A 68,318-nucleotide genomic window follows, 5' to 3' on the forward strand; every position below is an offset into this window, starting at 1 on the left:
GGATCAGTTGTTCAGTAGCTAGTGGAGCCACACCAGCACTGAAGCTGGCGGTTGCAGTGGTTCTCAATTTACCTTTAAAAAAAACCCCACGGACCACACAGTGCTTGATGGACCACCTGCTGTGCAGGCAAAATAAAGATTTTGTGTTGCGCTAGACAAAAGTTTAAGAAAGTAGAACAAGATTTGAGCTCTGAACAGTTGGGCCATCAGGAACACTGTCCAATTTTCTGACTGTTCTTATACAATAACAGAATAAGACCTTGGAGGTCTTCTAGTCCAACTCCTGCTCAAGCAGGAAACCCTATATCATTTCAGACAAATGGTTGTCCATTCTCTTCTTAAAAACCTCCAGTGTTGGAGCACCCACAACTTCTGGAGGCAAGTAGGAGAGGCTGAGCTCCATCCAAGTCCTCAGTTTCAGTTTTATGAATTTGGGGACTGTGTGATTGTTTCACAATCCATAATTTTGACGATCCGGTACAAAGATTTTTTTAAAAAAAAATGCTGAATATTATCTTATATAATGATAAAGCACAACCTCTTCCTTTTCAATTTCAGCACATTGCTATTTGTTTTAAAAAGTTTTAATTATATATTACACCAGTACAAATACAAACAAGAAACAGCTCAGTAAAAACAAAATATCTAGCAGCATTAAATAAAAATTAACTGGCTGTATAATTAGAGACACCTATAATTATGCAGGGGGGGGAAATCCAAAGCCATAAGCAGTTTTTTAAAGAAGAAATAACTAGAACAGTTTTGATATGAATAGCCAGATAAAGCCACTGAAGTCTGATCTAATCATCGCTATAGACTCTGCCCCTGCCTTTGCAAACTCTATAGATTTACAATCAAGAGAGGCTGAAGGGAAATGATTCACATTTTGAAATCAATATATTAAGCAAGGGTGCGTAAGAATCTGAATTGCAGTTTCATATACATCGTTTAAAGTTGCACCAACGTTGGCAAATACATGAAGAACTGAAAAAAGGTGCATCAGATGGAAATCAGAAATAAAACCACCAAGACAAGGTGCCAGAATCTTGCTTGAATTTGGAATCTTCAATAGAACAGCAGTAAACTTCACTTTGTATATACTGCTTGCATGTTCAAAAATTTGTTAAAGTAGCAAGCTAAGCAAAAAGAATATTAATGTACAATATTTAGAGAGATGGCCTTACCAGAAAGCTCATTTGTAAGTAGAAATCATATACTGTTCTCTATGGTTGATTTAAAACAGCGTTTCTCAGCCTTGAAAATTTTTAAGATATGTGGATCTCAACTCCCAGAATTCTCTAGCAAGCATGCCTGGATACAAATCCTTTCATCAGAACAGCTTTTTAATATATTCCAGCATTCAACTTATGAATCTTTTCCTTAATTTTAACTCTTATTATAAAAATAATATTGGAAACATGCCAAGAAGAGCGTATTGAATTGAAGGAATAGCCTCCATTAAAGACCCTCATTTATATACTTCCAGTAGTATATTATTTACAGAAGTCCTGTTCTCCGTAGTAGTTTGCTCTCCATAATATCAGATCGAGAGGCTGCCTGACTCCAAAACAAGTCTGGCATTTATACTGGTCTACGACTCTTAATACAAATTTGATTTGAAATTTGGGCAGCTTAAATCAACAGTAAACAAAACATTAAAAAATAGCAAATAAATCCTGTGTGTCCCATTTGATACATTCATCACCTATATAGCTCCTTGGACCACCCTACCCAAAGCCTGGGCAGCAGACAGGATGTTCTGTACCAGCCTGCTACCGGCCCTGCAGAAAAGGCAACCCCTTTATAAACGGCAAGAGGCTGGAATGACGTCTGCCAAATTTATTACTACAAAAAACAAACAAGACACGAACCAAGATACAGGAGCTTTGAAACACTATCTGAGCGGTTGCTTTCAGCAAACCAGCCCTCCCCAAACATTCCCTTTATAAAGAGTTCAGGGCGTGGCCTCTCTCTGCCTCCTTCCGAGAAGCCCCACAGCCTTCCTCTGCTTGCTCCTACTTGACTGCCTCCTGCGTCGGGCGTCCTTGAACAGGGCCAGCTGTGGGTCATCTTCATCCACACTGTCAGGCTCACACAGCTGGGTCTCCATGGTGACCAAGTGGGAGGGGTCTGCCTGAGGGCTATCATCAGCAAGATCTTCAACCCCCTCAGCAAGGTCTTCCAACACCCCCCTCCTCCTCTGATTCGTCCGACCCAACTGCCGAACCCACAGGCTGACCCTGAATCACAACACAGGATTTTAAAGACTTGTGGAATACCATCTGTCCTTACTTGCAGCTGATTGTTATAATCTTGGTGATTGGGCTCAAAATGTGCAATTTGCTATTTAGATTACTGTAATAGTATGTAAAAGATGTCCAGATATCAATGATTCCCAGCCTGTGAACTTATACTAAAGGTAAAGATAAAAGGTTTCCTCTTTCTAGTCATGTCTGACTGGAAACTTAACTGGATCTTATTATAAACCAAACCAAACTTAACTGAAAAACTAGATCTTATTATATAGGCAGGTCAATAATAGTCTACGAGTACATTACCCTTCCTGTGCAGGTGGATATATTATCATAGTTAGTTCACTTTAGATACAGCAAGTAGTATCTTGGAGTTGGGTGAATGTATGCCAGTGACTTATGTGTGAGTCCTCGTAAGCTTTTGCTGATAATGTAGAGGTCTTCATAAAAGAACAGACTGGGATGATGGTATATTTCTGTTATTTGATTGCTGAGTTGGGCTGTTGATAGGACCCATTAAGATTAAATTTAATCATATCTTACTGCTGCAGTTCCCAAACTGCTTTGCAGCACCGCAGGGTTTATGTTACTACTTAATAAACGCTATTGTCCTAACTGTCCCACAAAAAAATTACTAAGATTCTAAGGATGCCCAAGAAAGTCCAAGGAAGTCTGCCTCATTAAATCAATTTACTTGTTCAGCTTTGTCTAGGAGCCATTAAGGTAAAATATGTCTGGCTAATTTATGATTCAGTATCTTGTGTACAATTACAAAGTATACAATTACACTTACAGTGTATTTGAACTTTTAGTAGTATTTTGCATTAGTGTCCAACAATTATTCTTTGATTTTTATGCTCCAAAGCCTAAATGTATTATTTAGATAGGTTCTAACTTGAAATCAGAATATTATATTAGTCTTTCACAACATGAGTATTATGGGAGTTAAGGTCCAACACACATGAAGATAACAAAGTTAAGAAAACTGAAGCACATGGCATCCATGGCTGTGGGGCGATTTTACGATGCTCCAGCGGCCCGATCCGCTTCAAAAACGCTTCTGCTGCCCAGATTGGCCGTGGGAGGAGGGGAGCAAAATCGCTCTACAGCCGTAGAACGTGCAAGTCTGGAGTTTGGGAAAGTGAGCAGGGACTTAACATAAAAGGCTGGTTCTGCTTTCAAAAATAGAGAAAGGAGGGAAGATTATTGGGCTCCTTGCATCATTCCTGCTTGAAGCCATCCTTTGCAACAAGGAAAAATCCAATCTATCCAACACTACCCAACATTTCAAATATGTGTGTACTGAAAGGATAACTATTTTTAAGACGCCAGTCCTGCACATCTATATCTAGGAATAAATCTCATTAAACTCATGAGGCTGTGAAACAGAAAGGAAACACACACACACACACACACACACACACACACAGAGCTTCCAATCTTGTGAGCAATTCCAACTAGCCTGAGAGAAATTCCAAATCTCCTCACCTTCCCAAACTCCAAACTTGTGCATCCTACTTCCCTCGCTTGCCTTCTCCAACTCCAAACTTGCGCGTCCTATGCTCGTCTTCCCAGTTTGGAGTTCGGAGAAGGCAAGCAAGGGAAGTAAGCTGTGAAACACAGCGAGACTGTGAAATACAGAATGCACACACACACACACACACACACACACACACACCAGCTGCCGAATGAACCTTGGTCTTCCTCTGCAGAGACATCTTCAGTGCCTTGTTGAGGCCATGGGGGGTTTGTCATGCTGCAAGTTTCCTCTGCTCAGCGCCTGCTAAGGGCTGGCCAATGGCAGAGGGAGCGATAGCCTTGCCATGTGCTCCTCGCTGGCCCGCTTCTGTGCACTCTCTCGCTGACAGTGCCGAAGCGGCAGGCGCCATCGGATGCCCACCTTCCCAAACTCCAAATTCACGTGTCCTACTTTCCTCACTCGCCTTCTCCAACTCCAAACTCACGCATTCTAGTTTAGAGTTTTGGGAAGGCGAGCGAGGAAAGTAGGACACACGAGTTTGGAGGGAGTAGCACAGCTTGTGCAAAAGCTTTTTTTTTTTTGTGCAAAAAAAGGGTGCCAGAACGCCGTTCTGAGCATTCTATGAGAAAAAAAGCCATGGGATTAAATTTTCTTAGAAAATTTTAAGCATGGTTTGTGAAAAACATAGAGCCTGGTTCATATACTTTGTTAAAACAAGAATTATAAAATTAAATATTTTATAACTTAAATTCTATTCAAGGAATACATTCATATATTGTATAAATCTGAAGCTGGGTTGTGCAGCCTGAATAAAAAAATACACATTCAAGACAAAACAAAACAAAATTTTAATATCAGGAGTACCAAGAACTTGAATAGCTGGAGAAGTCTGATCTATAAATAACATTTTTGGATAGACTATGCTTACAGAGTTTGTAAGAACTATACTAACATACCTGTTGTTTAATATTTAAGAATATATATGCATATAACTGGAATGAATAAACAACTGGAATGAATTAGCTTGGAATGCTGCAAGACCCTACAGTTAAAATGTTATTTTTCCAAGGGGGGATTCTGTCATCTGTTTTTTAGAATACTAAGGTGACATATTTGCAATTTACTGTGAATCTTAAGAGTTGTAATCAATGTTAATGTAAATGTTATTATTGCACTTAAAGTGGTTAAATTGAGAGTTTCGTCTCAACATTCTTGAAAAACTGTAAAAAACAAAAAATCATTTTTTTACATAATATATAGATATTACACAATATACATAATGGACATGTGTATTCTATATACACATTACATAATATACACAATATACATTGCAATTGAAATATTATTTTCTGTGTTCTCTTTAAAGGTTTGGCACAACCATTCAAAACTACACTTTAAGAAAAAGTCTCTGTCCTTTATGACTATGCAGATATACTAGGCTGTTTCTGTTAGGATAACTGACTTCCTAAGCGTTCAGCTCTTGGCAGTTACTACACTTTCTATAGTCTTCAATGCAATTTAAGATGCTGCAGCCTAGAGAATGCAGAGGAAGTGTGCAACATCTCATGAAAGTAGAAATTATTTCTAATTGCACATAGGAATTATTTGTACACTAGGCACAGAATGCAGGAAGAATCAATAAAATCTAATATATAATAATAATATATATCCTTACTTATTCCTTCTAAAGTAACATTTTCTATTAAAACTTTATACTGGAATTAATGAAACACTCAACAGCATTAAAAGTCAGAACCAGATTTACACTTCTGAGGTATAAACTACCATCCATTGAATAAAAGTAAAATTCCTGAATGATTTACTGGTGCTTATTGCACACTTAGATAATAGCAACTTATACCATTTAATTTGCCATTTCTTTATTTGAGATGACTATTTTGATTCAAATGTAAATATAAAAGTCAACTATTTTATATATACTATTTCTAAAGCATTTAATTTGTATGGCTTCTAAAATTTTGTTTATTTACAGATATGGCAGTGCAAGTTTTCAGATTAAAACTGCACACAAACTGTATTTAGACGCACATACATACGTTTATATTAAGACTGAAACTTATGGACTCTATAATTTATGTTCATGTTATAGAATAACACATAGTCCAGTGTGATATAAACCAGGGGTTCCCAATTGTTTGAAACTGGGTTGTGGGATAAATGGGCAAGTGCGTGCATGAGTGCAAGTGCTGCCCACTTGTGTGAGTGGAGCTTCGTGCGTGAGCGCCCTCTACTCACATGTGGAGCTTCACGTGCAAGTGCAAACATCCTCTACTCATGTGCAAAACTCCATTCTTGCGAGTTGAATGCATGTACACCACTTGCATAAATGGAGCTGTGCACGCACGCATGCACCAGCCACTCACCTGCCCCTCTGCACCGGGCTGCCAAGGTGGAAAGGTTGGGAACCACTGATATAAACAGAGGAATATGAATTTTGATATAAAATATTGACCAAATTATTGCATCAATTTATTAGCATATGATATCTATGAATACCTGAATGTATAGCCAACCAGCAATCTTAAACATTTGAACAATACGGACTTGCTAGGTCTGATTTCTTAACCCCTTTATTATAAATATAAAGCTACAGACTACTATACTACTGTACTATAAGTAAGTTACAGAATAAATTCCAACTTACTTTCCAATTTTTATAGGTCTGTAGTTTTTGTGTCATCCATTACATTACTGTTTCTTTCCATTTCAAAAGCTAACATTCAATAGGTTAATAATACAAGTTAAAAGCCATATCTGTACAACTGATACTATTGTAAAGTTACCAGAGAAGCATCTTCAAAACTGAAAACAAATACCAATGATGGTTTTTAAATGCTGCTTCACAGTAGGAATGTAAGAACCATATTTGTTGTAAAAAGGACAAAATATTGCTTGATTTTTTTTTAAAAAAAATGTATTCATCCAATTTAGATTGACTTAAGAAAAACAAGATATTGTTATCGTGTAGAAAGAAGCAACTTTCTCAATGTCAAAAGGATCTTTTAAAAAATACAGTTTACTAAAGTTGCTCAATTAAGTAATTGGGGAAGTTAAGTGCACTTTACAAGAATGCCTCTTCTTAGACAATAGTGTAGTCTTCCCACTCATTTTCTTGGTCATTTGATCATCCAGTCTCTATTTTTTAAGTATCTGGGACCCAAAAGTCATGGATCTGACCCTATAATAAAAGATTGTCAAAGGAATTAGATGCAAAGTTATACACATTTAAAACAGATTTGAAATACTAAATTAATTAGTGGAAAAGCACTGACATATCAACACAGCTTTAAAATCAACTCAATTGGTCTAAATCCAACACTGCGTATCCCTTTACTCCTTTCCCCAGTTGTTATACTGTTTCTATTTCTTGTAAGAGGCAAAAAACATTATTTCCAGAAATTTTTATTTCTATGCCACTATTATTAACTGATATGTAATATTTTCTATGAAAATATATTTTAACTGTACCATACCTGAGTAAGATGAGAACTGTGTATCATTTGCTGCCATTTGCTGTATGTTCTAGCAACTAAGTCTTTTACCTAGAGACAGAAAGTTAAAAACTGTTGGAAGCTGAAGTGATGATTATTGCTGCTGGCCTACATTACTTTGAAATGTACTTTAGGAAGGTAACAGGACTTACTTTGGAAGAAATAACGACAGAATTTTATTGCAATTTTAAAGACAGACCATTCGATATAAGTAGGACACAAGGCAAGTCTCGTGCCTAGGACTCTAAGCAAAGTAGCACTTGCAAGTTAACAGAATGTGGCTAGCATTATGAACTACAGACAGACCTTGACCTGCAAACATTCATCCAGTAGCCGTTCAAAATTACAGATGATGCTGAATGAATGGCGGCTACAGTTGCAAGAAAAAGTATGTGAACCTTTTGGGATCACGTGGAGTTTTGCATGAATTGGCCATAAAATGCGCTCTAAATGTCATGTAAGTAACAACAATAGAAAAACACAGTCTGCTTAAAATAATACTACACAAACATTAGCTGTTGTCATGTTTTAATTGAACATAAGATGGAAACATTTACAGTGCAGGGTGGAAAAAGTATGTGAACCTTTGGACTTAATAACTGGTTGACCCTCCTTTGGCAGCAATAACCTCAACCAAACGTTTCCTGTAGTTGCAGATCAGACCTGCACAACGATCTGGAGTAATTTTGGACCACTCCTCTGCACAAAACTGTTTCAGTGTAGCAATATGCTTGGGATGTCTGGTGTGAATCGCTCTCTTAAGGTCATGCCACAGCATTTCAATCGGGTTGAGGTCAGGACTCTGACTGGGCCAATCCAGAAGGCGTATTCTGTTCTGTTGAAGCCATTGTTTTGTTGAATTACTTGTATGCTTTGGGTCATTGTCCCATCACCCATCCTCTGCGGAGCTTCAGTTGGCGGACAGATGGTCGTACGTTTTCCTGCAAAATGTCCTGATAAACTCTGGAACTCATTTTCCCATCAATGACAACAATCCGTCCAGGCCCTGAGGCAGCAAAGCAGCCCCAAACCATGATGCTCCCTCTGCCGTGTTTTACAGTGGGGATGAGGTTTTGATGTTGGTGTGCTGTGCCTTTTTTTCTCTACACATAGTGTTGTGTGTTTTTCCCAAACAACTCAATTTTGGTTTCATCTGTCCACAGTATATTTTGCCAGTAGTGCTGTGGAACATCCAGGTGCTCTTTTGCAAACTTCAAACGTGCTGCAGTATTTTTTTTGGACAGCAATGGCTTCCTCCGTGGTGTCCTCCCATGTACTCCATTCTCTTTTAATGTTTTCCTTATTGTAGATGTGTCAACAAAAATGTTAGCATGTGCCAGAGATTTCTGTAGGTCTTTAGCTGACACTCTAGGATTCTTTTTTACCTCATTAAGCATTATGCGCTTTGCTCTTGCAGTCATTTTTACAAGACGACCACACCTAGGGAGAGTAGCAACAGTGCTAAACTTTCTCCATTTGTAGACAGTTTGTCTTACCGTGGACACATGAACATCAAGGCTTTTGGAGATACTTTTGTAACCCTTTCCAGCTTCATGCAAGTCAACAATTCTTGATCGTAGGTCTTCTCAGAGCTCTTTTCTGCAAGGCATGGTTCACATCAGACAGTGCTTCTTGAGACCAGTAAACCCAAAACAGGTGTGTGTTTTTAAAGGGCAGGACAGCTGTCAGCAACACATCCAATACCATCACACTGGTTGGAGTCAAAGTTGGCTCACTCCTAGCTCCAATTAGCTCTTGGAGAAGTCATTAGGCTAGGGGTTCACATACTTTTTCCACCCTGCACTGTGAATGTTTCCATCTTATGTTTAATTAAAACATGACAACAGCTAATGTTTGTGTAGTATTATTTTAAGCAGACTGTGTTTTTCTATTGTTGTGACTTACATGACGTTTAGAGTGCATTTTATGGCCAATTCATGCAAAACTCCACGTAATCCCAAAGGGTTCACATACTTTTTCTTGCAACTGTATGACCAGTCCTCGGTGTTCTGGCCATCTCAGCACCCCTGCAATCACATGATTGTGATCCAGGTGCTTGGCAACAAATCAGACTTATGACCTATTACAGCGCATCATGATCACATGGTTGCCATTTGCATCCTTCCCTGCCGACTTCCCTAGAAAGTCAATAAGAAAGTTGACAGGGAATGCCATAAATCGCTGGGGTAAGTCTTCTCCCCACCATGTATTTTCCTCCAGCCCCTCTGTGCTCATGCTGATCTAGCCATTCGTGCTCCCTCCCTGATCATCTCTTTTTCACCATCCCTGACTTGTGCTCTCATGCATCAACTCACACACACATTCTTGCAGCCCCTTCCCACAGCCCTGTGTTGTGCTTCTCATGCATTCCCCAAACCCTTATGTACCTCCCCTGCATCCTGGCACTCTTCCACCCAGTAGCAGCAACTTATCTGCCTGCTGGCTTGGGACTTGCAACTTCCTGCTGGCTCCCCCATTGACTTTGATTGTAGCAAGCCAGCAGAAAATTGCCTAGCCCAGGGGTCAGCAACCTGAAACAGTGAAAGAGCCACTCGGAACCGGTTCCCTCACAAAAGGAAAAACTGGGAGCCACAAAAAATGTGTGCGCATGTGCGTACATGCACTCATACGCAGAACAGAGTTTGACTGAAGAGTGGAGCCAAGGCGAGATATGCACCTACCCTACATATTTGAATTGATTGGTTGAACTTTTTTAGTCTCACTTTTTTTTTTTTGGAGTACACCTAGCAGAGGACTGGGAGCCGCAGGAGATGGCTGAAAGAGCCGCATGCGGCTCCGGAGCCGCGGGTTGCAGACCTGTGGCCTAGCCTAATAACAATGGGATTTGGTTTACAATGTTCTGGTTGCCATTGTAAACCAAATCCCATTGTTATTAGGCAAGGCAATTTTCTGCTGGCTTGCTACAATCAAAGTCAATGGGGGAGCCAGCAGGAAGTTGCAAGTCCCAAGCCAGCAGGCAGGAGTTGCCCTCATTAAGCAATGCAGTCGCACTTTATTACACAGTCAGTGATGAAAACTCTGGTCCCAATATCTGTCATTAGTCAAGGACTTCCTGTACCTTGTCAAATTGCTTCTAATTTTCTGGATACACTTCGGTTAAATACCCTTTCCATCAATATTATAGATCATAAATGGAACATATAACACAATGTTCTAATACAGAAGTTGTTTTTTTCTCATTTGGGTGAGACAGAAGTAAGAATGAAAACTATTTGGAAAACTGTCTTCTCAGATTTTTTATATATTTATTTAAAAGATTTATATAATCCTGGGAATCTTGCAAGCAATAATAAAAGAGTAAAACCAGTAAAAAAAAACAAAATAAAACCAACCTAAAAAACTTCCTTGCACCCCCAAATATAACACACACCTCACTAAATATATCTTATATACTGTTTATTTTCTGCATATTGACTGAAGCCAGACTTGATACCTGAGAAAAAAACAAAATTTTCTACTTGTTGATACCCAGACTTTCCATCGTAAACCTCCAATTGGCCTCAATGACTCTCTAAAGTCTAAAACAAGGGTGTCAAACTGGCGGCCCACAGGCCGGATGCATCACACACAGCCATGTCCATCCCAGCTCCGCAAAGGCAAAAAAATGTCGCCATGCATCACAATATGTCTCATGACGCAATTGAGTTTGACACCCATGCTCTAAAAGAATGCAAATGCCCACTTGTCTGCAATGAATATAAATCCTTCCATTCCCCAACCATCCAGTCAAAGCTGAAGAAGCTTCCTGGATGAGAAGCGAAATGTCTTCGAAGAAAAACAAGAAAGTCCAGTTGTCTCCTGAAAAACCACCTTTGACACATGACCTGGATGACTGTGAACCTCCACAGATATTTAGCTACGCACTTTGGGATGAACACCCTTTGAACAGTGTGGGAGTATGAACAGATTTTCAGAAAACATTGCAGACTACAGGAACCACTTGAGCTTCAGTTTGAGATGCAGACAACACAGACTCATCCCCAACAGCCTACGCCTGTCTTCAACAGTGAAGGCACACAGGGCAGAAAACATCCTGCAACCCAGAAATCTCCACACATCTGCACTACTCAGGTGACCCTGAGGACATAGTGTTCTGATCCAGCCTACGACCGGCCCCGTTTATGTGTCAGGGACAACCCCTTTTTTCCAAAAGAATGCATTTGCTTTGTTATAAAGAGAAATTTTAAAAGACAAAAGAGGATATAATGCCTATCTTCCGGGATGAGAAAAGAAAAGGCAAACTTACCATAGTTCTGTAAAACAGTCTGACATCTTCCCTAATATCACACTTTACATGTTTTTCAAGGATGCTACAGAGTCTCAACAGCCATTTCTGAAAGAACATTAAACATTTAGTTATGTTATTTCAACCAATTGTGGCTATAGTTTGTAAATATAAATAATATTAATATTTGGTCCAAAATTTGTAAAGCTGCAGCATATTTTACATTTTTAGTGCTTTGCAATATAATCATGTCACAGATGATTACAAATTACTTAGGAATTTCTATTCTGTCTTTCCACTTCTAAAAATTCCCAACCCTAAATGGCTTAGAAATTGGTTGTGTAGACAACTGTCTACCTCAATACAGGTAACCCTCAACTTATAGCCATAATGAGCTCAAACTTTCTGTTGCTAAGAAATTTTGACCTTCCTTGCCAGTTGTTAAGTGAATTACACTTCAGATATGAAGTTAGTAACATGGTTGTTAGGTGAACCTGGCTTCTCCATTGGCTTTGCTTGTCAGAAGGTGGCAAAAGGGGATCAAATGGCTCCAGGACACTGCAACCATCATAAAGACATGCCAGTTACCAGGCAGCTGAGTTTTGATAATGTGCTGCAATGGTTGTGTGAAAAATGTTCATAAATACTTTTTTCAGTGCTGTTGTAACTTTGAAAGGTCACTAAATGAATGGTTGTTAAGTTGAGGACTACTTTTAAGTATCAGATTGGATATTGTAGTTGAGTTCTCCTATTTTACTCATAAAAGTATAGGATGTACTGCTTTTGGAACTGTGTTCCTATCTAGCCACTTAAGGAAAGAATTTCTGCAGGCCTCTTCTGTCTGAGCTACTATATTGTGGTGTTAACCATTTATGATATCTAACTTTTCTGTCATGGAGGAAGAAAAAATAAATCAAAATAATATTGTAATAGTAATAGTAGTAGTAAATACTTTTCTGTCAAATTATTTAAATTTTTCAAGCCACAGGAAATATTTCTCCCAAAGCTTCTACCTAAAACCTGAAATCAGACAGACTTGGAGAAGGGCCAGTAATAGACCTCCAAAAGACATCTGAAACGGACACAACCCAATATATGGGAGCATCTAAGAGGCACTTCTTTTTGAATTATTAAAGCAGCCATATCATTTGCAAGGCTACCATAGCTGCATTAGAAATTGTGGAGTCCTTTGGTGCTCTCTGAACATGGTTGTTTGTTTGTAGACGTTTCATTAGCCAACTAGGTAACATCATCAGTGCAAATGAGTATGGAGTACAGAATAGAAGATCAGTAACTGTAGCCTGTTACTTTACTACTATATTTTAATGAAAGCATGAAGAAGACCCAACAAGCAATTTAATTCAAGTCCTAAAATGGGGTGCAATTATGGCCATATTTTGAGCAGTCCATATACAGTATTGGTTGAAGATCAATAAGTAGATCTTCACCAATTTTCATACAGAAGCTGTTATACAAATCAATTTTTTCTTAATAAAGTAGTGTATATGGAAGCTTCATCATCAAAGATTATAGCAGCATGTATGAACTAGGAATCTGTTATTTATATGAATAGTAGAACATTAAATTCATTGATTTCCAAGAACATGTATCTTCATGAAAAAAAACTTTTGCATGTTAATGAAAGAATTTTCGTAAATTACTTACTCTTTGATTGGAACTTGTACGCTCAAAATTGCTAGCTTCCCTAACCAAGTGAAGGAGGACATAAATCAGATAATAGGCCTAGAAAAAAAAGCAGGCATTTAGTAAAATGGTTACTTAAAAGGTTACCAAGTTTCTGGGGCTAAGAAACCCATCAGGCTTTTTTAGGTAATTCAGCTTTTGAAGTGCTTCACAAGGCCTACACAGTCCAGACAATTATCTCTTACTGCACATTAAACAAGCATTAGACTTGAAAGTTATCAGTGCCAATTGTATGGGAAAACATACAATTATAGGTTGAACTCTCAACCATCTGCAAATAGCGTAAAAAATGTATGTTCTTAAAAAATACAGGTAATCCTCGACTTATCACCAATCTTTTAGTGATTGTTTAAAATTACAATGGCACTGAAAAATGTTTTCACACTTATAACCACTGCAGCATCTCCATGATCATGTGATCAAAATTTAATTTAATAATTTAATTTAATAATTTGATTTCTATACTGCCCTTCTCCCAAAGGACTCAGGGCGGTGAACAGGGCAATACACAGTAAAAATCGAATAGAAAAGTTAAAAAGCCATTAAACATCATGCCCATAAAATCAATCCATATTAAAATTAAAACTAGTTTTAAAAACCCAACCCCATCCCGTCAGACCAGGCCAGCTTGTTCAAAAAAGAATGTTTTGAGATCGCGCCGGAAGGAGCGAAGGTCGGGGGCCATCCGGAGCTCAACCGGTAAGCGGTTCCATAGGTCTGGCGCGCCCACAGAGAACGCTCTCCCCCTGGGGGTCACCAATCGGCATTCTTTGATTGGCGGCACCCTGAGGAGGCCCTCTCTGTGGGAGCGCACCGGACGGAGGGAAGTTGACGCCGGCCGCAGGTGTTGCCGTAGGTAATCCGGACCCATGCCATGAAGGGCTTTGTAAGTCATAACTAACACCTTGAACCTCACCCGGAGAGCAACCGGTAGCCAATGCAGCTCGCGGAGCAAAGGTGTAACATGGGAGTATCGGGAAGCTCCCAAGACAACTCGTGCGGCTGCATTCTGCACAAGTTGCAGTCTCCGGGTGGACCTCAAGGGCAGCCCCATGTAGAGAGCATTACAGTAGTCTAGACAAGAGGTCACGAGCGCATGAGTGACTGTGCGCAAGGCATCCCGGTCTAGATAGGGCCGCAACTGGCGCACCAGGCGAACCTGGGCAAAGGCCCTCCTAGTCACAGCTCCAATATGCTCTTCCAAAGAGAGCTGTGAATCTAGAAGGACCCCCAAGTTGCGGGCCCTATCTACGGGGGGTAATAGCTCACCCCCCATGGCCAATGATGGAATAATCGGAATTTCCCGGGATGCCGGCACGAACAGCCACTCAGTCTTGTCAGGGTTGAGTCGAAGCCTGTTCCTCCCCATCCAGACCCGGACCGCCTCCAGGCAACGGGACATCACGTCGAGGGCATCGCTGGGGTGGTTTGGGGTAGAAATAAAAAGTTGGGTATCATCAGCATATTGGTGATACCCAACTCCAAAACCACGAATGATCTCACCCAGCGGCTTCATATAGATGTTGAACAGGAGAGGCGAGAGAACCGATCCGTGAGGGACTCCACAAATGAGAGGTCTCAAGGTCGATCTCTGCCCCCCTGCCAACACCGACTGCGAACGTCCCAGAAGGTAAGAGGAGAACCACTGGAGAACTGTGCCTCCCACTCCTAACCCTCTGAGACGTCGCAGCAGGATACCATGGTCGATGGTATCAAAAGCCGCTGAGAGGTCTAAAAGGACTAGGACAGAGGAGCAACCTCTGTCCCGAGCCCTCCATAGATCATTCACCAGCGCGACCAATGCCGTCTCCGTGCTGTACCCGGGCCTGAAACCCGATTGGTACTTGGCCACTGGTATGTATTTATGACAGTTGCCATGTCCCACGGTCATTTGATCACTTTGACTGTTTCTAACTTTCCCAGCCAGCTTCCCACAAAAAAAATCAATGGAGGAAGCCAGATTCACTTAGCAACCGCATGATTTGCTTAACAACTGTGGCAAAAAGGTCATAAAATGAGATGGAACTCCCTTAACAACTGCCTCACTTAGCAACAGAAATTTTGGGTTCAACTGTGGTCATAAGTCAAGGATTACCTCTATGTTTATATTTTAAAAAAGGAAGGAATTCATAAAAAAAACCTTACACACATTGTGGGTTCCCACACTATTGCCAGCCACACTGCTATTTGCATTTTAGGACTTGCATGTTAGACTCTTTGGCAATTACCAAAGTTCACAGATGGAGGATAATCTTTTTCCCAAACATGAATCACAGTTTTCTTAACAGGATTTATTGAAGTGGGGGGAAAAAGGTTACAAGAATATCAGCAACTAAACAATATATCATTTACTCCCCTCCCCAACAATTTTTTCCGGTAAATAAAAGAGGAACTTAGAAAATCTTGATTAATGACAATCAGATCAGAGAACTCTGCTTTTAATATCTACACTTACAGATTACTCCTTTTCACTGAAGGAATTTTCTCAAATGAATTCTTGAGTCCATTAACATTATTCATATTCACTCTGCTGCACACAGCATAGCAACTTGGTTATGTGACCTCATGAAACGTGAGCATCTCTTATATTATCACTAACCACAAATGTAGTTTAGACAGCATATCTTGTCTAACCCTGGTTTTAAAAAACATATTACCTGCGGCTCAGATTCAGAAAGAAAAGGCTCTGTAACACCATCGTGATGTCCTGAAGTTTCTGACAGATTCTTCAACAGACTTGAAGGTTTCATCTTCACTAGCTCGTTACACAGTAGTAACATCTATTGGGAGATCAGAGTGCAATACAGTTACATTATGCTTTTTTTCAACCTTGGGAAGAATTATCTTAAACCATTTTAGGAACTAAAACACGGGCAGTAGGAGTAGGAGGGTGTTTTCTCAAAATCTTTATGCGTGCAGCTGCTGAAACCCTGACACCAGGAATACAATAGGAGGAACTATCACAGCAAGAGGAATCAAACTTTATGAATAAGAGCAGCTCTGAATTGAAATAAAGTAGATGAAGATTATACTTCCCTTTATCTAAATTTTGAAAACCTCCAGAAGACACATTAGAATTTAAACACCAACTCTGAACAAATTGTGTTTACAAGTTTATATAAAAGAAGAATGGAAAAAAAACATAGTTTTGGGCCTATATTTAGCCCAGCAAGAAATGTCTCTTCCACTTCTACCTAATCTCCCCCTCAGCTCAGCTGTACTTGACATTCTCCTGTTTCTTTCCCTTTAGCTTACTTTCTACTCATTGTTTCTACCATTTCCACTGTTTTGTCTAGCTCTAGTTCCCCTATCTGATTCCTGATTATTTCTTCCGTGTGCCTAAATCGCTGACTTGCCTTTCTCCATAATCTCTGCCTTTTGTCATTCTAAATGCTGTGCCTCCTTACATCTATATAATAGTATAATAAGCTGCAGCATTAAAGAGGAATTTTGCTGTGGAAGTAAATATAGAATCGAGTCCATAACGCTGAGGATAGGAGAAATTAAACAATTAGAAATGTAAAATAATGAATGTAAATAAAATGTATACCTAAAATATAAAAAAAATAAAATGATGTCTAATTCATTTTCTGGTGTAGCTTTCAATTTGCTATGCAGTAGGGGTGCAGCTCTCAAGTACACAAAAGCTACACACCATTAAAAGAGAAGTAGTTTTTTTTATCCATACAAAGAAATGGAAGAAACGTGAATTAGTAGGATGGTGAAATTACTAATGTGAATTTAAATTCTGTTTATTTGACTCATGCACTGATTCAAATCTGGGATTACTTGTGAATTCTAGGGCTGTAGACTAACCTAGGAAGTTAAAAAAAATCCAGAAGACCAACTAAACTACTTCCATAGCATGTCAAGAAGGCTACATGCTCATTTTTAGGCAACTGAGCTGAACAGTCAAATTCAAAAACATTAATTAAAAAAAGCTCCCTTCACTGAGAAAACAAGTCTTAACTCCAGCAAACTATTGTTCTGATGAAAGAATATATACTTTACCTGATGATCATGGCTACTGGGTATTTTCACATGGCTTTTAAGAAGCTTTGAGATTATTACCAAGCTAAGATGTCGTCTTATTTGTCTAGAATAAAGTTAACATAAACATAAATATGTGAGCTATTATAATTTGGTGCTTTTGGCATGAATTCTGATAGGCATACTAAGTGGTATTGTCTTAAAAGTTTTACCTTCCACGAGTTGTCCAATTGGGGACAAACTGAACAAGCCACAATAGATTATGATGATGGTTGGATAAACAACTTATTGCCAAGGATAATTGGGACATCTTTTTAAAAGAGAAAGACAAATTTGTTAATAGAATTTGAAAACAATTGCTAAATTCAGTATCAGTGTGTTTGCAATTGTTAGATAATACATATAAATATTTATTATATTTAAAGACCAATCACAGCATGTGGTTGATAGGCATTGGCTTATTACATTAATATTTCTTAATATATATTTAGTGAAAAGACAAAAGTTGGCTATCAACACCACAGTTTAAAATGCTCCCATTATGCAAAAATATTTCCATTTAAGGCATCTAACAGCAGTTACTGGTAAATGTTTTAACTATTTTGTTAAATATATTAATTCCACAAAACATAATTAAACCCATTGATTATATTTGCACTTAACATCAAACTAGGGTTTTTTTAAACTTTTTTTTGCAGTTGATCAAAATAATTATAGCTTTTATAGATAATTTCTTGGCTGTTTTCATTATTAAACAAAAACCTAGCCTGCATAACACTTTCAAAAAAATTTTTACCAGTAAAAATAAATTGTGGTTTCTTTGGGGCAGAAGGTTTATACACTGACTAACACAAAGTGAGAAAGCCTAAGGTTAATTGATGCTAAGAATTCTTATGTTAAAAACTGAATCTACTCAAAATGCATTAAATTAGGACAAATTAAGTTACCTCAGTATCCCAGTTTCTGATGTTTTGAAGCAATTTTATAACAAGGCACTCCAAGTCTACTAGTGGAAATTGCTTCAGTTCTGTCTCCAAACTTACTTTTAATAGTAACAATAGCAATATAAATATTTCTCTGTCTGTGTAACTTTCTGGGCACACATTTATACACAATCCTAGAAACTTAAGAAAAAGAGAGATAATGACTTCAAATATTTTTAGCAATATTAATTTTGGCTGCAGGTATAAATTTCAAAAGCAGTATTTGTGCGTGTACATTCTAGTAAACCTTTTTAAAGGTGGCAATATCATAAAGGATTTTAAAAACCTTTAATATTTTATTATATTAAATTCTTGTTAATTTTCTCTCTTAATGTTTTCCTGTGTATCTTGAACTACTTTTGCAAGGAAAATTACAGTTACTACTAATGATTTTCAGCTAAAGAAGACATATTCTTACACTCAACAGAGGACTTTTAAAAACAAAGCACCATTCTTACCTTTGCTATATTGCAAAGATTGCTCTCTATTGGAAGAAAGAAAGCTGTTGGGTTTATACAGGTATCTCTTTTTGATTGTTTATTCACAGTGACATGCATTTCACACCTGGTTAAAAAAGACACTTGATTATCATATAGTTTATTACATATTTTTATTACATATATTCATTTCCCATGTAACCTATTATGAAGGGATAACCTAGAAACAATATTCTGTATTTTAAGATTTCAAAACTAATATTTTTATTGCATACTATGGTAGAGATGAGGACCATACTGTAACAAGTCTCAGACACATGGCAATCTGAGTTTTAGAAAAATTGCAAAAATAAAGGCTTAAGCCAGGCATGTTCAATCTTTTGTCTTGCCTGGGCTGCATCGACAGAACAGGAATTTTGTATATGTGTGTGTGCACAAACCAGAAGTTTTTTCCCCCCAGCATAAAGGTCATCATTGGACTTTGGCTGGAAAACCTACTCTTAAAAGTAGGGTGGGTCAGGACACAAACTAAATTTGATTTAATTCATATTTACATTTAATTAAAAGTAATTTACTTAAATGCAATTAATAGAAGTACTCCAAATTATTAGAGATTTTCCCTTTGCATTGCATGGAAAATTACTAATTGGTGGCAAATCTTTGGACAGGTCCTAAAGATTGCATGCTTCAGATTATAACCCTTTGCTAAATACTTACATAATATCATTTTCAGTAAAGCCAGGCTGAAACTGTTGCAAAGGAAATAAAACACTGAAGGAAATACCCATATTGATTAACACAGTTGTTATATCAAATAATGATGGAATCCATGGCTTTTGTTGGTCATTCTCATCAGAAACTGTAGACAGAAAAAAGTGACAATTTTATCTTCAAGCCAGAGAAACTGAGAATGTAGGCATTAGGAGTTTACTTAAGAATAACTATGTAATTTTTGTATTCAGTAAGCAGAGCAGAATTAACAAATAACCAAATGTGATATGATCCACAACATACTTTTGATTACAGCAAAAGTATGTTTCGACGCAAACTGTACTTTTAAAATATTTTTCCTATCATTCTTGTATTTCTGCTCTATATAATAACATTCAGAAGGGCAAATATCTATAATCAATGTTATAAAGCTGAGAAAATGGGTTAAAATATTGTATCTGCAGAGAATATCTTTTGAATGGTATGTTCTAAAGCCCCTTGAATCTGTTTTGCTATCAATTAGTTGCATCAACTTGGTTCCAATTTCTAGGTAGATATTCTAACATACTTTTTATTATATCGGTAAAGCTATAAGGCACAACCTAGAATAGGAATCTTATCATTCACATTACTTTTTTTTAGCTTAATCGGTTTTAGTTAATAGCAGAATCTAATCAGGTTTCTTTTGAATGAAGTAAGGTTACATGGTCTCAGGTTTTAATTCAAATACTTACAATTTCTAATTGTTAATCGCATCAATGTATCCAAAATTTTTCTTGAAACTGTGCTATCTGGGTGAATTGACATCATCTATTTGGGGAAAAACATACTTAGCAAAGTTTCTCAAAACATCATCTTTTTTCCTCTGAATTTGGTATTTTGTGGTGCTGCCTAGGAGCAAACATGTTGCTTGGTATCAACCTTTACTTTGTCCTTTGTGAATACATAGATCTATTGCAGCCACTAATAATTCTTCAAATTTTCAAATGTATTCACCACTAAAATATGAGGTACCTGCTTCCTCACAACACAATGTAGTGATTTGTAAGTGATTTAGCAAATGATTTCTTGAAACGCTATGTTCAAATGTAGTACATTTTTTTCCTAAAACCCATACATGTCCTTTTCATGTGGGAATAAAGATAAAAGTAGATTACTAAACTGATTAGTTTCTTAGACAAAACCAATGGCCTGGGGTACTTTTGGCAAAACCTCCACTTTTCTGTATTTGGCAAGTAATCAAGTTCTAGCAACTAAACAGTGAAGAATGGAAAAGTGGAAATAGGCGGTGCAGAAAACTAAGCTAAAGTTGTGAACTAATGATAGTTTATGCACTCTATGTATTTAATTACATCCATCCAATGCAAAATAAAAGATAAATTACCTGAAACATCCATTTTAAAATTGGTACAGGACAAGGAGAATTATGGTAAGTAGATGCAAGTAAGCCTTCAACGGTTACAAAAAGCTGCTGTGTTATTCCAGATCTGCAGAAACAACCATAAATTAAGGTTCCATCTTATATTTTCAAAGTTAGCCTATAAATTCAAACAGTAAAAGATCCATTCTTACCTAAGAAGATAGTTTTCAATCAGATTTTGAGGATGAAAACCAAAGTTTCTCAAATCAAGATTATTCTGGCTGAAGATTTTCCCAGCATTCGCTATTTGAAATATGTTTTCTCCAGGGTGCTGGTCGGGAATAGCATCCTGGTTGAATGAATATCTTTCTATAAATTCTCTGAAAGACAAAATTATATCTGGAAATAAACTAAAAAGAATTTAAAGCACAATAATCTGGATATTAATTCATCTCAGTTTATTGACTTGGATGAGCTTTTTCTTAAGCAGCATGTAGGCAATTCACTTTCAATACAATCCCTTTTTTCCTCCTTTCTAGCTAACTTTAGGATATCCTATAAAGCAATTGCTATGAAAAGAAAGAGGAGAACTTTAGGAGTCAGAGAAACTCAAAGTTCATGTACTGTATTAAAACATTGTGTATGTATGTCTGTATCTGGCTTAGGATGTTGACAAAACTCAGCATGATTACATCAAACCATGGCTGAGCACAATGCATAAATACAGATACCAAATGACAATGTATCCAAACAAGTATAATATAAAAATAATTAAAAAAGCTAAGAAAGGGAATAGATTACAGAAGTCAATATGACAGAGAGTATGAATATGGGTAATAAATATGACTAACCCTAACCCTAACTGTAACAACATGAGAAAGCAATTAGTACACTAAAATCAGAGGACCAACCTATGTTCAGCAGATAATTCACCATCAGTAGACTGATCTTCAGGTTCAGAGTTTATTTCAACTATCTCTTTGACTTGCTGTAACTGGTTCTCTAATTCATCTACCCTGAAATGAGAGATAAAGCTTCTTTCAAAAGAATCTTGATCCCTGATTATAAAAACAAACTTTCCAGCAACTTTATATAACAAGATGCTTCTCCTAATCTTTTAAAATAAAATAAAACAAAATAGTCATGTGGCTACCTAATTTATAAGAATGTATTGTAACATGATGTAGGCACATTTCTGGTCATAAAATAAAAGTGCTAAAACTCATCTCAACCTCACTTTTTTCCTACTGAAAACAGTAAAGCAGGCTTGTCTGCTTTAAAGTGGTAGGACAAACAACCTGTGATACTTTCAGGTACAGAAAGGTGAGAGAGTGAGCTATACAAAAAAACAGAGAAACTGTCCTTCAGGGGAAATTACTGCATTAACCAGCTTCTACAACAAATTGTAAATTATTTTATTCACACATCATTTCTGCAGCTATTACATAATATTTCTACACCCTTTCATAAGGGTCTAAAGATGTGGCTCTGTCAGTTGGCTTGGGGCCCCAGTGGGGGAATAGCAGAGTGGAGGTGGTTGACAACAGATCCCAACTCCCCCCACTCCACCCCTGTGGTTGTGCTTCGTTATCATTGTGGGTTCGGATTTGCTTTTTGAATGGTTGTGTGGTGGTGATGTCATGTGGTGTTATCATGAGTTTGGGTCTGGTATCATTCTTGGTGGTTGGGACTCGTCTGTCAATCAAGGCGGGTTTCCAAATGGTTGGTAGGCGAGAGGTATCATCTCGTTTGTTCATGCTGTGGGGGCGTTTTTCTATCTCAATGGCTTCTCTGATTATTCTGTTGTTAAAATGTTCAATTTTGGCGATAGTTTTGGTTTTTTTAAAATCAATTTCATGTCCCGTGGCTTCAAAGTGTTGGAACAGGGATGAAGTTTGTTCTCCCTTTCTGAGTGAGTTTTTGTGCTCTTCAATGCGTGCACTTATTCTTCTGTTGGTCTGTCCGATGTAGGCACAACCACAAAACAGAAACCTAACTACAGCTGCAACATCAGCCACTTTAAACCCCTCCAAACCACAGAATAAGCAAACTGACACCCACTATAAAAACATGGCACCACCACAAACACGAAGCCGAACAAAAGCAGCACAACTCACCAGCTCAGGTCTAAGGCTGGCAGCTGAGACCAGCCCATCCACTCAAAACACCCCCCCACCCAATCAGAACACACCCACCATTCAAAACACACACCCACCCAATCAGAACACACTTAATCCCCCACCCAATCAGAGCACACCTCCACCCACAGAACACACCCCCTCTGGCAGTTTAAAAAAGAGGAACAAACAGCCACATGCTTCTCCCAGAAGAAGGAAGCAGAAGCCACCAGCCTGATGATGACGGATGGGATTCCGTCGAAACGTCGCTCCTACACCTTTAGTTCTACGCGGGGGGAAAAAAACACACACACACACACACACATATTTTTATGACTGTAAGCCACAGAGTGTTACCCTATGGCAGGGGTAGGCAACCTTGGCTCTTTTGACTCGTGGACTTCAACTCCCAGAATTCCTGAGCCAGCTGGCCAGTCATAAAAGAGGCAAGGTTGCCTACCCACCCTATGGGCAGCCATTAAATTTTATAAGTAAATAAATAACAAATAGGAGTCCTTGGTGCTCTCTGAGCTTGGTTGTGTGCATACAGATGTTTCATTACAGCCCCATACTCATCAGCACTGATGATGTTACCAAGCGTATTGAAATGTCTACAAACAACTAAGCTCAGAGAGTGCCCAGGACTCCATAAACTTATTACTACTGGTAACCTTTGCTTTAGTTTATTATTTATTTCATTCCCCCCCGCCAGTGATAAATCTTTATTATTGTCCTTTTATTTTTTTAAAAGTCTTTCATTAGCCATCCCAAGAAATAAGTTGGAAATATTTGATAACTGCCTTTTTGTGGTAATGTCCCAAGGCCACAAAGAAGAAGATTATCTCTTGCTCTGTCTGCTTGAAAGTATCTTACCTTCAATATCTATATGCTTTTACATTTTCCTGTTTTTTCTTCTCTTTCTAGGCTCCCCCATACTTACGTGAAGTCAAGTCACGTCTTCATCTAAAAATTCATCTTCATCTAACAATTAAGTTTTTCATTATATATGTAAAAACAAAACTTAGCTCAATTGCCAAGAGGCAGGTGAAATGCAAGCTACAGCCAAGACATAATTATGTTATAAACAATAATATGTAATTGTATAAATAAGTATGGACCAGAAAGGTAAGCATGCATACCTCGTTAGCTGTTCCTTCTCTTTCAGGAGATTCTCCAAATGATTCATGAATGAGGCACCACGCTCAATAAAAGGTTTAGAAAGCTGAAGCAAAATTCCATGAAAATCATAAAATATTTTCAGACCACTGGTGGCTATTAAACTTAATATCTAAATTTCTTAGATGTTTATTTGAGAAAACTCTTGAAAGAGCTAGACACACCTGAAAATCAATTATAGTCCTTGACTAATGACCACAATTTAGCCTAAAATTTCCATTGCTAAGGAAGACAGATGTTAAGCGAGTTTTGCCCCATTTGACAACTTTCTTGCCAGTTATTAAGTGAATCACAGCAGTTGTTAAGTTAGTGACATGGTTGTAAAGTAAATCTGGTTCCCCACTGACTTTGCTTGTCAGAAGTTCACAAAAGGTGATCAAATGACCCTGGGACATTGCAGCTGTCATAAATACACACCAGTGTCCAAATTTTGATCACATGACCACAAGTATGCTGCTTATAGTCATAAGGGCGAAAAATGGTCATAAGTCACTTTTTTCAGTGCCACCTAAGTTTGATTATTAAATGAATGTTTGTAGATCAAGAAATACCTATATCTTAAATGTACTAAGTGGAATATCAGAGGGGGAAAAACAGGATCTCTTAAAAAAAATTCTTAGGTTTGTCACAAGTCCTCTAACAGAATCCAACCTATTAACTAAAAAAGTCACTGAGCTAATCACAAGAATAAGTCAATATGGGTTTTTTTCTATGAGGTACAAGTACAAAGTTTCAAAAGTTTCCACCACTAGCACCATTGAGAAATAATTTTCTGACAAATATTGCTTTATATGTTCTGATATCCAAAACTATTCTAATTTGAAAATATCTTCCCTTTTGCAATGGCTTCCTAACATATAATAAAGGTAAAGGTTCCCCCGCACATGCGTGCTAGTTGTTTCCGACTCTAGGGGCCGGTGCTCATCTCCGTTTCAAAGCCGAAGAGCCAGCGCTTGTCTGAGGACGTCTCCGTGGTCATGTGGCCGGCATGACTAGACACCAAAGGCGCACGGAATGCTGTTACCTTCCCACCGTATTGGTCCCTATTTTTCTACTTGCATTTTTACGTGCTTTCGAACTGCTAGGTTGGCAGAAGCTGGGACGAGTAACAGGCGCTGTTACGCGGCACTCGGGATTCGACCCGCTAAACTGCCGACCTTCTGATCGACAAGCTCAGCGTCCTAACCCACTGAGCCACCGCGTTCCTAACACATAATAGATTCAATTAAAAAGACAGATGCTATCTTCATATTATAATGAGGGTTTTCTGGATTTTTTAATGTAAAATTATACCAATATTTAAAAAAATTAAAAAGGCTGGGAGCTGTACAAGTAAAGAATTTGTTTTCATGAGGATGTTTGTACCTATGGTCATTGCACTAGATAGGACTTTTTAACCAAAGACAATTACTTACAGAAGCATTGTGTGTTGTAGAAATGGTGTTTGCTATTTTATCCTTATTCATAGCTTCTTCTGACTTTTTTGCAGCTGGCCTGACACTCTGGAATAGCATTTTTTCGAAAGGGATGAGTGTGTCTTCTTCACTACTGTTCACGCTGCAAACAGAGGCCTCATTATCACTATCAGAAATGCTCTTTAATTTTTGAACTAACTCATATGCTTCATTGTTAGATTTATTTAAGTTACATGAAGAATTAGGAATAGTGTCACAAGTACAATCTTCAAGTGAGACAACACTGTCACTCTCTCCCAAGGAAGATCCACGTTGCTCAGCATTTTTTTCTGAAGGAACTGTAGAATCATTATTTCTTCTTGTTTCTAAATAAATAGGATGAGTAGATGTCTGTAATTTCTTCTTGCTAGTATCTGAAATTTGGATTTGGTCATTTTTATTTATAATGCATCCATATGATTTATTTTCAGCTTCAGATTTATCTACTGAAATAGGCAAGTCACTGCTAGACCAATCTATATCTGCTGGCTGGAAATTCTTGTGAGCAGATATTCTGTGTTTTGAGTAATTAGTATTATGGGGAATTTGCGAACTACCAAGTTTGTGTTTATTTAATGTCTGAACTTCCTGTAAATTTTTCACATTTGTTTTTGATGAAATCCTTTTCCGTTTTTTAGCATGTTTATTGTTAGCTATTCCAAATGAAGGTGTAGCACTGGAATATGCTGTAGGATTGGGCTGGCTTTTTGCGACAATAGTTTTATCAGAGCTTAATCCTGAATGAAACACATTTTTTGAAGCTTGTGCTGAAGAAGACTCATCTGTAAAATAAAAACAAAGTGATGATTACACTGCATATTCCTTCATATTCCACTGCATATTCCATATTAACTATTCAAATGGTCAAAATAATAATGACAGTGATTATTATTTCCTCATTCCTGCATGCACATAAACAAAATGTATACTGTAAGCAGTATACATTTTGAAGCAGTAAACTTCAGGAAATTAAATGTTGTGGGAACTGGGTACTGTATTTGATTCCCTAAAATAGTTCAATACTATTGTTATAAAATTAATAAATTATGAATAGCATGTAAAAAAAATGTTAGGCTATGCATAAAGTTCATAGCTCAAGATGTAAGGGAAAAATGTGAGAGATAAAAAAGTTACAAAACAATATCATTCAAGGTTAGAAGTTAGCATGTTGTGGCGTCCTTGGTGCTGTCTCAGCTTGGCTGTTTACATGTTATCCCTGAAGAGATTACCCACTTGAGTAAACAACCAAGCTCAGACAGTTCAACCTTAAGCTACATATATTCTCTTCTATAAGTATGTAAGTTCCTGTTCTTTTAATGAGTTAAAAAAAATTACAAAGGTTTTTTAATATACATTTTTTATTATATTGTGGGCCGCCTGGAGTCATCCCAAGGAGTGAGATGGGCAGTTCAAAAATGCAATAAATAAATATACTTGAGTTTATAAATGTAACTTTTTACATTTATAGGTCAGGTTAGTATGCAGATGATAATACCCAGTTTTACATTTCCACCATGGGCCAACCAAACAGTGCTGCCAAGAACTCTTCCCAGTGCTTGAGGACTGTGGGGTCCTGAATGGGGGGGAAAGAGGCTTTGGCGCAACCCTAGCAAAACTGGATAGCTGTGAAATATAAAGCCCCTTCCCCCACTAATTCCAGAGGCTCCCTATCTTTAATTCTGCCCGGCATATAATTTATGTGACTTTGAGGGCCAGGCGCTCTGATCTGATAGGCAATTTAAAAGTTCTTCAAACAGTAGGTGGCAACTGTGGGTGGGAGTGGGGAGCTTTGCAAGGGTTCATCTTGTGCAACAATTGCATCCATTCCCAATCCAAAAAAGCCTTACTCATGGCGACTCATGCCTTAGTTCTTTCATCTGGACTTCTGAAACACATCTTAAATGGGGCTGCCCTTGAAGATCATTCAGAAGCTGCAGCTGGTTCACAATACTGCAGCACAGGAGTTTGACATTTCTTGATACATTTATATACCACTGCAACTGAAGGTGATGGTTATCACCTATAAAAGCTCTAGTTGTGGGACCCCTGCTTGGCCCAGCAGATCTAAGCACAGACAGCATGTTCCATGTCCCTGCCATCAAACAGTGCCATGCTATTGCAGGAGTTGTCTTCTTTGTGGCAGCACCTGTCCCATGGAATAACAGCCCTCCAAAAATTGGATTGCTCTAATAGGGTTAAAACTTTCTCAAGGCTCTGAAGACCTGGCTGTAACTCCTAGAATTTGGTGGTTAGATAAGCTCTGCTTTTGATGTGAACATTTTGATTAGAGTGAGGTTTTTTTTCTCTTTAACTTCAGGCTTTGTGAGTTACATATGAATGCACTTGTTTTAATTATTATATGCTGCCCTGAGTTACTGTTGTAAGAGGGGTGGTCATATAATTTACTTGAATAATACCAAGAAGTACTGAGCTAAAATATGTATTTTTAAATCTTATGTTACATCATTTACTTTTATGTTTGTACCTGAAGAAGATTCCAGTGAAACTGAGCTTGAATTTTTTCTTAAGAAATCTTTGGTGTCCTTAAAATAAGAATATACAGAAAAAAAGTTTTAGAATGTACAGGTAAGCTTTTACAGAGTATATATCTTTTCAGTATAGCAGATATTTCAGGATTAAACAGAACTATTACTTTTTATTTGACGCAGTTAAAATATTTATTTTATTTATTTTTATTTTAATAATATTTCTATACCGCCCTTCTCCCGAAGGACTCAGGGCGGTGAACAGGGCAAGAATAAAAATACAGAATTACAAAAATTAAAAAAGGATTAAATACATGCCCACTAAAAACAATCAATACAATATTAAAAACCCCGATAAAACAACAGTAAGAAAAACCCCACCAATCCCCCGTCAGGCCAGGCCGGCTTGTTCGAATAAAAATGTTTTTAGATCGCGGCGAAAGGAGCGAAGATATCACCTGTAGAATAACAGCATCTTAGAAGAAGTAATAGAATAAATAAATTTAGAACTAACAGATACTTTAAAAGATTCAGTTTGTAGAAAACCAATCAAGGTGAAGCAACTTTCTCCTGAGAAAATCATTAAATTGGCCAAGTTCAGAATTTGTACTAAAGATAGCCTGTGTCACAACTGTTAATGTCACACAACATAATAATGTAAAACCCAACTACATTATGGTTTAATACAATTAAAAATCTAATGAACATTTAGAACTTTTTTGGCTTCTGGGTGAAAAAATGGCAGACTAAGACTCTTCAAAGGAGTGGAGACACAACATTGTGCCAAAGATCAGCACTCAGGCATTAAGCCAGACAAGGAAAAGCCTCTTGGGCTCCAGAAGACGACTGCAGAGTGGTAGATTTATGACTTGGAGGGCCAGCTGTAGAAGAAACAAGTTCACAACTGCAGCAGAGCCTGCATTAAGACACTGTGTTAAAGTCTTAATCCAATTAGGATTATAATTATTTTAAAGTTAAAGAGAAAATAATAGCTGTTTCTGGATTGTGCCATGTGGCCAGGAACAAAGAGGCATGCTCTGCTTCCCTAGTGTGAGCTCTGGAAAGCAATCAAGAGCTTGAGTTAAGGAAGTAGAGCAAGCCGTTCCATCTCTGATCTGTGTGGTGCAATCCTGGAATTAGCTACTTCTGGAGTGCCCACAATTCAATGCAGCCAGCCAAAACATGGTAGCTACTTCCAAGATTACGCCACATGGAGCAAACTGACCTTCACTAACCCTAGTTCCTGAGATCTTCAAAAGGTAAGGTGTGGGGCCCAACTGGGTGGGAAGGAGGCCCAAGACCCACAGGAACCCGGGGTGGGGGGAAATAAGCAAGGAGGGGGCACTGCAATATCCCTACAGTCAGTCATAAGGGTGAACGACTGCAGAGGTGCTACAGTGGCCATAATTCTGGATCCAGGTGGTAGTAATTTTGAGGGGTGTTTTCTGCTGTAACTCTCAACTAAGTTACCAGTTTTAGCCCTGGTAGTGCAGTGAATAAAGTGCAGTATTGCAGGCAAAACTTTGTCCATAGCCTGGAGTTCAATCCTGATGGGGTCAAGATTGACTCAGCCTTTTTTTCTTTCAAGGTCTGTAAAATGAGGATCCAGATTGTTGAGGGCAATATGCAAATAATGCTTCTATACTGTAAACTACGCAGAGAGTACTGTAAAGCATTATGGGCGATATCTAAGCCTAAATGCTATTGCTGTAAGTCAATGATTATCTGAATTAATTTGCTATGCAGTTATTATTCTTGCATGAATAGGAAAAATAATTTCTAAAGATTTATTTTCAGAAACAAAAGTGCAGTTTTTTCACCTTCTCTTGTCTCTTTCTGCAAACAGTTCCTAATGATTTTGGAGATGAAGAACTAATTGAACTGTCTTGTGGTAACATGGAATAGACTGGTTTTTGACACTGAGTTTCGTGGCTCTGCTTCTTCAGACTGTTGTTTCCTGAAGTGGAAGCCCATTTATTCAAGCTTGAACCAGTTGTGTCTAGATCTTCATGTTCTGTTTTATGTTGTCTACTACTATTCTCTATTAAATGTGTTCTTGCCTGAACAGGATTGTTCTCATTTCTTTTCAAATTTGTTGTGTAAATATCTTTTAATAGGAAAGAACCGTCAGGTAAGGCATTAGATACAAACAGTTTCCGAACCACAGGTTTTGGATGATTAGCCTTCAATATTTTGCAAACACCATTTTCTGGACTGTTTTTTTTCTCTGACTTAGCCTTTCGGAATAAAGCATCAATTATTGGGCTTCTGCCTGATGGTGAACAAGGCAATGTCTTCTTTCTATTTTGCTTTGAAGAAGATATGCTTTTTTTAAGATGGTCTACACATGAACCTGTATGTTCAGCATGTCCATTTCCTTTTTCTGGAGAGCACAACACAGTTCTGTCTTCATTAATACATGTAAAAGAAATGAATAACAAATTCAATAAACTTAAATTCTATAAACTTAAATTAATCATACACAATTTCTAGAATCTTATGGAGCATTCCAATGACCAGTCTGTCTCAAGACTATTGATAATTAATTTTTTGACATTTATTGAAATATATATATGTCTTTGAGTGAGATTATTTGAACAAGGGATTAAAACTGTATCACCTGCTAGATTTTTGAGAGGAATATCCCTCCCAAAACATTGTTTGGAATCTCTTTAGATAAGATTAAATCTTTCCAAAAGAATCAAGAGCATGCAAGATCCCAGTAATGGGTTCTTGAAGTCAAGAAATGTTGCTTGTGTATGGTCTAAGTCATGCAATTGAATTATATTTCACAGCAAGAGACATATCAGTTATAAGAATACTCACTGCTTAATAGTACCAATAAGTATTTTGCAGGTAAGAGAACACAGCATTTCAACTGAAATAATAAGAGAGACACTGCCATCCGTGTAGATATATTTTCAGGCAATGTATTTTCTCTGGATATTTTGGATGGCAACACTCAATCTCAACTAGCATGAGCAGTTGTAGATAATAGGAAATGTGGATTAAAGGACAAACGCAGTAATTTAGTAAGTATTCCAGTCTTGGGACAGCTATTCCTGTGCACTATTATTAGCAAGTTTTTTTTAGATCTTTCAAGTCACTGAGCCTTGGAAATTTAATTACCTATATAACAGCATAATTCCATCCTAACGGTCAATAGAAGTGTCATTTGTTTTCACCACTCCTCAGAAAATATGATCACAAAAGGGAATGGAACTTTCGTGATATTGGTGGGAGAGGAGAAGAAGCAGAGGAATACACCAATCAGGGACTGTAATAATAGCAGTCCAGACCAAATACCTCACCATCACAGCACCCAACGTGAAGGAAAGTGGCTAAATCTGGAAAAATATTTCTTAAGCCGGCTTCATTTCCAGTCCATTTCATGAGAGATAAGCAGCTGAAGACTGCTGTTCATAAAATCTCTATGAATCAATAAACACTACCAACAAGCACAGAACATTATCTTATCATTATCATTACCAAAAGACACACTTGTATCTGAAAGAAACATTGCTTACCTGGTTTGGGAGTTGGTTTGAAAAAGTCAGTAATACATTTGCTTCTATAATAATAATAAAAAGAAACATAATAAAAACTTAGCAATGTTTGGAAAGGACATTTTAAAACACACAGTAAGTTGTCTTTCTCTATCAGATCTTTCTAGATGTACTGGAATCATATTTCCCATCAAGTCCAGCCAGCCAATGTAAACTGAAGGAGGATGATTTACTGCCAGGAAGTCAACAGATGACAACTCAAGTTGAATTATAGGAACACAGCAATCTTTAGCATGCTGAGTATTAACAAACAATACAGCTCTCTTATCAGACTGAATGAGATGTAATATTGTAACAGACTACTGATATTACAGCTTTGATTAAGTAACATGGACTCTTGCCACACATGTGGCAATCACGATCATCCCCAGTTAGGGTAAATATAGAATATTTCCTGTACTATAGCCTTAGTTCTGATTTCCAAATTCTAATTTTGGAAATCTTTGTTTTATTTTATTTTATTTATTGATATTTATATCTGAAAAGCAGTTTAAGAATTGGAGTGCAAGAATAAAAATTAGATCTTTGTTCAGAATAGCCTACCACACTGATATTTCGCTTTCCCTATTTCAACATTCAACTTTGGTTCACTTGTTTGAAGGAAAATTATTTGCCTTTGCTTCTAAGGCAGGGATGACCAAATACACCTTATGTAGAATTTTCTATCCCAACAGAGATTTTGGAGGAAGGAATGTCAAAGTAATAAATGAAAACAATTTATCAAACAATGGAAACTTGTTTTTTTAAATTTATTTCTTAGAGTATACAAGATGTTCTAAAGTATTTGGTTTGGGAAACACTTTGTAAAATTAAGAGCACATAAGTAAATAGTTTTGAATACAGCTTATCTAACAATATGCTGTTCCAATTCATAAGGACTTCAGATACGTCTTCTGCTCCATATAGCTCATTGTGTATTTTTTTTCCTTGATTCACTGTTTATACAATGCTACAGTACCCGCTCTTCGTTATATTTTTATGCACACCTTATTACTCAGAGCCAGCATGTGGTTTGGCAAAACTGTACATGAAAATACGTTATTATTATTGGCTGTGAGTAAAAACCTTTGTTTTTGTGAGTTGATATAATTCATTTTGATATCGGGTATTTAAACTGTTCTTGGATAAATTTTGGAATGAGGCCTCTTATTATTCTGATATTCAATATTCCTTTCTTTGAGATCTCTCTTAGCCAGAGTAAATCTGAGGAATGCCTTAAAACATTTGTATCCTGTCCAATTATTGATCTTCTCTGGTGAGATTTCCACCACAGAGCTTAAACCATGACTTAGAACTTAGCGAGGAACAAAAATCACTTTTGGCCCTGCTATTTTGAATATTCTGGGATTTGTGGTTGCACTGTAACAACTGAATTGTAATAACAGAAGAAACAGGAAAAGAAGGAAGAAAGCAGCAGCAACATGAAGACATAGAGTGCAACTATAGAGATTAAAGCATTATCCTGCCTACAAGTATTCTACAGAAATAGATAACAGATATTGTGAAGGGTATTCCCTTTTTTTGGTAATAATGCTTCATCATTCTTGTAATATTTTAATTTGTAAAGGTGGGAGGACTTTTTAGAATGCTGCACAATCCCTACTTGTAGAAATATTTTGCTTGATTTGTGCAAAAAGCAGCAAACGCCAGTGTAACCTTTTGCAACAAACTACTCCAATGTTTGCTGCTGATGGTTTATTTATAAAAACTGGATTCAACATGGAAGTAACTGGAACATACAACTATAATACATCCAACATACCACCTTACTATAATTCTCACAACTAAGTTAAAACCAAACGCTTTCCGGAAACAAGTAAGTGCTGTAATGAGTCTTGGACAAGTACTAAGCTCACAGATTATGACTGAATTTGAAACCATACATACTGTAGCACCAGCTGTTGTAAGTTTCTACTTTGCTTCTGAAGTCTTTAGGATTGAATATATCACATACACTATACCATGCACATTTCCCATTCTATACTGAAAATGATACATTATTAATATAAATGTATTGCCGACAAACAATATCTGATTTGGTGTTTCTATCATTTTTTTAAAAAATGTTTTCTTTCTACCAATTGTAAGAATAGCCAGAGTACAAACTGAAATTAGGAAGAACTGAAGTACATTACAGCAAAATTCCTAGTGTGTCACACACTGAAAAATGTTGTAGAATAAAACGGTCATATCATATGAGATTCCATTCTTAAAACTGAATAAGAAAATCAGGAATAAACAAGATTTTAATAAACCCATCACAATGTTACTTTGTTTTACTGCTAAATTTAACTGATATAAACTGTATTAATTACAAACACCTCATCAGATGGCTTAACTGCTAGGCTAACTTATATTAAAGAAAATACACTAATTGCCACTAATAGTTTAATTTAGGATATATTCCAGACTAGTGGTTTCCTAGCTGCTTGACAGCTGAGGGACCAACACATACACAGCCTCAAGGAAACGTTTGTGTTCTATGTGTAAAATAAAAGGCAAAGCTTCACCTGGCACCAGTGAGTTTATGGAGTAATGACTAAATGTACCAAATATGAGGAGTAAATCACATTCCTTTTTTTAAAAAAAGTATTATATATAGCTTTAATACTTCCTAGCCTTCTCCACATGTGCCGTGTTCCCTCAATTGCTGTGTATTCATACCCAATGGTTGGGATCAAATGATGCATTAAATCAAATCCCGACAAACCATATTATGACTTAGCTCACCTATATAATTCCTTGAGAATAAGAAACAGCATATTTTTCAGCCCTCTACTTATTGGTTACATTTCCCTCAAATATTAAGTAGTGCCAATGAAGTACTGCAGGGCATTCCATGTCAACAGTGCCAAAATTATACCATTAAAATTATACCCAAAGCTGCATGGGTATGCCCAGAGGTTCTACCTCCCATTAGTATACTTTTTTTATCATAACAGAATTTAGAATTATATGGTAAGATTTAGTCTGCTTTGAATTTATGAAAAAAAACACCTCCCAAACTAACCAGGAAAACTTTCATTGATCATGCCAACTACTTGTATGCACTTTCCTTCTACCTTTAGTTCAGCATCTACCTTTTGTAGACATCCTTTACATGTCTCAGGCAATTCTAAAGCACTTTAAAATATTAAGCTTGCCTTTCAGAATATCATCCAATATTTGGCAATTTTCAGATTAGCTATACAGTGTGAAAAGTTTCTTTTTCTCATCTGCTAAGCTTGTATGCCGCCCTGAGTCTTCGGAGAAGGGCGGGATATAAATGGAATTAAAATAAATAAATAAATCTGAAAGCTAGAAAAGATTTTATATAATCTCAAAGGAAGAGAAAGGAAACGCATTACTCTTGCAGGTAGAGAACAGCATCTTCTTCTCCAGAGTCCATTTTCTGTCTGTGCAACAGAGTGAGAAATGGAACTTTTTAACTATTTTGTACAGAACTATTTTTTCCCTTTATAGTCACACTGCTGCTCTTCCATATGGCGATTGCTAGTTTGTGCAAATTTCTGGGGCTACATACTAGCAGTACCTCTTTCTGTTTGCAACCCTATTGCTGGTATTCAACTTTCAATGTATCCATTTATTTCCCCCCCCCTCCCCGTGAAGTGGTTTCTCCTCAGGTAAGGCTAACTGCAAAAGCAAAGAGCCATTCCTTGCAAGCATCATCCCAAATGGAAGATCCCAGCAAAAGTTTGTCCCTCTCCCCCCAACCCCAAATTCTTTAAGGATTGGAACGTTTTCTGTCAGATAATCCTTTCAAGATTAAGATAGGCAATAAACGTCCTACACGACTTTTTTTTTTAAAGGGAAGCCTATAAACCACTCAAGGACGCGGCTTACAGGAATTTGTTCCACTTGAACAGAATAGAATAGAGCTGGATCTTGGAGGCCTTCTAGTCCAGCCTCCTGCGCAAGTAGGAGAACCTATACCAGTGATGGCGAACCTTTTAGAGACAGAGTGCCCTAACTGCAACCCAAACCCCACTTGTGTATCATCGGGTGCTGGGTGGGCATGGCCCATTGGGTGGGTGTGGCTGCCGTAGTAACAGGAGACTGGGTGAGACTAAAAAGTTCAATCAATCAATTCCAAGTTTGCGAGATCTTTTTTTTCCCCCACCCCGAGAAGTTGAAAGTAATTGAACCTTTTTTTTTTTTTTGCACACGGCGGTGGAGGCCTAAACCGAAAAGGTTTTATAAAACCCAGCTGAAGGCCTAGGACTCTGCGTGCCACCTGTGGCGTGCCATAGGTTTGCCACTACGGACCTATACCATCTCAGACAAGTGACTGTCTACCTCTTCTTAAAAATCTCCAGAGATGGAGCACCCAAGATTTCTGGAGGCAAGCTGTTCCACTGGTTGATTGTCCTCACTTAAATCCAGGCTGCTTCTCTCTTTTGATCACTTTCCAGCCATTGTTTCTTGTCCTGCCCTCTGGCGCTTTGGTGAAAACTCCCCTCTTCTTTGTGGCAGCTCCTCAAATACTGGAGTACTGCTCTCGAGTCTCCCCTATTTCTTCCTTTTCTTTAGACTAGCCAAACTTCATCCGGCTTCACCGAACAACACATTCCCACCCCCTAACCCAGGGGTAGGCAGGCAACCTCGGCTCTTTTATGACTCGTGGACTTCAACTCTGATGGGAACAGTCACTCCCACGTACCTGGTATCCGCGGCCCCGCGGCCCCCCGACTGGCGATGCTGGCTGGGAGAAGGCGCGGGAAGGCTAAGCTGCGCCTGGCGCCCGCTCCCATTACAATTCTGGGTCATGTTTCCAAATGCAGCCGCCCGCCTCGGGGCTGAAAGGAGTAATAGTTTGCAGGCTTTCGGTTCTCCATTGCACAACACCGCGGGCGAAAGGGAGAGGCGGAGGGGGCGTGGTGTTCCTGAAGCGGCACTAGGATTGGTCGACCTCGGGGAAGGGTGCTCCGGTCCACGTGCCGACCTCGAGGAATAGAAAAATACAGAAAGCCCGAGCGCTCCTCGGATTGGTTGCTACTCCCAGCCAACTTCGAACTCTGCGTCGTTACGTAGCTCCTGCTTGGCTTACACGGGGCGTTCCTATGGGGCGGGAGAGGGAAATGGTTGAAATTGGAGCCTTAGCGGCTTTCCGGTGGCCGCGCTTCTAATAGGCTGGCGGAAGAGCGCGCGCTGCAGGCCAAAGCTTCTCGGATTCACGCCAGCCAGATAAGGGAGGGAAAAAAGCGCCGCGCGCATGCGTGCAGAGGCCCTCGGCGTTGGGAAAGGGGAGAAAGAGAGAGGGATGAGATAGGCGGCGTTCTCTCTCAGCAACGCAGGGATAAATAACAAATAAATAAATAAGGGTGGGTAAATATGCCATCCCAAATGGCAACTTAGCGGCAGAACATTGCAACCGCCCATTAGTCGTAAAGAGTCGTTAGATTTATTATCAATTACCAGAATAATAATAATAATAATAATAATAATAATAATAATAATAATAATAATAATAATAATAAACCTTTATTGTCAAAGTACAACATGTGTACATTGAGATTAGCTGAGCCCCCCCCCGTGCTCTCTCCCCCCAACACAGTGACAACAAACCCTCCATCCCACCACACTATGTGAACCAACTACACCACACACCGGCCTCCCAAGTCAATTCTGCATGAGATTATGTCCCATTTAAAAACCTAACAGCCCACGGATAAAAGCTATTTTTCAGCCTGTTGGTACGGCTGGCTATATTCCTATATCTCCTACCGGATTGGTAGGAGAGTAAAGAGATAGCAGCAGTAACAGGAATTGACAGCCACCGGCTACATTTTTTTTTCACCCAACACGCTAATTTAAGGATTCCTAAATTAATCCATTGTCTGAAACTGCACAAAAGACTATTTCATCTATTTTATGTTAAATTTATTAGAGCCACCTGGCTCCCATCATGGTTCTTGAGGGGGCATGCCATGGGCTCCTTTCTCAATGAAGCAGTTAGGTTCAGCTTCATATCACCTCCTGGGTGGCCATCAGCCAGAAGTGGCATGGATACAATAAATAAATTAGCCACCTAGACCAGGGGTAGGCAACCTCGGCTCTTTTATGACTCGTGGACTTCAACTCCCAGAATTCTGGGAGTTGAAGTCCATGAGTCATAAAAGAGCCGAGGTTGCCTACCCCTGACCTAGACGATTCTTAACTCTTTAGGAGTTACAGATTCAAACTTACTCCATGTAACCACATAAGACTTCTCTTCCACGTATGCCAGTTCCTTGTATGTAACAATGTACAGCCTTTATATAGTTTTTCATAACCCCACTTACAGCTTTAGAACTCCCCTGGAATGCCTGGATACAAAAAATCTTGGCCCTTTTTGCATTTCTAGGAGTTTGGGGATGCCTAACCTCACCTCTTAAAATTCCTCAATACAGCTGTTCTGTCAGGCTGATTTTTCCAGACTTTAAGGGCTATAAAAGGACAATGGGTATTTTACCCATTTAATATTCCAAACACACAAAGGCTTACAGTGTAGATCTACCTACTCCAGTGATGTAACTGTAGGACTAATGTAGCTAGTTTTAGCCACAAAAACCTCATTTTGCTGAAAAACTGTCATGTTTCTGTCTCATTTCTGGGCCTCACATCCTGGCCCTAAAATTCCCTGAAGGCTTTGTAATAGCTTTATGAAAGAACCATCCTGAAGGAGGAGAACAATGGAAACAAGATTGGACCCTCTTCTTACTGTAAACAGGTTAGTTAGAATGTGCTGAACTCCTCTTTTCTTCTGGCAGATAAATGAGCTAGAAAGTTTGCATACTTAATTAGCAGCCTTATCAGGTAGGGACAGAAGGACCTCTAGAGGAGCGTGAATGGGTTGTTGCTTGTTGCCTATGGCTTAATCGGCCCTGCAAATACTACAATATTTTATACACCTTTGTTTTTCAAAAGTGTATATAAGTTATGCTAATTGAGTACTAGGGACACGGTGGCTCAGTGGGTTAAGATGCTGAGCTTGTCGATCAGGTTGGTTTGGCGAGTCAAATCCTGAGTGCCGCGTAACAGAGTGAGCGCCTGTTACTCGTCCCAGCTTCTGCCAACCTAGCAGTGTGAAAGCACGTAAAAATGCAAGTAGAAAAATAGGGACCACTCCAGTGGGAAGGTAACAGCATTCTGTGCGCCTTTGGCGTCTAGTCATGTCGGCCACATGACCACGGAGACGTCCTCGGACAAGCGCTGGCTCTTCGGCTTTGAAACAGAGATGAGCACCGGCCCCTAGAGTCAGAAACGACTAGCACGCATGTGCGGGGGAACCTTTACCTTTGAGTACTGGGGCTTCTCAACTTGTGATGAAGTCCCCAAGAGCACACCTCTTTGTGCTGTACAGAATAAACAGGTTTCAGTTTTCCTCCTTGTGTGTTAATTGGCTACTTTGCACTAGGGAAAAACAAACCCAGCATTTTACTGGGCCAGTCGTGGTTTGACCATCGTAGTGACATAACGGCAGGTTGTCCTCTCCTGCTTTAAAAGGCTATTTGCCAATAATAGGAATATTAGACCCCTTTTTTACTTCCTGCAGGTATCCTCAATGACTCACTTAACCTGTCTGAAAATAACAAACTTAAATGTTTATTTATTTGCCAGATAACATATTATAAATGTTAATTCCAAATTAGAAGATACTTTTAAAAAGTGTAGGAAGTCAGCACCCACCCTCCTAGAGGAGGAAATATTTTGGGGGATATTGAGAAAGGCAGAATATTATACTTCCCCAAAGTAATAATAGGAAAATCTTATAAACCAGCCCCCCAGTCTCCCTGCCCCAAGTAGAAACTCAGGAAACCACCTTTTAAAAATGCAGATTTGATAATCCTATTCAGAAAGACTGGAGCCAGGAAGGTTTGAGCTTGATGGAATTAGAAAATCAAAGACTCCCAAGGACAGAATATGATCTTTAGGATCTAATAAAATTAACCCACCACCATTAGAATACCAAAAGCTCAGGTCAAAGTTCATTGCACAGGAACAGGAACAACTCCAAACACAAAAGCCCAAGAAGGTATAAAAAAACCACCACTCCCAGCTCCATTTTGTCAGCTTTCCCAAAACTGCATGCTGTTGCTGTTCTCTTCTTAAGTAGCCTAAGCCAGGGTTTTTCAACCTTTTCACCCATTGTACCACTTTTAGGATATGGCGACATCCGAGTATCACCAGTCGCCTAGCAAGGTGTCAAAAATTTGATGACCAAAAAAAAAGGAAAAAAGTGAAGTACAGGTAGTCCTCGACTTACAACAGTTCGCTTAGTGACTGAAGTTACAATGGCACTGAAAAAAATGCCCCCCCAAGCCACAGCCGAGCAAGAAACCTGCCTGCCCACCCAGTGGTGCTCTTCCTCCTATCCAAGGTTTTCATTGTGGGTGAGCATTTCTGTTGAGGATTGGCAGCAGGGGTGGGGTGAGAGGTGTTTTGTTTTTATTCCTCCCTCTGCTGGGTGGTTGCAGCAGGTTTTGGTCACTTCACATGACCCTGGGACACCGTGATCGTCATAAATACGAATCAGTTGCCAAGCATCTGAATGTAAATCACAAGGCCCTGGAGATGCTGCAACATTCTAGCTGATTGGTGCTTCTTCTGGGCTCAGCAGAAGTGACAGGATCAGCGTCGAGCTCCAGCTGGAGCCTGGCACTGATCCTGGTACTTCCGCTGAGTCCTGACAGCCCTGCAGCTCCAGCCATCTCTCGCTCTGTAGTCCTGCCACCAGTTCAGCTCATTCCCCTTCCCCGCTACCACTTCTCTAGGATGGTCGCGTACTACCTGCCAGGTGCCAACGTACCACAGGTGGTACCAGTACCACTGGTTGAAAAGCCCTGGCCTAAGCAGCCTCCATCTTGTTTATTCCCAGCTTGGACTAGAGCTGAAGGTTTTTTCTTTCAACTAAAGTATTTAATTTTTTACTGCAGGATGCAACTAATTTCTAATATCAGTGCACCGATGATGTTACCTAATTTGGTAATGAAATTTCTGCAAGAAAACAACCAAGCTCAGAGAGCACAAAGGATCACTCATTTCAACCCTGCGCTACAATATTCTCCTTTATTAATCTCTAATAGTTGCTTCTTATAAAATTAGGTTGACAATATACTGCAGGTAGCCCAGTAGTGGCATCGAAGAGGGTGGTCAGATTCATTTGATGAAAGCAACCTTTTGCTGAAACACCATAAGCTTCATCCCACATGTGTATCATGATATCGCACATTTCCAAAAGACAGTTTGCACTGCAGTGGTGTTTTTGTCACCAGAGCTGCAAGTGTGGGTGTTGTACAAATATATTAATTCCCAATATTTATGGAGGGAAATATTACGCAAGATAAAAATGTGCACAACATTTTAAAAATCTGTACCAACAAATTCTATTCCAGTTACTTTAAATCCATAAACTAAAGAACAAATTACTGGATATTGCCCACACCAAATTACAGTTGTAATATAATGTTTTTTTAATATCATTTCATTGCCCCTACTTAAGTGAAAGTCCAATCTAGTAATCATTTACAAAGTTGCCCATATATTAATTAAAAATAAATACATGAACATCCAACAGACATATTAGCAAATAACATTTGTTTCTTTGATATGGCTGCCCATCTTATACATGCCACTAGGTGGCTAACAGTTAAAAACAGAATAAAAAGTAACCAAAATTAAAAATGAGAAATAACATAACATAGCAGAATTGAACATTCATTTAACAGAATTATAACCAAGAAATGGTAGGACACTCATTTATTATATCATTAGTATTCTTGTGTGTTTATGTGTATTTCTGTGCAACTGCAATCATAAAGTACAAAATACGATAAAAGAAAACTTCATGTAAAACCACAGACCGCTCAGTGGTTTCAATCCCAAATGGATAATCATCCAAGTTGGAATTGCCTTACAGTGGAAACTATTCTTCAGATTTGTTTCTTCGGATGTGCAAAACATTACTGCATGCTATTTTAATTTTCAGCTAAATACAATCATAAACACAGTGAGAGAGGTAGTTTGAACATTTCTGCCCTAGGTGATCTTAAAAATATATTACAATTTCTGAGAAAAAATTCTAAATAACATGTAATAATATATATTTAGGGACAGGCCAAGAGAAGAACAGTTTAAAGAAAAGAAGGTCTATGACTAGGTTCATATATCATTGTTCTGTACCAGCCTGCTACCGGCCCTGCAGATAAGGCAGGGACAACCCCTTTTACAAGAAGGCAAGAGGCTGGAACTAAGCCTGCCAAATTTATTAACATAAAAACATAAACAGAGCAAAGAGAGCAAACACGAACCATGAAACAGGAACTATTCAAATGGTTGCCTTCAGCAAACCAGCCCTCCCACGCATTCCCCTTTTATACAGTTCAGGGCGTGGCTTCTCTCTGCCTCCTGCCCCATTGCCTTCCTCTGTTTACTCCTGATTGACTGCCTCCTGCGTCGGGCGTCCTTGAACAGGGCCAGCTGTGGGTCATCTTCATCCACGCTGTCAGGCTCACACAGCTGGGTCTGCGTCGTGACCAGGTGGGAAGGGGCCTGGCTGAGGGCTCTCATCAGCAATCTCTCCAACACCCCCCTCCTCCTCCTCTGAGTCGTCCGACCCAAATGCCGAACCCACAGGCTGACCCTGAATCACAACAATCATGCTGAACTCTATTATAGTTTGTTTGGTTTTCACTTAACATAATATATGACCCTAATCATTACATTACATACATTAAAACTATGTTTTATGACAGAAGTGTGTTGCCCCCAGTTCAAGTCTGAGCCTGGTGCTGAGGCCAATGAAGAACGCTAGACATGAGGTGCAGGTTTTGTTTTCTTTTATTGAAGCACTCCTGACCAAAGGGATCCTGGCCAAAACGCCAAGGTACCTCAAACCACAGAATTAAGAAAGCTTTATACATTTTCACTAAAACAGAAGGCAGGATAAGGCGGGATATATAAGAAATATCATAAATTTAATAAACATTTCAATCATGAACTAACAATTATTCTATTGTTATCTAGCTGTCCTTATTCCTAAGCCTTGGCCAGTGAATGCTTCAGGAGTTACCTAATACACATTCTATTTGCCCCAGTCCATCTCTATTCCTAACTTTTAGCTGAGCTTGCAAGATGCCTAAGACTTTGTTACTTTTATCAGCTTTCTAACTACCCAGAATTGTTACCAGCTATACACGTGCATATTTCCTGTGAATAAGCATTCTTTGTTCTTGCCAGACAAACTCCCCAATTACAAACAAGTGTATGCCATAATCTTGCTTTGTTTTGGCAGCCAGCCCATCATTCGACAATCTGTGACTCTTGCATTAGTTTGGCGCTGAATGGCTAATTTTCAGTGGGGGATTTTTAAGTTTCTTATTTACAAATAAAAAATGTTAAATATATCTGTTTTGAGCTTTTGTTTTGAAACAACTATAAAATGGTTAATTATGGCAGTGTTACTTTCAGAATGCAGCTTTGTTTTTAAGGTGATCCTAGCAGCACCATTTTTACTGTGGATTTATTGATTAGTATTGCACATGAAAGAGACTACCATAGCTTGTTCCACAAATTGCTATTAATAACATAGCTGAGCATGTGTGAAACTACCTTGCTTGTTTCCTCTCCAAGGCTGTTTTATTATTGTTACTACATACAAAAAAGCCTTATAAATAGCTTTTGTAAAAAAAGCTTTTGTTAAAAAGCTTTACTTAAATATTCCTATTCCTATAGAGTATATGCACATGTATTTTATTTTGTCAATTTTCCTAGAAAACATTATGTAACTTGAGAAAGTCACTTGTGGTTTTACTTTGTTTAAAAGTATTGTAATACATTTTATTTCTCTTGGCTTAACCACTAGAGAGTGGTATTACGCTATGCACAGATAATAATGCCTGGAAAGCAATAATACCTACCACCTCTAGTGTTAGGAAGCTAGTAGTTTTAACTGATAGCAGTGGATAAATACCATATAAATGTGCTTCTATCAGTAAATAATTTTAGTTGCTGCTCTGAAATGCAGAATACAATCTATAATAAAATATTTATTTTTTAGAAAAATGCAATATTATATTTTTAAAAAGCCATCATAAAATACAAATACTTCAGATGACTCTTGAGTGTACGAAGCCTTGTATATATATATATTTTCTCTTTCTTTTTGTGGTTTCAAATCAGTGTTGATTCCCGACAACTGTCTGGACAAGTCCTTGCAATTTTGTTGATAAGATTTCAGAAGTGGTTTGCCATTGCTTTCTTCCTAAGGCTGAGAGAATGAGTGTGACTGCTTTCATGCCTAAAATGGGACTAGAACTCATGGTATCCTGGTGTATAGGTTGATAGCTTAACCACTACAGGAAACGTGATGCTGTTGGTGATAAATGTTTGAAAGTACAGTATGTGTTCTCTGCTTTCCCTTTTTTGTCCTTTATTTTCTGGGTAGACAACCTGTACCCTTTGGTTCCAGAGGTAATTTTTTTTATGACTCTTAAAACTCTCTCCACCTATGAGTGCTGAGAATTAGCAGTGAAATCTCTTAAAGGAAATCTATTATGTAATGCATAAGCAGGCTTAACATAACAATAAAAAGTCTAGAAAAGTCCTGATCCCTCTTCTGTGTCTTTGTTAAATGCTATAAGGACCAGGAAGAAAGGAGAAATTTTAAGTGAGTATTTCTGAATGTTGGTTTCCTATGGACTGCTTCTTTGTGCACACTGCAGATATTAACAATTAGTCAAGGAGGATCTATTCAGATTCTCATATATGCAGCACAGTGAGACAACTTTCAGAATGATGGTGCCTGGAGATTTGAGTGATCTATGAAGGGAATAACTGAAGTAGAGAAATGTGACTGATCTCAGGAAAATACTAAAGAATAAATTAAGTAGTACTAATCAAATACAATTGCCAGTTTCCCAAATAAATTGCTGGAAGGTTATATTAAAATCAAATATAAGAATATGTGTAATACTCAGCAAGAAGCCATAGCCAGAACAATGACTATGTAGTAGAAGATGGCAACTGGTAGTTGAATGTGAGTGATTTGTTCTAGTCATTGTGTTGTCCATTGAGCGATGTTGAGGAGGAGAGGGAAAGTTGGTGAAACAAATTAAACCTGGAAAAGGAGTTAGAATTATAAAATTAACATCTAAAAAAGGTAGAGAACTCTGTAATATACTGTCTTGAGCTGTCATGGCAAGAAAACTGCCAGTTTCTACCAAATTCCAACAAGAGAACAAGGAATGGTGCTGCAGTTTAGGGAGCTTGTAGGCCAGCAATGGAGATCTAGCACTATGCCAGTACTGCACACAAACTTTAGGAGCCACTACCAAATTCCTTACTAATAAATAAAAGTTACTGAGGAGTAGCAGAGTCAACAACATAAAGTAATTACATTAGTTAAACATTAAGCTGGAGAAAGGTGAAAGAGGAGAAAAGAAGGAAAGTAACTATGTAGAAGAGAAGAAAACTAAAAAGAGGGCAAAAGGTACAGGATAAAGCAAGATGGAAGAATTAAAATAATCAAAAAGTGGTCAGGGGTCTCATGTGGGCCAGGTATTTATAAATCAGGCCAGTTATGTAGGAAGTAGGAAGTCGAGACTCTAGGAAGGGTACAGAGAAGAGCAACAAAGATGATTGGGGGACTGGAGGCTAAAACATATAGGGAACGGTTGCTGGAATTGGGTATGTGTAGTTTAACGAAGAGAAGGGTGAGGGGTGACATGATAGCAGTGTTCCAATATCTCAGGGGCTACCACAAAGAAGAGGGAGTCAAGCTATTCTTCAAAGCACCTGAAAGCAGGACAAGAAGCAATGGATGGAAACTAGTCAAGGAGAGAAGCAACCTAGAACTAAGGAGAAACTTCCTGACAGTTAGAACAATTAACCAGTGGAACAACCTGCCTCCAGACGTGGTGAATGCTCCAACACTGGAAGTTTTTAAGAAGAGACTGGACATCCATTTGTCTGAAATGGTATAGGGTTTCCTGCCTGAGCAGGGGGTTGGACTAGATGACCTCTAAGGTCCCTTCCAACTTATTATTATTATTATAAGTAAAATGAAGGCTTCCGGTCTGCTGCCACCGCCATTATAGATGCTTGGAGAACAGCTCTCATTTTCCACGTCCAGTTTTGCATCGCTGGGGGGTCCTAAAAGGGCCAAAGAGTCACCCTGCAGGGGCGACCAACAAGAAGAGGCTTTTGCAGAAACGCAGGAAAGCCGCAACTCTCCCATTAGTGCCTGCATTCCTTTCGAACCGGCGGACGAAAGACCGGCCATAGCAATATGGCCGGTCACTAGACTGCAGGACAGCCTAAGTCACACTTATCACCAGGCAACATTAAAGCAGCGTGGAAGAGACGGGGTAAGATTAACCTCTCTTATACTCCAATCTTCTTTTTTCTACCTAAATAAGCTGCTAAGTACCTTCCTCCCTGTGGAGAAGGAGGGGGGATTTCAACCCTCCCTTCAGAAACAGCGTCAATTGAACCTCCAGGGGTGATTTTAAAAGAAATGTTGAAAAAACGAATTGGACCTCAACTAGAACTTTATTCCTTTAAAAAAAACTTGTGGACTAAAAGCTTTTGACTATTTATTCCTTACTTCCTATCCTTATTTGAAAATTTGGCTCTGTTCTTCTAAAACAGAAGAAACAATTGAAGAGAGATTAACAGGCAGTTCCCTAAAAGGGGGACACCTTGTGGTTAAACCTGAAATTGCAATCTGACACCCTAAAAAAAGAGAGAAAGAGAGACTTGGCTGATACTTTAGGAAACAAGATAGGACTAACCTTGAATACAAGATGTCAGAGTCCACCATGGAAGAAATACAAAAACAAATTTATGCTATGATGAAAATAACCTGCCAAACTTATCAGTTCCTTTCCACAGCCGGTAATGAAATAAGATTTTTTGGAAAAAAAACTAGAAAGTCCAGGACAGTTATGCCAAGAGGAGAAAATAATGAGAAGATTTGGTATCTCTATCAGACACCTCAGCCCTTCAAAAATGGAGATTGGAGGGTCACTTCAATACGATACTACAACACAAGAACTCTTTGATGACCCTGAAGCAAAGAAACAGAAAATGACATGGCAAAGGAAAAAAGCCAGAATAAGATTGAAGAAGAATGGACATATTTAAGAGCCCTGAAATGGAAAATATCTAAATAGACAGGATTGTACTTGGCTTATGAGAGACTGTTTTGATGTGTAGATAAAAATATTGGCTAATTAAAAAACTTAGATATGTGAATATCAACAGTTAAAATGAAATATTGAACCGTTTAAATGAAATTGACTAAGATGTATTTACTGTATGTTAAGAGTGATATAATGTAACTAATATACTTGGATGTAGTGATAAGAATAAAATTATAAGTCTAAGCACGAGAGAGCAGATATAAAGGAGAAGAGAAAATGTTGAAATGGGAGAAATTTTGGTTATTGCATTTACAGTATGTGGAAATTATAATGAAAATGAGAATATTATATTGTATTATTAACCTGTTGATATGGAAATGAGATAGATAGGATGTGTATCTAGATCATTAGGCATGGGAGAGAACTGATGAAGGGAAGTGGGGTCACCTAGAAATATGAAAATGAGAAATTTCAAACATTTAACTTTAATATTAATGCAAATTAAAGCTGCGAAAAATTATAAGGTGATTGATGCCTTAAAGATGAAATGTTAAAATAAATAAAATATATAAAAGTATTGACAAATGCAAGGAAACCATTAAATAACTGATAGATAAAATAAGAAGTATGTTAATTTAGATAAGAGACAATATGTATTAAAGGAAAAAAGAGAGGAAATATTGGCTACAACAAATTGGAGATTTGTAATAACATGTACCTGTATGAAATGGAACTATTGTAACCCAGACACCACGTTGCTTTTCAAAGATATAAGTGTAATATTGGAAAATCATTAAAAAGTTTATAAAAAAATAAAAATATGATTTTGCCAAGGGAAAACATGCTGTTTTGTCTTACTCTAGGTGGACTGTGTGCACTTGTGAATTGGTGAATAGGATGTTGAAGGATCAAATGGAAAATATGAAAAAGAAAAGAACTGTCTTGGTCTTTGAGAAAAATTTTCAGGGTCTTTGGTCTTTTCAAATCAAAAGTGACTCTTTTCTGAGTAGAATACTCACAGTATTAATTTGTTGGCTATGTCCAACCATGTTTATAGTTAGACTGAACCTCTTTAGCAAGATTTATTGACAAGGAAAGTGTGAGGTACAAAAATTCCAGCAACTGTACTGCTTCCATCTACATTCAATATATCTCAAAGTACATTAAAGGTGGAGACTTCTTTCTTGATAATTTCTTTTCTGAGCATTGGAGAAGTTGTTAGATTTTTCAGTGATAATGAAGGAGCTTGCAGCTGGCTAGTTAGATAACCACCTCATGAATCTGGGAACCCACCATTACAAAGAGCCTGAGAACTAAGGATGAAGACTTGCTATATAAACAATCAATAGACAATATTGACAATTATGTGGTCAGGAGCTTCCATTAATTACTTGATGCTGATATGAGAATACTTTATATCCTCCAGTTGTAGGGCACTTTTCTTAATAGCCATTTTGGGCTAAGCCAAAAGAGAGTCTGATCTTGTGATATCTTCCTGCATAATGCCTGATCATAACTCTCTGAAATAACTTGGTAAATATTGTGTGGGTTACTTATAAAGAGGAATTTATCACTCTTTTGCAAGAACATTATACCTGCTTTTTAAAAAAAAGCCAGTCCTTTGATGTGTACAATATATGTGTGCAAATTTGTCTCCTTGGATTTTAGATGAATGTACTGTGAATCACTTTTGATCCCCTTTCCTTATTTCACCTTATGCATCTAGCTGGGCAATGCCCAACTCATACTTTGTAAAACATAACTCAGATGTTACTTTGGCTTATGTGCTCAGGCATACATAAGATAATTTCTTTTTCAAAATACTGTTTAAACATAGCCTTTTGAAGGAGCACTGGACATATATATTTTTAAAAGGTAATGCTTTATAAAGAGATCACTATGATCTGTATAAAGAATGCCTCTTCAATTAGGGCAATATATCAGAAACAAACAGCTCAAATAGTAATTAATGGTAGTTTAACAGAAGCTTGCAAAATTGAAAAGGGTACAAGACAGGGATGTCCGTTGTCACCATTACTGTTTGTTTTAACATTGGAAATATTGTTGATTAAGATACGTGACTCAAATAAAATAAAGGGAATTAAAATTAAAGATCAAGATTATAGATTGAGAGCGTTTGCAGATGACCTGGTTATTACATTAGGTCAACCGACTCACTCGGTTATAGATTTAATGGAAATAATCTCGCAATATGGGCAAGTTTCTGGATTTAAGGTTAATAAACAAAAAACTAAAATTTTGTCTAAAAATATGACTATGGAACAAAAGGTAATCTTAGAAAAATTAACAGGATTTGAAATAGCTAAAAAGATTAAATATTTGGGGGTATATCTTTCAGACTCAAATGTGAAATTATATAAAAATAATTATGAATTGTTATGGTTAAAAATACAAAAAGAATTAGATAGTTGGAGGAAATTACAATTGTCTTTATTGGGAAGAATTGCAGCAGTTAAAATGAATGTTTTACCAAAATTTTTATTTTTGTTTCAAATGATACCTATACTTAAAAAAGATTCAAATTTGGAAGAATGGCAGAAAGGTATTAATAAATTTGTTTGGGCAGGGAAAAGACCGAGAGTAAAACTTAAGATAATGCAAGATATACCTGAAAGAGGTGGTCTTAAATTGCCCAACTTTAAATTATATTATGAAGCTGCGGCTTTATCATCAATTAGTAATTGGTTTAATTTAACAGAAGGAAGATTATTGAATATTGAGGGACATGATTTATTATATGGTTGGCATGCATATTTATTGTATGATAAAAAGGTGGATAATATCTTTAAGACACATATATTAAGGTATGCACTGTTGCGAGTTTGGAAAAAATATCGATACAAGTTAAATTATAAAATACCAATTTGGGCAATACCTAAGCATGCAATAGAAAATATAAGTTTGGGATTTAAACATGATGTGACTACATATAAAGATATTCTTAGATTGGAGGGGAATGTATGGCAATTAAAGCCATTTAATATCTTAAAAGAAGGGAAAATAGTACAAACTTGGTTTCAGTATGGCAGATGCAAACTAGATGGAAAGAAGATCAGAAAATTGGTATTACAACAACAGATGAAAATTTGGTAAAGCAAATTAGAGATCAAAGTCAAGCGCATATAAGAAGGATATATAATGCATTGATAGAAATAGATTCAGAAATGGAACTTGTCAAAGATTGTATGATAAAATGGGCCCAGAATATTCAAGAGCCAATAACTATGGATGTTTGGGGGAAAAAAATTGGGTCAGAAATGTAAAATTTACTCAGGCTCAAAATTTAAGAGAGAATTTTTTATAAAATGTTTATAGGTGGCACTTAGACCCTAAAAAATTAGCATGTATGTATCCAAATTATCAGTCCAAATGTTGGAGGTGTGGTTGTGAGGATGCAACCTATTACCATATGTGGTGGACTTGTAAAAAAGTTAAAGTTTTTTGGATTAAAATTTGGTGGAATATGCAGAAGATATTTAAGAAAAAGATAAGGTTTACCCCACAGTTATTCTTATTGGGTATTATTACTGATTGTACCGTTATAGAAACTAAGTTGATGTTGAATTTAATAACAGCAGCAAGACTTTTGGTTTCGCAATATTGGAAGAAGGAGGAACTGCCTACTATAGAAGAGTGGACTTTAAAAGTTTCAAACTTGGCAGAAATGGCAAAAATTTCAGCATACCTGAAAGAACAATCGCAACAGAGATATATCTTGGAATGGAGAAGATGGATTGAATATATTCAGAATAAATATGGGACTAAAAAATTTCATTTAGCATATGAATGAATATTAGAATTATAAGATGTACTATTATTTACCTATGTATAAGGGGAGTTAAACTGCGATAGGATTTAAAGTGTATTCACAGTTGGTTAGCATATTTTAGTTTAAGCTTGTTAGAGGCAATACCCTGCTTTTAGCTCTGGGAAGTTGGGGGGGAGGGGGGAGGGGGGATGTGGGGGGGGAAGGATGGAGTATACTTAAAATGTACTGTAAAACTTTTCAATTAAAAAAAAGAATGCCTCTGTAAACTGGGAAAGACAGCAGGGCTCTGCTGTTCTATCTCAAAAAGTATATTACAAGTTTTCTGTTATTTCTGCTGACAAGGAGTTTGGAGTACTCTACTTCCTAATATTTTTATTATGTTGGGCTGATATCCAGGCAATTTTGCCTATTGTAGCAACATTTTATATATACCATGAACTGTCTCTGGATGCTGCTGGCAGTGACTTCACATTACCGGTACTGCCATATTCTTGTAGCACTTACCAACTGTGTTCCTCCAGAAGAGCACTAGTCATGCAGTATATAAACAGGATTTTTCTTGTTACCTCTCATTTAGGGAACTTGAAAATTGTATTATGTCTCTGCCCGTATTTGCTCAATCCATCTTTGCCACATGTTAAGGAAAGCATTGGAGAGTTTTTTTCTTGCCAACTAATGACATTATAACAGGGAAAACACACAGACAAGAGAGTCTACCAACTGCTGCTCTTAAATTATTTCATTTTAAAGATGTAAGACAATATGGTTCACAAGCTTTGTTACTGAAACAGAATTGAGCTTGGCCATTGAGGCAGTACAAATTATTCCATCATATTTTTTCTGCTACTTCAAGCATGTTAACATGGCTGTGAGAAAGATCCCATAACTAATACAAATCAAGAATGCTGACTGGGATCATAAGTCATGGTTTATGGAGTAAGTCACAAAGGATGGATTCACACGCTAAAGTCCAAATTAAGCAAATTGCATTAGGATTTAATATGCGTATGACCCTAACTACAGCATTCTAAACAGCTGATCAACCTCAAAACTTTTGGATAGCTTTTAGAGCAGTTCAGGTTCTGTTTGAGCGGTTTACACAAGCAACATCACAGATTAAGCCCATTACAAAAGTCAAAACGCACCAGAATGTCATGAAGTCCAACTAAGTTAACACACTGGCAATGCTAGAAAGTGGGAAGAAAGGGCAGACATCAATGGAAATGGAGATAGGGTAGACAGTTAGCAAGGCAAAGAACCAGCAGAAATCCTGAGGTTTTACAGAAATTAGGATTCAGCCCAATCTGATTGAGGCATAGGGCTTGACTGTGACTCAGACCAGAAAGAAAGAAGGTGGGGGTTGGGTGAGGGTAGCTAGCCCTTTTGGCAGGAAATAAGTCTGGTTCCACTACCAGACAATTCATTTATAAGGATGCTCTAAAATGTCTCAAAATTATGAGCAATCGTTTCAGTTCTTAAGAATTCTTAATCATCTGCTAAGCTGAGAAGGAATGGATATGGGGGCAGGAAAGGGAGATGGGGGAAAAAATCTCTGTTCAGAAAGTCAGTCAGAGTGAAAAGAGTGTATACAGCAATATTAAATAGCAAATGATCTTGACAGAGTATTACGCTGTCAAATTTCACATTGCATCTTGCTGCTGCTTGTAAAGGTTCCAGCTTTATAATCCTGAGAGTAAACAAGATCAATCATTTCTTCTTCCTGTGCTGTGAAGGTTCCTTTATGTTGCAATCATCTTATTTTCATATAATGGCTCGATTGTATTTTGGGGGGAAAATGAACTAAAAATGCTTTCATAAAAGAGCTACCGTATTTTCCGGCGTATAAGATGACTTTTTAACCCATGAAAATCATCTCAAAAGTTGGGGGGGGTCATCTTATATGCCCAGTCGTCTTATACGCCAGAAAATACGGTATATATCCAATGACATGCTGCAATCCAATACTATTATTCTTTAGGAGAGGGAGAGGAGGAGCAATTAAAAAGCAAAATGCCAGACTCACACTCCATGTAGAACACTTCCTGAAAAGCTTTGCTTTTATCACTTTTCCCATAACATAATGATTTGCTGAATGTTATTTGTAATTATTGTAATTACAATTACCTGTAATATGTTATTTAGCCTTTTGAGGCTTCCTCAGCCTGCACCATAATGATTTTTTAAATAGCTGAGTGTGATATTTTCTTCTTAAAAAAAATCAAATGGTGTTGTTTTCTGCTGAGGGGCCTCCTTAGAAATCAGAACGTAAGGGTTTTGGTCTAGGAACCAGAGGCCATCTTCCACAAAATTCAACTATTTTCCACTGTTTCCTTCCTCCTACCCTCAATACTGTAATGAAAAGCAGCTGCTGGAAATTGCAGTCTGGAGAGGAAGAAAAGTATACAGTAGTATTTTGATACTATTTTTCTTCTTACTGTCCTAAATGGAAAAAATAGTCTAAAAAATTTGGGGAGAAATGGCATGATTCTCTTCAACGGAAGGAAAAGATGCTGAGAGAGAATTGAAAGAAGAAACGAGCCTGAGGGGACAAGTTCAAGATGACCTCATCATTTTTTCTTTCTCTGATTTATATTGCATGATATTTTTTTAAAAAGAAAACAAATCTATTATTTGGAGGTCCTCCTGGACTCACAGGTACTGCTCTGGATTGGTAGGTAGAAGGAAGGCAAGATCAGGGTTTTTTTCCCCCATCTTTGGTGGTACATTAGTTACAGTCTTATCTGGTACATGAGGACTTTACAACTGTAACTAACTCATGCTGTCCTGTAATGTATTATGTGCCTTAGATGGAGCTGCCTTTGAAGAACACCTGGAAGTTACAATTTGTACAGTGATGACCCAGTTATGTGAAGATAAACCATCAGGAGCATCTTATCCTGTGCTCAAAACCCTGCACTGATTCAATGAGCTTCTGAGTACTATTCAAAGTGCTATTTTATTTATTTTATTGATTGATTGATTGATTTTATATACCGCCCTATTCCCAAAGGACTCAGGGCGGTTTACAGGGCGAATTAAACAATACAAATAAATACAATTAAAATAGAATTAAATTAAGATTAGCCCACAATTAAAACAATTTAAAATTTAAAATTTAAAGTTAAATTAAAAACCCCTCAGTCCAGGCCAGAAAGATCAAATAACCAGGTTTTCAGGTCCCGGCGAAACGAGCCTGTGTAAGACTTAATATCAAAGTACATTTAGGACTGCTTCTCCAGCCATAAGCAGTCAACCCACTACGTATGTACAGAAACATTTCTAGCAATCTTACATTTTAGGAAGGCATGTGTTATATGCATGCTCGCAGGTTCAGCTTATGGTCATTCACTCACCCACAGACCTAGAAAACAGCCACACTCAACTCACTTTCAACCAAAAGGCACAAACAATTCTTTAGAATACACAGAGATCCAATTAATTTAAGAACAGCAAAACTTTACTGGTTACAATGTGTGTGTATAATATATGTGTGTGTGCATGCCAGCTTGTCGCTCATGCTGCCCAGTTCCCCTCTCCCCCCTAAGCCAGGCCGCCAAACTGCAAAGGTTGGGGACCACTGGTTTATTGCATGTATGCCGTACACATTTTAATTGTACAAGTCACCATGATTTGTTAAGAAATTGATGAAAAATCCATAAATCTATATACCAATACTAATAACAGTTTCAAGTTTAGATTTCTCTTTCCAGTCAGAATTTTTACAATTTAAGGTTCTTAGTTGACATAACAATTAACTCTTACCAAGCCCTTTAAGACAGATAATGTCTCCCTCATGTTCAGCTTGCATCCTAACATCTGTAGGAGATGACCAGGCTGAGCCCGAGGGAGGGGTCAAACACATCATCAGTCTTGAGTCCCTTCACACCCACAAGAGCGGTAAGTCCAGCCCACCTTTGATTCTGTTGACTCTTATCTACTGCCAATTTGCTTTGACCATTAGTAGTTCAGATTCTTGTGGAGAATATTTGAAATGCCTGGACTCCTGATTTCCTGCTATATATAGATATAGTCAGTGCTTTTTTTGTAAAAGAAAAAGGTGCCGGAACTCACACATGTCATACAACCCACCTTGCCTACCCTACAAGGTTCCATCCAAAAAAGGTGCCGGAACTCCGTTCTGAGCGTTCTATGAGAAAAAAAGCCCTGGATATAGTTCACAACTACTTTATTCTATAATTTTTCAACTCCCTGGTTTATATTATAGTCCAGAGCGTTTCTGATTGTATTGAGTCTTTTCAAGGTCCATCTCTTCATAGTTTTTTTCAATATCAATCAGTCAAGGTTGCTAGATATTTCTAACTGCTGTGACATCTAAAAATAACTATTATTTCTGAAGAGGATCCTGAGTATCTACAGAGCATTGAAGAACCAGTGAAGATCTGGAAAGGAGGATCATTATTTATAACAGTCCTTTACCTCTCCAAAAATTCAGTTAGACTGATGATTCCTTGGCTTAGAAGCAGCAATACCTCACTACAGGATCTCTGTAGATAACATATAGCACAGAACTGCCATATTCAAACTGGTAAAGCAGCTAAAAGTAAGACTTGCAATGAGAAGCTACAATTTACAATTCTAATGACAATAGTGTATTTAGTTCATTTGAAGTATTAACTCTTGCTTATTAAATCTTAAACTTCATTTATATCTTCAGAATATCAGAAATTATCTTGGTTTGAGGAATGATTTTAACAATCATGCAGGTTAAAAAAGTAAAATTATATTTTTCGCAAATTAAACACAATATACAAATATAATAATATACTTCTGTTTTTAAAAGAAAATGTGTGCAGGAAATTGAAACATTAAAGTGAATGCTGGAAAACCCCTGTTCTTCCCCTTTATTCCAAGAGAACAAAATTGTTATGCAGAAGTACTTACCACTTTGTTTTTTGATTAGCTTCCTCTCTGGGAGAGGTCAGAAAAATCTTTCTACACTAAAAGTAAGGCAAATAATTTGGGTAGCTATCAGTCCCTTAGAATTAGATCAATACTGATGTTAACATTATGTGGTCTAAAAGAAAATATAGACTAGGTTTCTACTTTACATTATGCCCTGGTTTGCCTGGCCAGGGTTAATTGAATAATGTCTCATTGTAACACAGTTATGTTCACATTGCTTCTAATCATAAAGACTGAATTCATAGAACACATTAAACCCAAACCAAGCAAAGTATATCATGGCTTTACATAACATTATATTCTTCTCAGGTAAACCTGGGCAATAACATCCAATATTGCTATCTGAGAAAGATTTTGAGGTTTTTATAGGTACCCATTTGAAGCTATGATAATTACTGCACCATGATCACCATGATTAAAAACATCATGGCATCACTGCATAAATGATGCAAATGATATGACTTGTAACAAATTACATGGATCGTGTCATTTGCAAGATGACATCCCCAGCACTTCAACTCCATAGACACCTATAGGCAGGTGAAGCTTAAAATATGTGATTAGGGTTAAGCTATCTTTAGCATATTTTGTCAGTTATCAGAAAACATTTATTCAAAAGCAAGCCAAAGTGATTTCAATCTGGCTTACTCCCCAGTAAATATTCAGGTTCACAACCAGCAGCATTAAAAATAGCTTGACAGTTAGCTGTGAACCTTTTTCAATGTTTTCCTCATCTTATTAGGTATTTTATCTTTATAAAAAGAGGTTAAGCTAGGATTAAGTAATATCCTATATTTTAGCATAGCAGCATCAAAGGGAGTTTTTGAGAGTAAGAATGAAATGCAAAATACATTTTTAAAAACAGCTCCAAGCAATAGTTGTTTGCCTTAAAATTTTGCTATATTTCCAAGATAAATAAGTTGGCATCGGTTTTCATAGACTATAGTCCACATCACTAACTGGACTTTATTTATTTATTTATCTTTGTGGTATAAAAAGGTTCAGAACCTGTAAAAATGCAATGGTGGCGGATTGGCCATCAGACATCTGTATTTACTCCCATCTTGTTCATGAACTCCTTTTGTTATCAGACGCTATTTTATAATCTTCTTCCAAAAGAAAGACTAGATTGTTATATTCTCAGCTTTATGTACCCTCATATTGCTATGAGAAAGATAGCACATTGTAGGCTTGTTATGTGTAAATGTCAGCTTGCCATGACTACATTTTAAAGATAGCAATATATGAAATGGATCTTTATTTGAGGAGCACATTGTGGGCTTGCTTTGAGAACTGATTCCAGGTATGAGGGGACATTCAACAAAATGTTCTCTGCTGGACCCCTCTCACAAGGCCAGGCCTATAGCTTTGGTTTACTTTTACAGTGAGTAACCCATTTTAATTTCTTATAATACTACCCTGGAACATTGAAAGAAATTCTGCTCTGTAGAGTGGAGAACTCGAGAAGACAACCCCACAGCTCTGTGTCACAGTGTCAAAATGGCAATGCCAAGCTTGATGAAACTGTTAATCTAGACAACTTTCAAAACACAAAACTTACAGTATTTGGATTGAGTATAAGCACTGGCTTGGCTGCAAACTCAGGGCCAATTTATACATGCCATTTGCTATATGAAACAATTGCTACCACTGTGCTTGGGCACTGTGCTCATTTTTCTCTATTTGGCTATCCACCAGTCTAAACAAGATCCAAAGGCCCAAGGAGTGCATTTTTTTTATTACATTTATATCCCGCCCTTCTCCGAAGACTCAGGGCGGCTTACAAGCTTAGCAGTAGCCTTCATTCTATGTATATGCCTGCTTATTAGGGCTTTCACACACACCCCAAGCGGCATTATTACAAAGTCAGCTTAATTGCCCCCAACAATCTGGGTCCTCATTTTACCTACCTCGGAAGGATGGAAGGCTGAGTCAACCTTGAGCCTGGTGGGACTCGAACCTGCACTAATTGCAGGCAGCTGGTGTTACTTAAGGAGGCATCAGCCCACTGCTCCACCAAGGCTCCATTCAATGGTTATTGTATGTATTTGGCAAAAAGCAGGAATGATAACAGCCATAGCATTTCATTTTGGCTGCTAAATTTTAAAAAGGGGGAGGGGAAGAAACCCTTTAGCCAAGATAGCACAAAACACCAGCTTTGTCTTGAATTGTCCGTTCCAGTCAAGCAAGGCAAGCACAAATGCCATCCCCTGCTGAAGTATCTCCTTGCCCTCCCCCTCACCTTTCTGTTTCAAGCGTGCTTTCCTCTTCTTGGAACAGACAGTCGCAATGACCAGAGATTTTCTTGAGAAAAGATGCTGGCAGAGATTCTTCTGTGGGATGCTTGACTTGCCCTCCCACACTTTCCTCATTTCTCAGAAAAGCCTGGAAGCTGAAAGATTGGAAGGAGGGGGGCAGTGGAAGTTGCTCAGACCATGTGCATGCCTCAGCAGTCCAGGAAGAGAAGTGAGTAAGTAGCTTGTCATATTTAAGTGCCTCAGCTAGATCTCTTGAACAGTCTGGGAAGAAACAGCTGGAGCGACCACACAGAAGGTGAGTACTTTGTTCACAATTTTATCTGTAGCTGGGTGTCATGGTCCAGCTCTGGAACAAGCATCAGGAACGAGTTCTGCAGGACCATAATCTGTGGTCTAATCTATTTTTTTGTGGGTGGATGGACTGAGACTGATTTCACCATGTCCCTGTCTACAGGCCAGCAATCATCAAATCAGAACAATATGTTTAATTGTAATGTAGTCCTTTTTCTGGTTAACCAACAAAGATGATTAGCGGGAACAGTTAAGAAGATAGTTTCAGTTTGCTAGAACTCTTTGTTATGTGTTTTCTTTTTAAAACAGAGTGTCGAGAGTGTATTTGCATATCAGGGAGGCTATTGTTCACCAAGATGGCAAAGGAAGGGCAAGAGTGGACACGGTGTAAGATTCAGGAAGGTAAAAGTTTACTTTCAGAGGGAGCAAAACTTCCTGGATCTGGAAATATTTGAATGTAAAATGATATAAGAAATTATGTTTAAGCAGTTTGCATAAGTATCAAGGATAATTTAGATGTAATTAATTTATTTATCCTAACTATAGGCTGGGAGAAAAATTCCATGAATCACAGCAGTTGCATTTGGGTTAAATACACATTCACAAAACAACTGGCATACAACCTCTCCATGGCCTAAATACTAGGTAATTACGATTGATCATTATTACTGAAGAAACTGAACTTTACACTTTTTGAGGTTCTGGATAAGTAATTTCCTTTCCTCCTCTTTAAGTGTATGCGTATACACAATTTATATAGAATTGAGATCTGTATACAAAATGGAAATGCTGTCTCTTCTTTCTGGAACTATACAGGTAGTCCTCAACTTACAACAGTTCATTTAGTGACTGTTCGAAGTTACAACAGCACTGAAAAAAGTGACTTATGACCATTTTTCACACTTATGCCTGCTGCAGCATCCCCATGGTCACGTGATTTACATTCAGATTCTTGACAACTGACTCACATTTATGACAGTTGCAGTGTCCTGGAGTCATGTGATCCCCTTTTGAGACATTCTGACAAGCAACATCAATGAGGAAGACATATTCACATAACAATCGTGTTATTAATTTAACAATTTCAGTGATTCATTTAACAAACATGGCAAGAAAAGTCATAAAATGGGGCAAAACTCACTTAACAAATTTCTCATTTAGCGACATAAGTTTTGGGTTCAAATGTTATAAGTTGAGGACTACCTGTATAACACAGTTATATGGATTACTGCTTACTGCCACCATATATAATGAGGACCCAGATTGTTGGGGGCAATAAGCTGACTTTGTAATAATGCCGCTTGGGGTGTGTGTGAAAGCCCTAACAAGCAGGCATATACATAGAATGAAGGCTACTGCTAAGCTTGTAAGCCGCCCTGAGTCTTCGGAGAAGGGCGGGATATAAATGGAATTAAAATAAAAAAATAAAATATATGGGAACACAGGGCAGCAGAAATTGTCATCTAACAGTTATCTGGAGTTTTCACCCAAGCTAAGGTAACTAACGTTGCAAGTTTGAACATCAAGACCCAGTTAATTCTGATATTTATTGGATATTAAAAAGAAGTGAAGAGAAAAGGGAGGCGTTTCCTTTGTCTTCCAAGACTACCAGAACCTTCTACTACAGAGTTGGCTAATGTGGCCAATAGCTGATTTGTACTATAAATCCCAACTGATTTACCAATAGCAAAAACTGTGGGAATAGTAGCATCAACAGTAAATAATACAAACTAAAACTAACTGCATTAGGATTAGATTGTACCCACTAAAATCATGTCCAATTTCTAGAAGATATATAAAAAGAAAGACTAATGCTCCAGAATTGTATCTTTGCTCCTCTTTCAAAGATTTAGTCCTCTGCTAAGACAGCACTGAAAAGAAGGTGGTAGATACTGAACTTAATTTGAAGCAGGCACACATGAAGGAAAAAAAACCCCTAAAATGGTTAGATAATATAGTGCTTAGAGATTTAAAAGTTAGGAAAATTGGAACGACTTAATTAAATATTTACAGTAATATATAATTGAAATATATTTGTAACTTGGGAGGAATAACATTAAGTGCACAAATAGTAAACTTTTCGGAGCATCTAGCTCATGTTATCCCAATCTGTAATCTGTCAGTTGTATTGATACTGCAACTTATAAAATTCTCCAGCATGCATAATGAAGAGAAGTTGAAAAACATTAGGTTTAGGGAAACCTACTGCAGATATCACCTATCAAGTTATTATCTTAGTTTACAGGGACAGAAGAAGAGCTTACATTTGAAGATTAAACTCACCTACTTTAACCCTAGCCAAAACCAACATTGGTCCATTTATTTATTATTTATTTATTGATGGGATTTATATCCCGCCCTATCTCCCGAAGGACTCAGGGCGGCTCACAATAAAACATATAATAAGTACATAAATCAAGATAAAATGAAATTGAGAACATCAGTGCAATAAAAAATTAGAGAATTTAAAAATGAATTAAAAATACTAAATATAAATTAATTAAAATGCCTGTCAGTCTAGGTCAGCTTGGTGGAACAGGTGTGTTTTGAGGCCGCGGCGAAAGGATTGGAGGTTTTGGGCTATCCAAAGCTCAGGGGGGAGCTGATTCCATAGGGTTGGTGCTCCCACAGAGAAGGCCCTCCCCCTGGGGGTCGCCAGCCGACATTGCCTAGCTGACGGTACCCTGAGGAGGCCTTCTCTGTGTGAGCGTACTGGACGATAGGAATTTGTTCCCGGCAGCAGATGGTCCTGCAAGTATCCCGGACCTAAGCCATGTAGGGCTTTAAAGGTAAGTACCAGCACCTTAAATCTCACCCGGAGGGCAACTGGTAGCCAATGCAGCTCACGCAGGAGGGGTGTAATATGGGAGTATCGGGGAGCTCCCATCACAACCCGTGCAGCTGCATTTACTATATCACCTTATGGGTTTCTTGCAGCACTTGGAGATAGGTAAGTAGGTAGGTAAGTATGTGTGTATATGTATACACACACACACACGTACACACATTCACCCACCCACATATATACACAGAGTGAAAGAGTTCCAAAGCAGAAAAAAATCACCTTGGCTTACTTCTTGGCTTAATATAATATGTGAATCAATTCAGAGCCTATCCTACCTATCATTCAGGTAGGCTGAAGAGCGCTGTAGGGTTCATGTTACAACCTGGCTGGTTCACCAAACAAGAAGATGTTTTTAAGATGCATTAAGGCAGAGAAGAGAAAGGGGAATTCTAAAATTCTGCCAAAAAATAAACATGTCTGATTACACTGAGATGTTGAAATGTTTGCAAGCAGCTCCCCCTCCCACATGACTGTATTAAAAATATAATTAACTCTTGATTTAACAAAAGGGGGAAGAGAGTTGCAGGTGTCCTTTAAAGCAAATGATCATTAAATATGAATATATTTTGCACAATCATTTAACATATTTTACACATAGCTAAGATTATGAATGGGATTTTATGAATGTACAAAAATATAGTGTGCAACATTTGCTTACTACATCCAATATCTACTAAACTAAGGTCCATTAAATTGCATTGGCATCTTTAGTATTAAATGCATGTTGCTTTTTCCAATAGATGACATCTTCAAGGAGCAAGGTGCTCACATGGCTGGCTTAGCTCTGAGAACTGAATTCCATAGGCTTTAGAAGAAAGGAAACGCCCCATGGATTCAGTTCTACAGCTAGGCAGCTAATAAACTCCAGAGAGTCTGATCACAAATGCTTCCAGGTATCATCAAAGAACTGCCAAGAACAGATTTACAAACTTATTCAGTTAAATATTTGCCATCCATCATTCAACTTAGGCATCATTTGTTATTCTTAAAAAGCTAAAGCAGTTCTATTTTAAGCAGCTATTCACCCAACCCAAGCCAATCTTTAAAACGTTTATGATGTTGCAATGTCACTTTTTGGCATGAAGGAATGATTCTCTAAAGTGCTATAAACACACTATCCAAGTAGAAAGGCTAATCTGGTATAGTGGAAAGCATCCAATTTAAATGTGAGCACACAATTTGAGCATAATGTCAGATGCAAGAAATCAGGAACTAAGCTTGTTCAAATGAGTGCAAGCTTAATCTGTGCTGGCTACTACAAGAAACTGAACTACTAATAGTCAAGGCAAATTGGTGGTATTCAAGAAAGGCTGGACTTAGATCTCTTCTGGGTGCAAAGGGATTCCAAACTGATGACATACTTGACTCCTGCCTCGGGCTCAGTCTGGTCATCTCCTTAATGAACGGTACATAAGTAGATCTGTGAGGGATCAATCAAACTATTTGCTTTGGGACTTGATAAATCCCTGGCTGAGCTAAAGCAACAGATTTGGGATCTAAGTATCCAAAATGATAGTACCAAACTCTGCCATCCCTTTTATAGCACAAACATTTCTTTTTCCTAGTCTGCTCCTAGGTATTTTATATGTTCCGTATAGGAGACTATTTACTTTGGCAAAAATTGGGGTGCTACCTATTAAGGCAATAACTGGTAGATATATAAGCCTCCCATATGAAAGTTAAATTTATTTCTGTTCAGACTTGGAAATAGACTGTGTCTCATGTGCTATTGTCCATTATGCAGCCAATGGCAATCAAGTGACATGCTTCCAATTGTTAATAACTCTCATTGCCATTGTCACCAGGAGACTGTTACCCTAGCACTGATGTTGTTTGGGTATTGAAACATCTGCAAGAAAACAACCCAAGCTCAGAGAGCACCAAGGACCCCACAGACTGTTACCCTTCTCCTGGGTGGCTATTCTTCAGAAATCTCCAAGGAAGTTGCAGAATTCTTATCCATACCTCTTAGGAACCATCAGGTTCCTCCCTCATGCTATTCATTGCTAGTTTTATTTATTTATAGCTAATTGCTTTAGGATTTACTCACAATTTTTATAGCTATTGCATTGTATGCCAGTCTTTTATTATGTTTGGACTTGAACTATAAATTTTCATTTGGAATCTTATAGAAGGAATTATGGTTGGACTGAGCACAGGTGGGGGAGGATTGCCAAAATAATTACACTGGGAAATGGTATAGTGATATTATTCCAGGTAGAAAGTTTCATAATTTATCTGTGTTGGAAATGATATTTTTACCAGTCACAAAATGTTGCAGCACTATATGTTTTTATTTGGTACAAATTTCACCATATTATATGACATTGTTATGGTTTTTTGTGGGGCATGGAGAGTTAAACCAGGTTTCTACCTGTGCATGTGCATGCATGGGTGCGCACGTGCACACAGACACACACACACGCACAAACAGTATTGATTTTATTTGGGGGAGGTCTTTTTTTCTGGAGTTCCTAATTTTTAAAAAATCTTTGTTTTTTGTCTTTTTTAGTTCATTTAGTATGTTATTATTTACATTTTATATTTATTTCTTATAATCTCATTATAAAATACAATGGGCACCCTTTCCCCCCAAAAAATTATTTATGGTTCAGCTGCTTCTCCAATGGAAATGTTGCAAAAATAATATAACATCACTACCTCTACAGTTGCAAGATTAGTGATTCCATCTTAATGTCCACTTTCTTCCAGTTAACCAGATTTCATTCTGTGTCTTCTGGAGTCAAGCACTGTAAGCTCATCTCTATTGCTTCTAAGGTAGCCATTTTGATCTATTCTTGAGAGTTTGGACTAGGGTTTGGAATGTCAGAGGTGGTGAACACCTCAAAAAACAGGCTCTGTTATCTGATGATATGCTTAATCCAAAATTAAAAATAACAGACAACTTCTGTTTCATTTTGACTGTAGAAGTAACTAAACAAGTCATGACCCATTGGTCATGGAAACGTCATTTCAGTTATTTCTTTATCTAATATTTGTACATGCCCATGCACCCTCCTCAACCCTTGCTTTGCCTCCCCCACATCCACTACATCCTCTCCAACGTATACCACACCCACCACAACCTCCCTTACCTCTGCAGTATCTCATGCATGTGTGTGCACTAAGCCTCTTATACATCCCCTTGCCTCCTTGAGAACCCTCACAGGCTTCATCAGACCTCTTAACCCTCACAAGTCTCATCAGACCTTGCTCCTTACCCTACTCAGCAGCAGCCCAACTGATCTTGGACTTGTGACTTCCTGCTAGCTTCCCCACCGACTTGTGGGAGGCTGGCAAGGAGCCCTGGAAATGACAATCCCATGACCATGGCTGACTGGCAGTATGGCAGCTCTAAAGCAGCCACAACCTTTCCAATTCCAATCCCATGGGAGTAATGGTTTCTGGAGTCTGTATGTATTCTTTACGTTAGCCCATTTGAGAAACACTGGTTGAAAAATTGTTGCCTGTGATGCACCGTTTCACTCAACTGAAGGTTGCAAACAATCAAACAGACACAAGAGTTTTAGTGGTATATAAATAAATATCACCGCTTAGACTGTCTTCTATCTTACAGTTCTTAAACCTGACCCATCAAGTTTTCCAGAGGATGAAAAATGCTTCCATGACTATCACAAGACCAACATTTTTGTATCACTTTTTATAACTGTTTCCCATTATATCAACAGCCATTAGGGCCATCCTATACATATACATATACACACACGTATATACACATATATGTATACACATTGTGTATACACACACACACACAATTTGGAGGACTTCCATCAAAACAGTATTAGTTCCTGCTTGTTATCTGTATATGCATTCAGCCTTAAGTTCCCAAGTACACAATATTCTTAATGTTTAAATGGGTTCAATCCACAGATGTTTCAACTCTACTCACAATCTAATATACAATCCAGTTTTAACAGGATTTGTGGGCCTGTGAAACTTTACAGACATGGGTATTTATGCTAAAAACTAGATATCTCTCTCTTCGTTCAGCACCATGGCCAGTTATATGATACCTCTCTTTTCCAGAGTGCTTAAATTATGGAAACTGCCTAACAGGAAGAACAGTTTGATAATTAGAATCAGTTACTAAAAATGATCAAGCAGAAGATAGCCAACAATTGGTCAATATAACTTTGGACACAATAGACTAAATATCTTTCCAATTCTAAGGTCAAAATAATATTAAAGAGAAAATCAAAATGATTTGACTTTTGCCTCAAAGTCAGGAGATAATAACTTGATGAAATAATTTCTTCAAAAAAAAAATATAGTCTTATCATTATACTCAAGAAACTTCCACTTAAACAAGAACAATCACACACTAGAACATGCTTGTTTTTATTTAAAATTGCTCAAATAGCTTGTGTACAAATTAGGTTTCAGTCTAATAGTCAATCACAGCTTTGTGAATAAGATGATGAGATTCAGAGAAATAATCAATGGCAGAGAAGATATTGAAAAGGCTATTTTAAGAGTTAAGCAAGGTGAATCCTTGCTAATCTAAAATGACAATCCTGCCCCAATGTTAGCTTTCTGTGTATCTGAAATTACAGGTGAAAAAATAGATGGCGATGAAATACACTATTATCTTGTATTGTCATTCCAAGTTTTAGTTTCTAAATAGAACCATAGTGAATATCTTATGATTATTTAGTTTAGTAGTTAGTGCCTCCCTCCCTTCCTTTCTGTCATACACACACACACACGTATATATATATATATATATATATATATATATATATATATATATATATATATATATATATATATATATACACATACATACATACATACATACATATGACAGGAAAAGATCCTTGGGAAGGTTTGGCAAAAATTTAAAGTAAGGGTAGCAGCAATTCTGATTTTTGCATGGCAAAAATCATTTCAGATACTGGCAAAACAAGCAAGAACACAAGATCAATTATACATAAAATATTATTGAATACACCACCACCACCACCCCTCCTGTGATTATTGGCTGCAGAGAAAGCAATAGACGACTATACAAATTTTAATGGAATACTATTTTTCACTCCCCCAGTGTTGTGCTTATAGCCCAGTTTTCAGTGTAAGCATCACTGGCTCTTAGAGCAGCAGAGATGAGTACTTGTTCAGTCAGTATGGTTTACTAGTCTAACTACATCATCTCTTTGATTTCTTTTTCTTCTTTCTGTTCCGCTCTTCACTGCTGTCCTCAGCTTCACTAGCAGTTGGGGTGGGTTCTTTTCTTATGATTGTCTTCTCTATCCTGTATTCTTGTTCTCCTACTCTGGGGTTTCCCTTTACAATAAATTCACCATTCTGGTACATTATGGAAACATCTGTCTTTGGATAGGTACCATAGACTCTTCTGAGATCATCTTTCACGAAGTCTGGCAAGTCCCTCCTAGGCCCCATAACACGTTCAAGCCTACCCCAATGGAGCTCTCCTCTCAGAACAAACCCTTCAGGCCACAGATCGCAGTTTGGTCTCTGGAATGCCATATGAGGACGATAGTTACCGTAAGGCTGGTACAGAGGAACAGAAGGCACCTGGGGAAATTGCCAGAAAGGATAAGGGTAAAAAAAGGGACTTGGACCATAGATGTGATGGTACTCCATTTGGTTGGATAAACTGTCATTGTAACCATAGTCCATGATAGCAAGAGGCTTGTAAACGTTGTGCATTGGAACCTGGGGCAGGAATGCATAAGGAAAATTCTGAAACATGCCAGGATAGTACAGAGCCATACTGGTAGACGGTGCACGCAGGTTCTTCTTAACCAAATGCCACTTTTTCATGAAGCATTTCACCTAGGTTTTTTCTTCCACGCTGTGAGGACAAAGTAAGAGATGCTGAACTTCTTGAAAACATAAATAGTTCATATCTATTTATCAACTCTAAAGATTTAGAACAATTGCATGTAAAGTATACAAATTTTCTAAAATGACATTTGTTCAGGGACAACATTTAAAATACGCCTAAAGGGTCTTTTTTTCCTTACAAACAATAATTTCATAATAAGTGCTCTAAACAATTTATTACAGTACTTCAATAACTTTGAAGCCTGTTGAGACAAGTTGTGTGTACCTACTATAGCGTTCTAATAAACAAAAATGAGGAAGTTTTTTATTCAGGGAGTGATGCAAAACGATGCAAAGCCATACTCAGATTTATATGTTGGAAAACTTAGGCTTGAGGCTACATTTTAATGAACCATGATTCTGGGTAGAAGAGAATTTCAACTTTATCCCAACTGTTCCAAATCAGTTTGTATGTGCACATATATGTACATATGTGGGGTGATTCTATTGCACATTAAGCCACAGATTCAACTTTAGCATCCCAAATAAACTATGCTTGGATAGGTTTGCATAAACAGTTGTAATTTAGAACACAGAATTTCTGGGTTCACATCAAATGGGAAGCTACGCAGAAGCAACCCCCAGGGTAGCTTAATAATACTTGACTCCTGTGCCATGGGACCTCCCATATTATGCTTTCCCAATTGCATGCCTAAATGGAAAGCAGGCTGAAGAGTAAAAGCCAGCCACAAGCACTGTGCTTATTTCAAAAAAAAAAATCTTTATATCTCCTGGGTGCAATCCTAGAAAATAAAACAAAGGGGCAGTGATCTAGTATTCTGATAAGAAAACAGACAAAGTGCTAGCAAGCATCCAGGGAGAGTAAACAGAGGGGACACCAGCACCAAACTCAGTTGTCATTTCCAAGAAAAGCAAGGCTTTTGATAGTAACAGTGGAATGCATCTTCCCTTATAAGAAACAGGCAGGAGGGGACCCGATTACAACCAGCACAACAGTGAGGGCAAAATTAAAGTCTTCAGCATTGCACCATGGTCCCATTGTGCCTCGGTCTCCCCCAACCTTCAGTTCCTGGTTATATTAAAAATCAGCTAATAATAATAGTAATATTATAAACAATAATAAAGTAGTGTTGTTGGTACTTTGCAATAAATATTATGTATTGCCTCTGCAATTCAGACACTATTGCATATTTTAATATTCTAGGAAATGGCAAATTATCTATGCATGTGCTAAAACAATCATAATCAATTTACTGAAAGCTCACGCTGACTTCATTTCAGTAACACAGAGTTGGGTAAGCCAACTCTCAAGCATATCCTCAGGAATTGCATTTGAAGTACGGTAAATAGTGACGGTAACTCTCTCCTAATAGAAATGCAAGTTGTCACTTGAAGCTAAAAAGCAGCCAAAATATTATTTAAAAAAAAATCAGTGAAGTTGGCTAGCTAAAACAAGGACAAATACAACTTTTTACATTTCTTTCTCTTTTCATTTCACTGTCTACACAACATCAAGGAGATAAACACTGACTTCCATTGCTAATTTAATATCAGAAATAGACTTTCTTAAAATGAAAACTCTAAGCCGGCTTCCTGTCTCTGGCTGATCATTCCTCCCCCCCCCCAACATGGCATTTTACAAGTTCCTCTATTAGAATTAGACTACAGTTATCTGTTTCACAGTCTGCTTTAGGATTTTAAACTTCACACCAATCCTTACTTTGCATTTTATACCCAACTATTTTTCCCACATGTCCTGTGTCTTGAATACAAGATTTCACAGTCT

The 68,318-nt window shown here is 37.8% G+C and overlaps 1 protein-coding gene across 3 annotated transcripts; it reads right to left on the minus strand.

The window, feature by feature from the left end:
- Window positions 1-4,556: 4,556 nt before the first annotated feature.
- On the minus strand, window positions 4,557-36,325 carry SLF2 (SMC5-SMC6 complex localization factor 2). Of its 3 annotated transcripts, XR_014492652.1 has the most exons (22): window positions 36,135-36,315; window positions 34,822-34,869; window positions 31,436-31,479; window positions 29,729-30,315; window positions 27,908-27,965; window positions 25,384-26,204; window positions 23,932-24,014; window positions 21,587-21,691; window positions 20,888-21,055; window positions 20,700-20,802; window positions 20,050-20,125; window positions 19,322-19,463; window positions 18,626-18,731; window positions 18,132-18,308; window positions 17,397-17,494; window positions 17,206-17,290; window positions 15,852-15,974; window positions 13,156-13,233; window positions 11,512-11,598; window positions 7,227-7,295; window positions 6,819-6,931; window positions 4,557-4,952 (listed from the first exon to the last, which is right to left on the minus strand). XR_014492652.1 is itself a non-coding variant. In XM_083363662.1 (21 exons), the coding sequence occupies exons 1-21, from the start codon at window positions 36,239-36,241 to the stop codon at window positions 6,896-6,898; spliced, it is 3,201 nt and encodes a 1,066-aa protein (XP_083219788.1). In that variant the 5' UTR covers window positions 36,242-36,315; the 3' UTR covers window positions 4,557-6,895. The 3 variants fall into 3 exon arrangements, 2 of the variants coding, with proteins under 2 accessions (XP_083219788.1, XP_083219789.1); XM_083363662.1 differs by having other exon boundaries at window positions 4,557-6,931; XM_083363663.1 differs by lacking the exon at window positions 34,822-34,869 and having other exon boundaries at window positions 4,557-6,931; window positions 36,135-36,325.
- Window positions 36,326-68,318: the final 31,993 nt, after the last annotated feature.

The sequence above is a fragment of the Vipera ursinii genome (genome assembly GCF_947247035.1).
Source record: "Vipera ursinii genome assembly, chromosome: 5".
NCBI classification, from domain to species: domain Eukaryota; kingdom Metazoa; phylum Chordata; class Lepidosauria; order Squamata; family Viperidae; genus Vipera; species Vipera ursinii.

Coding starts and splice junctions, on each gene's coding strand:
- SLF2 (XM_083363662.1), bottom strand. CDS start 36,241: ATGACCCAGAATTGTAATGGGAGCGGGCGCCAGGCGCAGCTTAGCCTT. Junction 19,464..20,049: donor GCGATTAACAATTAGAAATT/GTAAGTATTTGA, acceptor TTCTGTCTACAG/TTTCTGATGAGAATGACCAA. Junction 13,234..15,851: donor TTTCTGAATCTGAGCCGCAG/GTAATATGTTTT, acceptor TTTTTTTTCTAG/GCCTATTATCTGATTTATGT.